Raw genomic sequence first — 72,089 nt, forward strand, 5'->3', positions numbered from 1 at the left:
GAATTCCGAAGAACAATGGAAGAGTTCCGTAGCATTTTTAAACTTCATCAGAATTCCGAAGAACAATGGAAAAGTTCCGTAGCATTTTTAAACTTCAGCAGAATTCCGAAGAACAATGGAAGAGTTCCGTAGCATTTTTAAACTTCAGCAGAATTCCCAAGAACAATGGAAGAGTACCGTAGAATTTATAAACTTCAGCAGAATTCTGAGAACAATGGAAGAGTTCCGTAGCATTTTTAAACTTCACCAGAATTCCAAGAACAATGGAAGAGTTCCGTAGCATTTTTAAACTTCTGCAGAATTCCGAAGAACAATGGAAGAGTTCCGTAGCATTTTTAAACTTCAGCAGAATTCTGAAGAACAATGGAAGAGTTCCGTAGCATTTTTAAACTTCATCAGAATTCCGAAGAACAATGGAAAAATTCTGTAGCATTTTTAAACTTCAGCAGAATTCCGAAGAACAATGGAAGAGTTCCGTAGCATTTTTAAACTTCACCAGAATTCCGAGAACAATGGAAGAGTTCCGCAGCATTTTTAAACTTCAACAGAATTCCGAGAACAATGGAAGAGTTCCGTAGCATTTTTAAACTTCAACAGAATTCTGAGAACAATGGAAGAGTTCCGTAGCATTTTTAAACTTCAGCAGAATTCCGAAGAACAATGGAAGAGTTCCGTAGCATTTTTAAACTTCATCAGAATTCCGAAGAACAATGGAAAAGTTCCGTAGCATTTTTAAACTTCAGCAGAATTCCGAAGAACAATGGAAGAGTTCCGTAGCATTTTTAAACTTCAGCAGAATTAAGAATAACAATGGAACAGTTCCGTAGCATTTTTAAACTTCACCAGAATTCCGTGAACAATGGAAGAGTTCCGTAGCATTTTTAAACTTCAGCAGAATTCCGAAGAACAAAGGAAGTGTTCCGTAGCATTTTTAAACTTCAGCAGTATTCTGAAGAACAATGGAAGAGTTCTGTAGGATTTTCAAACTTCAGAAGAATTCCGAGAACAATGGAAGAGTTCCACAGCATTTTTAAACTTCAGCAGAATTCCGAAAAACAATGGAAGAGTTCCGTAGCATTTTTAAACTTCAGCAGAATTCCAAAGAACAATGGAAGAGTTCCGTAGCATTTTTAAACTTCAGCAGAATTCCGAAGAACAATGGAAGAGTTCCGTAGCATTTTTAAATTACAGCAGAATTCCGAAGAACAATGGAAGAGTTCCGTAGCATTTTTAAACTTCAGCAGAATTTCGAGAACAATGGATGAGTTCCACAGCATTTTTAAACTTCACCAGAATTCCGAGGAACAATGGAAGAGTTCTGTAGCATTTTTAAACTTCAGCAGAATTCCGAAGAACAATGGAAGAGTTCCGTAGCATTTTTAAACTTCAGCAGAATTCCGAGAACAATGGATGAGTTCCGTAGCATTTTTAAACGTCACCAGAATTCCGAGAACAATGGAAGAATTCCGTAGCATTTTTAAACTTCACCAGAATTCTGAGAACAATGGAAGAGTTCCGTAGCATTTTTAAACTTCAGCAGAATTCCGAAGAACAATGGAAGAGTTCCGTAGCATTTTTAAACTTCAGCAGAATTCCAAACAACAATGGAAGAGTTCCGTTGCAGTTTTAAGCTTCATCAGAGTTCCGAAGAACAATGGAAGAGTTCCGTAGCATTTTTAAACTTCAGCAGAATTCAGAAGAACAATGTAAGAGTTCCATAGCATTTTTAAACTTCAGCAGAATTCCGAAGAACAATGGAAGAGTTCCGTAGCATTTTTAAACTTCAGCAGAATTCTGAAGAACAATGGAAGAGTTCCGTTGCAGTTTTAAACTTCATCAGAATTCCGAAGAACAATGGAAGAGTTCCGCAGCATTTTTAAACTTCAGCAGAACTCAGAAGAACAATGGAAGAGTTCCGTAGCATTTTTAAACTTCAGCAGAATTCCGAAGAACAATCGAAGAGTTCCATAGCATTTTTAAACTTCAGCAGAATTCCGAAGAACAATGGAAGAGTTCCGTAGCATTTTTAAACTTCAGCAGAATTCCGAAGAACAATGGAAATGATCCGTAACATTTTTAAACTTCAGCAGAATTCCGAAGAACAAAGGAATTGTTCCGTAGCATTTTTAAACTTCAGCAGAATTCTGAAGAACAAGAGAAGAGTTCTGTAGTATTTTTAAACTTCAGAAGAATTCCGAGAAAAATGGAAGAGTTCCGTAGCATTTTTAAACTTCAGCAGAATTGCGCAAAACAATGGAAGAGTTCCGTAGCATTTTTAAACTTAAGCAGAATTCCGAAGAACAATGGAATTGATCCGTAACATTTTTAAACTTCAGCAGAATTCCCAAGAACAATGGAAGAGCACAGTAGAATTTATAAGCTTCAGCAGAATTCTGAGAACAATGGAAGAGTTCCGTAGCATTTTTAAACTTCACAGGAATTCCAAGAACAATGGAAGAGTTCCGTAGCATTTTTAAACTTCGGCAGAATTCCGAAGAACAATGCAATAGTTCCGTAGCATTTTTAAACTTCAGCACAATTCCGAGAACAATGGAAGAGTTCCGTAGCATTTTTAAACTTCACCAGAATTCCGAGAACAATGGAAGAGTTCTGTAGCATTTTTAAACTTCAGCAGAATTCCGAAAACAATGGAAGAGTTCCGTAGCATTTTTAAACTTCAGCAGAATTCCGAAGAACAATGGAAGAGTTCCGTTGCAGTTTTAAGCTTCATCAGATTTCCGAAGAACAATGGAAGAGTTCCGTAGCATTTTTAAACTTCAGCAGAATTCAGAAGAACAATGTAAGAGTTCCGTAGCATTTTTAAACTTCAGCAGAATTCCGAAGAACAATGGAAGAGTTCCGTAGCATTTTTAAACTTCAGCAGAATTCCGAAGAACAATGGAAGAGTTCCGTAGCATTTTTAAACTTCAGCAGAATTCCCAAGAACAATGGAAGAGTACCGTAGAATTTACAAACTTCAGCAGAATTCTGAGAACAATGGAAGAGTTCCGTAGCATTTTTAAACTTCAGCAGAATTCCAAGAACAATGGAAGAGTTCCGTAGCATTTTTAAACTTCTGCAGAATTCCAAAGAACAATGGAAGAGTTCCGTAGCATTTTTAAACTTCAGCAGAATTCTGAAGAACAATGGAAGAGTTCCGTAGCATTTTTAAACTTCATCAGAATTCCGAAGAACAATGGAAAAATTCTGCAGCATTTTTAAACTTCAGCAGAATTCCGAAGAACAATGGAAGAGTTCCGTAGCATTTTTAAACTTCAGCAGAATTCCGAGAACAATGGAAGAGTTCCGCAGCATTTTTAAACTTCAACAGAATTCCGAGAACAATGGAAGAGTTCCGTAGCATTTTTAAACTTCAACAGAATTCTGAGAACAATGGAAGAGTTCCGTAGCATTTTTAAACTTCAGCAGAATTCCGAAGAACAATGGAAGAGTTCCGTAGCATTTTTAAACTTCATCAGAATTCCGAAGAACAATGGAAAAGTTCCGTAGCATTTTTAAACTTCAGCAGAATTCCGAAGAACAATGGAAGAGTTCCGTAGCATTTTTAAACTTCAGCAGAATTAAGAATAACAATGGAACAGTTCCGTAGCATTTTTAAACTTCACCAGAATTCCGTGAACAATGGAAGAGTTCCGTAGCATTTTTAAACTTCAGCAGAATTCCGAAGAACAAAGGAAGTGTTCCGTAGCATTTTTAAACTTCAGCAGTATTCTGAAGAACAATGGAAGAGTTCTGTAGGATTTTCAAACTTCAGAAGAATTCCGAGAACAATGGAAGAGTTCCACAGCATTTTTAAACTTCAGCAGAATTCTGAAAAACAATGGAAGAGTTCCGTAGCATTTTTAAACTTCAGCAGAATTCCAAAGAACAATGGAAGAGTTCCGTAGCATTTTTAAACTTCAGCAGAATTCCGAAGAACAATGGAAGAGTTCCGTAGCATTTTTAAACTTCTGCAGAATTCCGAAGAACAATGGAAGAGTTCCGTAGCATTTTTAAACTTCAGCAGAATTCTGAAGAACAATGGAAGAGTTCCGTAGCATTTTTAAACTTCATCAGAATTCCGAAGAACAATGGAAAAATTCTGCAGCATTTTTAAACTTCAGCAGAATTCCGAAGAACAATGGAAGAGTTCCGTAGCATTTTTAAACTTCAGCAGAATTCCGAGAACAATGGAAGAGTTCCGCAGCATTTTTAAACTTCAACAGAATTCCGAGAACAATGGAAGAGTTCCGTAGCATTTTTAAACTTCAACAGAATTCTGAGAACAATGGAAGAGTTCCGTAGCATTTTTAAACTTCAGCAGAATTCCGAAGAACAATGGAAGAGTTCCGTAGCATTTTTAAACTTCATCAGAATTCCGAAGAACAATGGAAAAGTTCCGTAGCATTTTTAAACTTCAGCAGAATTCCGAAGAACAATGGAAGAGTTCCGTAGCATTTTTAAACTTCAGCAGAATTAAGAATAACAATGGAACAGTTCCGTAGCATTTTTAAACTTCACCAGAATTCCGTGAACAATGGAAGAGTTCCGTAGCATTTTTAAACTTCAGCAGAATTCCGAAGAACAAAGGAAGTGTTCCGTAGCATTTTTAAACTTCAGCAGTATTCTGAAGAACAATGGAAGAGTTCTGTAGGATTTTCAAACTTCAGAAGAATTCCGAGAACAATGGAAGAGTTCCACAGCATTTTTAAACTTCAGCAGAATTCTGAAAAACAATGGAAGAGTTCCGTAGCATTTTTAAACTTCAGCAGAATTCCAAAGAACAATGAAAGAGTTCCGTAGCATTTTTAAACTTCAGCAGAATTCCGAAGAACAATGGAAGAGTTCCGTAGCATTTTTAAATTACAGCAGAATTCCGAAGAACAATGGAAGAGTTCCGTAGCATTTTTAAACTTCAGCAGAATTCCGAGAACAATGGATGAGTTCCGCAGCATTTTTAAACTTCACCAGAATTCCGAGGAACAATGGAAGAGTTCTGTAGCATTTTTAAACTTCAGCAGAATTCCGAAGAACAATGGAAGAGTTCCGTAGCATTTTTAAACTTCAGCAGAATTCCGAAGAACAATGGAAGAGTTCCGTTGCAGTTTTAAACTTCATCAGAATTCCGAAGAACAATGGAAGAGTTCCGTAGCATTTTTAAACTTCAGCAGAATTCCGAAGAACAATGGAAGAGTTCCGTAGCATTTTTAAATTACAGCAGAATTCCGAAGAACAATGGAAGAGTTCCGTAGCATTTTTAAACTTCAGCAGAATTCCGAGAACAATGGATGAGTTCCGCAGCATTTTTAAACTTCACCAGAATTCCGAGGAACAATGGAAGAGTTCTGTAGCATTTTTAAACTTCAGCAGAATTCCGAAGAACAATGGAAGAGTTCCGTAGCATTTTTAAACTTCAGCAGAATTCCGAAGAACAATGGAAGAGTTCCGTTGCAGTTTTAAACTTCATCAGAATTCCGAAGAACAATGGAAGAGTTCCGTAGCATTTTTAAACTTCAGCAGAACTCAGAAGAACAATGAAGAGTCCCGTAGCATTTTTAAACTTCAGCAGAATTCCAAAGAACAATGGAAGAGTTCCGTAGCATTTTTAAACTTCAGTAGAATTAAAAATAACAATGGAAGAGTTCCGTAGCATTTTTAAACTTCACCAGAATACCGTGAACAATGGGAGAGTTCTGTAGCATTTTTAAACTTCAGCAGAATTCCGAAGAACAAAGGAAGTGTTCCGTAGCATTTTTAAACTTCAGCAGAATTCTGAAGAACAAGAGAAGAATTCTGTAGCATTTTTAAACTTCAGAAGAATTCCGAGAAAAATGGAAGAGTTCCGTAGCATTTTTAAACTTCAGCAGAATTCCGCAAAACAATGGAAGAGTTCCGTAGCATTTTTAAACTTCAGCAGAAGTCCGAAGAACAATGAAAGAGTTCCGTAGCATTTTTAAACTTCAGCAGAATTCCGAAGAACAATGGAAGACTTCCGTAGCATTTTTAAACTTCAGCAGAATTCCGAAGAACAATGAAAGAGTTCCGTAGCATTTTTAAACTTCAGCAGAATTCCCAAGAACAATGGAAGAGCACCGTAGAATTTATAAGCTTCAGCAGAATTCTGAGAACAATGGAAGAGTTCCGTAGCATTTTTAAACTTCACCAGAATTCCAAGAACAATGGAAGAGTTCCGTAGCATTTTTAAACTTCTGCAGAATTCCGAAGAACAATGGAAGAGTTCCGTAGCATTTTTAAACTTCAGCAGAATTCCGAAGAACAATGGAAGAGTTCCGTAGCCTTTTTAAACTTCATCAGAATTCCGAAGAACAATGGAAAAGTTCCATACTATTTTTAAACTTCAGCAGAATTCCGAAGAACAATGGAAGAATTCCGTCGCATTTTTAAACTTCAGCAGAATTCCGAGAACAATGGATGAGTTCCGTAGCATTTTTAAACTTCACCAGAATTCCGAGAACAATGGAAGAGTTCCATAGCATTTTTAAACTTCAGCAGAATTCCGAAGAACAATGGAACAGTTCCATAGCATTTTTAAGCTTCAGCAGAATTCCGAAGAACAATGGAAGAGTTCCGTAGCATTTTTAAACTTCAGCACAATTCCGAGAACAATGGAAGAGTTCCGCAGCATTTTTAAACTTCACCAGAATTCCGAGGAACAATGGAAGAGTTCTGTAGCATTTTTAAACTTCAGCAGAATTCCGAAGAACAATGGAAGAGTTCCGTAGCATTTTTAAACTTCAGCAGAATTCCGAAGAACAATGGAAGAGTTCCGTAGCATTTTTAAATTACAGCAGAATTCCGAAGAACAATGGAAGAGTTCCGTAGCATTTTTAAACTTCAGCAGAATTCCGAGAACAATGGATGAGTTCCGCAGCATTTTTAAACTTCACCAGAATTCCGAGGAACAATGGAAGAGTTCTGTAGCATTTTTAAACTTCAGCAGAATTCCGAAGAACAATGGAAGAGTTCCGTAGCATTTTTAAACTTCAGCAGAATTCCGAAGAACAATGGAAGAGTTCCGTTGCAGTTTTAAACTTCAGCAGAATTCTGAAGAACAATGGAAGAGTTCCGTAGCATTTTTAAACTTCATCAGAATTCCGAAGAACAATGGAAAAATTCTGTAGAATTTTTAAACTTCAGCAGAATTCCGAAGAACAATGGAAGAGTTCCGTAGCATTTTTAAACTTCAGCAGAATTCCGAGAACAATGGAAGAGTTCCGCAGCATTTTTAAACTTCAACAGAATTCCGAGAACAATGGAAGAGTTCCGTAGCATTTTTAAACTTCAACAGAATTCTGAGAACAATGGAAGAGTTCTGTAGCATTTTTAAACTTCAGCAGAATTCCGAAGAACAATGGAAGAGTTCCGTAGCATTTTTAAACTTCATCAGAATTCCGAAGAACAATGGAAAAGTTCCGTAGCATTTTTAAACTTCAGCAGAATTCCGAAGAACAATGGAAGAGTTCCGTAGCATTTTTAAACTTCAGCAGAATTAAGAATAACAATGGAAGAGTTCCGTAGCATTTTTAAACTTCACCAGAATTCCGTGAACAATGGAAGAGTTCCGTAGCATTTTTAAACTTCAGCAGAATTCCGAAGAACAAAGGAAGTGTTCCGTAGCATTTTTAAACTTCAGCAGTATTCTGAAGAACAATGGAAGAGTTCTGTAGCATTTTCAAACTTCAGAAGAATTCCGAGAACAATGGAAGAGTTCCACAGCATTTTTAAACTTCAGCAGAATTCCGAAAAACAATGGAAGAGTTCCGTAGCATTTTTAAACTTCAGCAGAATTCCAAAGAACAATGGAAGAGTTCCGTAGCATTTTTAAACTTCAGCAGAATTCCGAGAACAATGGAAGAGTTCCGTAGCATTTTTAAACTTCAGCAGAATTCCGAAGAACAATGGAAGAGTTCCGTAGCATTTTTAAACTTCAGCAGAATTCCGAAGAACAATGGAAGAGTTCCGTTGCAGTTTTAAGCTTCATCAGAATTCCGAAGAACAATGGAAGAGTTCCGTAGCATTTTTAAACTTCAGCAGAGTTCAGAAGAACAATGTAAGAGTTCCGTAGCATTTTTAAACTTCAGCAGAATTCCGAAGAACAATGGAAGAGTTCCGTAGCATTTTTAAACTTCAGCAGAATTCCGAAGAACAATGGAAGAGTTCCGTTGCAGTTTTTAACTTCATCAGAATTCCGAAGAACAAGGGAAGTGTTCCGCAGCATTTTTAAACTTCAGTAGAACTCAGAAGAACAAGGGAAGAGTTCCGTAGCATATTTAAACTTCAGCAGAATTCCGAAGAACAATGGAAGAGTTCCGTAGCATTTTTAAACTTCATCAGAATTCCGAAGAACAATGGAAAAATTCTGTAGAATTTTTAAACTTCAGCAGAATTCCGAAGAACAATGGAAGAGTTCCGTAGCATTTTTAAACTTCAGCAGAATTCCGAGAACAATGGAAGAGTTCCGCAGCATTTTTAAACTTCAACAGAATTCCGAGAACAATGGAAGAGTTCCGTAGCATTTTTAAACTTCAACAGAATTCTGAGAACAATGAAAGAGTTCTGTAGCATTTTTAAACTTCAGCAGAATTCCGAAGAACAATGGAAGAGTTCCGTAGCATTTTTAAACTTCATCAGAATTCCGAAGAACAATGGAAAAGTTCCGTAGCATTTTTAAACTTCAGCAGAATTCCGAAGAACAATGGAAGAGTTCCGTAGCATTTTTAAACTTCAGCAGAATTAAGAATAACAATGGAAGAGTTCCGTAGCATTTTTAAACTTCACCAGAATTCCGTGAACAATGGAAGAGTTCCGTAGCATTTTTAAACTTCAGCAGAATTCCGAAGAACAAAGGAAGTGTTCCGTAGCATTTTTAAACTTCAGCAGTATTCTGAAGAACAATGGAAGAGTTCTGTAGCATTTTCAAACTTCAGAAGAATTCCGAGAACAATGGAAGAGTTCCACAGCATTTTTAAACTTCAGCAGAATTCCGAAAAACAATGGAAGAGTTCCGTAGCATTTTTAAACTTCAGCAGAATTCCAAAGAACAATGGAAGAGTTCCGTAGCATTTTTAAACTTCAGCAGAATTCCGAGAACAATGGAAGAGTTCCGTAGCATTTTTAAACTTCAGCAGAATTCCGAAGAACAATGGAAGAGTTCCATAGCATTTTTAAACTTCAGCAGAATTCCGAAGAACAATGGAAGAGTTCCGTTGCAGTTTTAAGCTTCATCAGAATTCCGAAGAACAATGGAAGAGTTCCGTAGCATTTTTAAACTTCAGCAGAGTTCAGAAGAACAATGTAAGAGTTCCGTAGCATTTTTAAACTTCAGCAGAATTCCGAAGAACAATGGAAGAGTTCCGTAGCATTTTTAAACTTCAGCAGAATTCCGAAGAACAATGGAAGAGTTCCGTTGCAGTTTTTAACTTCATCAGAATTCCGAAGAACAAGGGAAGTGTTCCGCAGCATTTTTAAACTTCAGTAGAACTCAGAAGAACAAGGGAAGAGTTCCGTAGCATATTTAAACTTCAGCAGAATTCCGAAGAACAATGGAAATGATCCGTAATATTTTTAAACTTCAGCAGAATTCCCAAGAACAATGGAAGAGTACCGTAGAATTTATAAACTTCAGCAGAATTCTGAGAACAATGGAAGAGTTCCGTAGCATTTTTAAACTTCAGCAGAGTTCAGAAGAACAATGTAAGAGTTCCGTAGCATTTTTAAACTTCAGCAGAATTCCGAAGAACAATGGAAGAGTTCCGTAGCATTTTTAAACTTCAGCAGAATTCCGAAGAACAATGGAAGAGTTCCGTTGCAGTTTTTAACTTCATCAGAATTCCGAAGAACAAGGGAAGTGTTCCGCAGCATTTTTAAACTTCAGTAGAACTCAGAAGAACAAGGGAAGAGTTCCGTAGCATATTTAAACTTCAGCAGAATTCCGAAGAACAATGGAAATGATCCGTAATATTTTTAAACTTCAGCAGAATTCCCAAGAACAATGGAAGAGTACCGTAGAATTTATAAACTTCAGCAGAATTCTGAGAACAATGGAAGAGTTCCGTAGCATTTTTAAACTTCACCAGAATTCCAAGAACAATGGAAGAGTTCCGTAGCATTTTTAAACTTCTGCAGAATTCCGAAGAACAATGGAAGAGTTCCGTAGCATTTTTAAACTTCAGCAGAATTCTGAAGAACAATGGAAGAGTTCCATAGCATTTTTAAACTTCATCAGAATTCCGAAGAACAATGGAAAAATTCTGTAGAATTTTTAAACTTCAGCAGAATTCCGAAGAACAATGGAAGAGTTCCGTAGCATTTTTAAACTTCAGCAGAATTCCGAGAACAATGGAAGAGTTCCGCAGCATTTTTAAACTTCAACAGAATTCCGAGAACAATGGAAGAGTTCCGTAGCATTTTTAAACTTCAACAGAATTCTGAGAACAATGGAAGAGTTCTGTAGCATTTTTAAACTTCAGCAGAATTCCGAAGAACAATGGAAGAGTTCCGTAGCATTTTTAAACTTCATCAGAATTCCGAAGAACAATGGAAAAGTTCCGTAGCATTTTTAAACTTCAGCAGAATTCCGAAGAACAATGGAAGAGTTCCGTAGCATTTTTAAACTTCAGCAGAATTAAGAATAACAATGGAACAGTTCCGTAGCATTTTTAAACTTCACCAGAATTCCGTGAACAATGGAAGAGTTCCGTAGCATTTTTAAACTTCAGCAGAATTCCGAAGAACAAAGGAAGTGTTCCGTAGCATTTTTAAACTTCAGCAGTATTCTGAAGAACAATGGAAGAGTTCTGTAGCATTTTCAAACTTCAGAAGAATTCCGAGAACAATGGAAGAGTTCCACAGCATTTTTAAACTTCAGCAGAATTCCGAAAAACAATGGAAGAGTTCTGTAGCATTTTTAAACTTCAGCAGAATTCCGAAGAACACTGGAAGAGTTCCGTAGCATTTTTAAACTTCAGCAGAATTCCGAAGAACAATGGAAGAGTTCCGTTGCAGATTTAAACTTCATCAGAATTCCGAAGAACAATGGAAGAGTTCCGTAGCATTTATAAACTTCAGCAGAACTCAGAAGAACAATGAAGAGTCCCGTAGCATTTTTAAACTTCAGCAGAATTCCAAAGAACAATGGAAGAGTTCCGTAGCATTTTTAAACTTCAGTAGAATTAAAAATAACAATGGAAGAGTTCCGTAGCATTTTTAAACTTCATCAGAATACCGTGAACAATGGAAGAGTTCTGTAGCATTTTTAAACTTCAGCAGAATTCCGAAGAACAAAGGAAGTGTTCCGTAGCATTTTTAAACTTCAGCAGAATTCTGGAGAACAAGAGAAGAATTCTGTAGCATTTTTAAACTTCAGAAGAATTCCGAGAAAAATGGAAGAGTTCCGTAGCATTTTTAAACTTCAGCAGAATTCCGCAAAACAATGGAAGAGTTCCGTAGCATTTTTAAACTTCAGCAGAATTCCGAAGAACAATGAAAGAGTTCCGTAGCATTTTTAAACTTCAGCAGAATTCCGAAGAACAATGGAAGACTTCCGTAGCATTTTTAAACTTAAGCAGAATTCCGAAGAACAATGGAATTGATCCGTAACATTTTTAAACTTCAGCAGAATTCCCAAGAACAATGGAAGAGCACCGTAGAATTTATAAGCTTCAGCAGAAATCTGAGAACAATGGAAGAGTTCCGTAGCATTTTTAAACTTCACCAGAATTCCAAGAACAATGGAAGAGTTCCGTAGCATTTTTAAACTTCTGCAGAATTCTGAAGAACAATGGAAGAGTTCCGTAGCATTTTTAAACTTCAGCAGAATTCCGAAGAACAATGGAAGAGTTCCGTAGCCTTTTTAAACTTCATCAGAATTCCGAAGAACAATGGAAAAGTTCCATACTATTTTTAAACCTCAGCAGAATTCCGAAGAACAATGGAAGAGTTCCGTAGCATTTTTAAACTTCAGCAGAATTCCGAGAACAATGAATGAGTTCCGTAGCATTTTTAAACTTCACCAGAATTCCGAAAACAATGGAAGAGTTCCGTAGCATTTTTAAACTTCACCAGAATTCCGAGAACAATGGAAGAGTTCCATAGCATTTTTAAACTTCAGCAGAATTCCGAAGAACAATGGAAGAGTTCCGTAGCATTTTTAAACTTCGGCAGAATTCCGAAGAACAATGGAATTGATCCGTAACATTTTTAAACTTCAGCAGAATTCCCAAGAACAATGGAAGAGCACCGTAGAATTTATAAGCTTCAGCAGAATTCTGAGAACAATGGAAGAGTTCCGTAGCATTTTTAAACTTCACCAGAATTCCAAGAACAATGGAAGAGTTCCGTAGCATTTTTAAACTTCTGCAGAATTCCGAAGAACAATGGAAGAGTTCCGTAGCATTTTTAAACTTCAGCAGAATTCCGAAGAACAATGGAAGAGTTCCGTAGCCTTTTTAAACTTCATCAGAATTCCGAAGAACAATGGAAAAGTTCCGTACCATTTTTAAACTTCAGCAGAATTCCGAAGAACAATGGAAGAGTTCCGTAGCATTTTTAAACTTCAGCAGAATTCCGAGAACAATGGATGAGTTCCGTAGCATTTTTAAACGTCACCAGAATTCCGAGAACAATGGAAGAGTTCCGTAGCATTTTTAAACTTCACCAGAATTCCAAGAACAATGGAAGAGTTCCATAGCATTTTTAAACTTCAGCAGAATTCCGAAGAACAATGGAACAGTTCCATAGCATTTTTAAGCTTCAGCAGAATTCTGAAGAACAATGGAAGAGTTCCGTAGCATTTTTAAACTTCAGCAGAATTCTGAGAACAATGGAAGAGTTCTGTAGCATTTTTAAACTTCACCAGAATTCCGAGAACAATGGAAGAGTTCCGTAGCATTTTTAAACTTCAGCAGAATTCCGAGAACAATGGAATAGTTCCGTAGCATTTTTAAACTTCAGCAGAATTCCGAAGAACAATGGAAGAGTTCCGTAGCATTTTTAAACTTCAGCAGAATTCCAAACAACAATGGAAGAGTTCCGTTGCAGTTTTAAGCTTCATCAGAGTTCCGAAGAACAATGGAAGAGTTCCGTAGCATTTTTAAACTTCAGCAGAATTCAGAAGAACAATGTAAGAGTTCCATAGCATTTTTAAACTTCAGCAGAATTCCGAAGAACAATGGAAGAGTTCCGTAGCATTTTTAAACTTCAGCAGAATTCTGAAGAACAATGGAAGAGTTCCGTTGCAGTTTTAAACTTCATCAGAATTCCGAAGAACAATGGAAGAGTTCCGCAGCATTTTTAAACTTCAGCAGAACTCAGAAGAACAATGGAAGAGTTCCGTAGCATTTTTAAACTTCAGCAGAATTCCGAAGAACAATCGAAGAGTTCCATAGCATTTTTACACTTCAGCAGAATTCCGAAGAACAATGGAAGAGTTCCGTAGCATTTTTAAACTTCAGCAGAATTCCGAAGAACAATGGAAATGATCCGTAACATTTTTAAACTTCAGCAGAATTCCGAAGAACAAAGGAATTGTTCCGTAGCATTTTTAAACTTCAGCAGAATTCTGAAGAACAAGAGAAGAGTTCTGTAGTATTTTTAAACTTCAGAAGAATTCCGAGAAAAATGGAAGAGTTCCGTAGCATTTTTAAACTTCAGCAGAATTCCGCAAAACAATGGAAGAGTTCCGTAGCATTTTTAAGCTTCAGCAGAATTCCGAAGAACAATGGAAGAGTTCCGCAGCATTTTTAAACTTCAGCAGAATTCCGAAGAACAATGGAAGAGTTCGGTAGCATTTTTAAACTTAAGCAGAATTCCAAAGAACAATGGAATTGATCCGTAACATTTTTAAACTTCAGCAGAATTCCCAAGAACAATGGAAGAGCACAGTAGAATTTATAAGCTTCAGCAGAATTCTGAGAACAATGGAAGAGTTCCGTAGCATTTTTAAACTTCACAGGAATTCCAAGAACAATGGAAGAGTTCCGTAGCATTTTTAAACTTCGGCAGAATTCCGAAGAACAATGGAATAGTTCCGTAGCATTTTTAAACTTCAGCAGAATTCCGAGAACAATGGAAGAGTTCCGTAGCATTTTTAAACTTCACCAGAATTCCGAGAACAATGGAAGAGTTCCGTAGCATTTTTAAACTTCAGCAGAATTCCGAAAACAATGGAAGAGTTCCGTAGCATTTTTAAACTTCAGCAGAATTCCGAAGAACAATAGAAGAGTTCCGTAGCATTTTTAAACTTCAGCAGAATTCCGAAGAACAATGGAAGAGTTCCGTTGCAGTTTTAAGCTTCATCAGAATTCCGAAGAACAATGGAAGAGTTCCGTAGCATTTTTAAACTTCAGCAGAATTCAGAAAAACAATGTAAGAGTTCCGTAGCATTTTTAAACTTCAGCAGAATTCCGAAGAACAATGGAAGAGTTCCGTAGCATTTTTAAACTTCAGCAGAATTCCGAAGAACAATGGAAGAGTTCCGTAGCATTTTTAAACTTCAGCAGAATTCCCAAGAACAATGGAAGAGTACCGTAGAATTTATAAACTTCAGCAGAATTCTGAGAACAATGGAAGAGTTCCGTAGCATTTTTAAACTTCACCAGAATTCCAAGAACAATGGAAGAGTTCCGTAGCATTTTTAAACTTCTGCAGAATTCCGAAGAACAATGGAAGAGTTCCGTAGCATTTTTAAACTTCAGCAGAATTCTGAAGAACAATGGAAGAGTTCCGTAGCATTTTTAAACTTCATCAGAATTCCGAAGAACAATGGAAAAATTCTGTAGCATTTTTAAACTTCAGCAGAATTCCGAAGAACAATGGAAGAGTTCCGTAGCATTTTTAAACTTCACCAGAATTCCGAGAACAATGGAAGAGTTCCGCAGCATTTTTAAACTTCAACAGAATTCCGAGAACAATGGAAGAGTTCCGTAGCATTTTTAAACTTCAACAGAATTCTGAGAACAATGGAAGAGTTCCGTAGCATTTTTAAACTTCAGCAGAATTCCGAAGAACAATGGAAGAGTTCCGTAGCATTTTTAAACTTCATCAGAATTCCGAAGAACAATGGAAAAGTTCCGTAGCATTTTTAAACTTCAGCAGAATTCCGAAGAACAATGGAAGAGTTCCGTAGCATTTTTAAACTTCAGCAGAATTAAGAATAACAATGGAACAGTTCCGTAGCATTTTTAAACTTCACCAGAATTCCGTGAACAATGGAAGAGTTCCGTAGCATTTTTAAACTTCAGCAGAATTCCGAAGAACAAAGGAAGTGTTCCGTAGCATTTTTAAACTTCAGCAGTATTCTGAAGAACAATGGAAGAGTTCTGTAGGATTTTCAAACTTCAGAAGAATTCCGAGAACAATGGAAGAGTTCCACAGCATTTTTAAACTTCAGCAGAATTCCGAAAAACAATGGAAGAGTTCCGTAGCATTTTTAAACTTCAGCAGAATTCCAAAGAACAATGGAAGAGTTCCGTAGCATTTTTAAACTTCAGCAGAATTCCGAAGAACAATGGAAGAGTTCCGTAGCATTTTTAAATTACAGCAGAATTCCGAAGAACAATGGAAGAGTTCCGTAGCATTTTTAAACTTCAGCAGAATTTCGAGAACAATGGATGAGTTCCACAGCATTTTTAAACTTCACCAGAATTCCGAGGAACAATGGAAGAGTTCTGTAGCATTTTTAAACTTCAGCAGAATTCCGAAGAACAATGGAAGAGTTCCGTAGCATTTTTAAACTTCAGCAGAATTCCGAGAACAATGGATGAGTTCCGTAGCATTTTTAAACGTCACCAGAATTCCGAGAACAATGGAAGAATTCCGTAGCATTTTTAAACTTCACCAGAATTCCGAGAACAATGGAAGAGTTCCGTAGCATTTTTAAACTTCAGCAGAATTCCGAAGAACAATGGAAGAGTTCCGTAGCATTTTTAAACTTCAGCAGAATTCCAAACAACAATGGAAGAGTTCCGTTGCAGTTTTAAGCTTCATCAGAGTTCCGAAGAACAATGGAAGAGTTCCGTAGCATTTTTAAACTTCAGCAGAATTCAGAAGAACAATGTAAGAGTTCCATAGCATTTTTAAACTTCAGCAGAATTCCGAAGAACAATGGAAGAGTTCCGTAGCATTTTTAAACTTCAGCAGAATTCTGAAGAACAATGGAAGAGTTCCGTTGCAGTTTTAAACTTCATCAGAATTCCGAAGAACAATGGAAGAGTTCCGCAGCATTTTTAAACTTCAGCAGAACTCAGAAGAACAATGGAAGAGTTCCGTAGCATTTTTAAACTTCAGCAGAATTCCGAAGAACAATCGAAGAGTTCCATAGCATTTTTAAACTTCAGCAGAATTCCGAAGAACAATGGAAGAGTTCCGTAGCATTTTTAAACTTCAGCAGAATTCCGAAGAACAATGGAAATGATCCGTAACATTTTTAAACTTCAGCAGAATTCCGAAGAACAAAGGAATTGTTCCGTAGCATTTTTAAACTTCAGCAGAATTCTGAAGAACAAGAGAAGAGTTCTGTAGTATTTTTAAACTTCAGAAGAATTCCGAGAAAAATGGAAGAGTTCCGTAGCATTTTTAAACTTCAGCAGAATTGCGCAAAACAATGGAAGAGTTCCGTAGCATTTTTAAACTTAAGCAGAATTCCGAAGAACAATGGAATTGATCCGTAACATTTTTAAACTTCAGCAGAATTCCCAAGAACAATGGAAGAGCACAGTAGAATTTATAAGCTTCAGCAGAATTCTGAGAACAATGGAAGAGTTCCGTAGCATTTTTAAACTTCACAGGAATTCCAAGAACAATGGAAGAGTTCCGTAGCATTTTTAAACTTCGGCAGAATTCCGAAGAACAATGCAATAGTTCCGTAGCATTTTTAAACTTCAGCACAATTCCGAGAACAATGGAAGAGTTCCGTAGCATTTTTAAACTTCACCAGAATTCCGAGAACAATGGAAGAGTTCTGTAGCATTTTTAAACTTCAGCAGAATTCCGAAAACAATGGAAGAGTTCCGTAGCATTTTTAAACTTCAGCAGAATTCCGAAGAACAATGGAAGAGTTCCGTTGCAGTTTTAAGCTTCATCAGATTTCCGAAGAACAATGGAAGAGTTCCGTAGCATTTTTAAACTTCAGCAGAATTCAGAAGAACAATGTAAGAGTTCCGTAGCATTTTTAAACTTCAGCAGAATTCCGAAGAACAATGGAAGAGTTCCGTAGCATTTTTAAACTTCAGCAGAATTCCGAAGAACAATGGAAGAGTTCCGTAGCATTTTTAAACTTCAGCAGAATTCCCAAGAACAATGGAAGAGTACCGTAGAATTTACAAACTTCAGCAGAATTCTGAGAACAATGGAAGAGTTCCGTAGCATTTTTAAACTTCAGCAGAATTCCAAGAACAATGGAAGAGTTCCGTAGCATTTTTAAACTTCTGCAGAATTCCAAAGAACAATGGAAGAGTTCCGTAGCATTTTTAAACTTCAGCAGAATTCTGAAGAACAATGGAAGAGTTCCGTAGCATTTTTAAACTTCATCAGAATTCCGAAGAACAATGGAAAAATTCTGCAGCATTTTTAAACTTCAGCAGAATTCCGAAGAACAATGGAAGAGTTCCGTAGCATTTTTAAACTTCAGCAGAATTCCGAGAACAATGGAAGAGTTCCGCAGCATTTTTAAACTTCAACAGAATTCCGAGAACAATGGAAGAGTTCCGTAGCATTTTTAAACTTCAACAGAATTCTGAGAACAATGGAAGAGTTCCGTAGCATTTTTAAACTTCAGCAGAATTCCGAAGAACAATGGAAGAGTTCCGTAGCATTTTTAAACTTCATCAGAATTCCGAAGAACAATGGAAAAGTTCCGTAGCATTTTTAAACTTCAGCAGAATTCCGAAGAACAATGGAAGAGTTCCGTAGCATTTTTAAACTTCAGCAGAATTAAGAATAACAATGGAACAGTTCCGTAGCATTTTTAAACTTCACCAGAATTCCGTGAACAATGGAAGAGTTCCGTAGCATTTTTAAACTTCAGCAGAATTCCGAAGAACAAAGGAAGTGTTCCGTAGCATTTTTAAACTTCAGCAGTATTCTGAAGAACAATGGAAGAGTTCTGTAGGATTTTCAAACTTCAGAAGAATTCCGAGAACAATGGAAGAGTTCCACAGCATTTTTAAACTTCAGCAGAATTCTGAAAAACAATGGAAGAGTTCCGTAGCATTTTTAAACTTCAGCAGAATTCCAAAGAACAATGGAAGAGTTCCGTAGCATTTTTAAACTTCAGCAGAATTCCGAAGAACAATGGAAGAGTTCCGTAGCATTTTTAAACTTCTGCAGAATTCCGAAGAACAATGGAAGAGTTCCGTAGCATTTTTAAACTTCAGCAGAATTCTGAAGAACAATGGAAGAGTTCCGTAGCATTTTTAAACTTCATCAGAATTCCGAAGAACAATGGAAAAATTCTGCAGCATTTTTAAACTTCAGCAGAATTCCGAAGAACAATGGAAGAGTTCCGTAGCATTTTTAAACTTCAGCAGAATTCCGAGAACAATGGAAGAGTTCCGCAGCATTTTTAAACTTCAACAGAATTCCGAGAACAATGGAAGAGTTCCGTAGCATTTTTAAACTTCAACAGAATTCTGAGAACAATGGAAGAGTTCCGTAGCATTTTTAAACTTCAGCAGAATTCCGAAGAACAATGGAAGAGTTCCGTAGCATTTTTAAACTTCATCAGAATTCCGAAGAACAATGGAAAAGTTCCGTAGCATTTTTAAACTTCAGCAGAATTCCGAAGAACAATGGAAGAGTTCCGTAGCATTTTTAAACTTCAGCAGAATTAAGAATAACAATGGAACAGTTCCGTAGCATTTTTAAACTTCACCAGAATTCCGTGAACAATGGAAGAGTTCCGTAGCATTTTTAAACTTCAGCAGAATTCCGAAGAACAAAGGAAGTGTTCCGTAGCATTTTTAAACTTCAGCAGTATTCTGAAGAACAATGGAAGAGTTCTGTAGGATTTTCAAACTTCAGAAGAATTCCGAGAACAATGGAAGAGTTCCACAGCATTTTTAAACTTCAGCAGAATTCTGAAAAACAATGGAAGAGTTCCGTAGCATTTTTAAACTTCAGCAGAATTCCAAAGAACAATGAAAGAGTTCCGTAGCATTTTTAAACTTCAGCAGAATTCCGAAGAACAATGGAAGAGTTCCGTAGCATTTTTAAACTTCAGCAGAATTCTGAAGAACAATGGAAGAGTTCCGTAGCATTTTTAAACTTCAGCAGAATTCCGAAGAACAATGGAAGAGTTCCGTAGCCTTTTTAAACTTCATCAGAATTCCGAAGAACAATGGAAAAGTTCCATACTATTTTTAAACTTCAGCAGAATTCCGAAGAACAATGGAAGAATTCCGTCGCATTTTTAAACTTCAGCAGAATTCCGAGAACAATGGATGAGTTCCGTAGCATTTTTAAACTTCACCAGAATTCCGAGAACAATGGAAGAGTTCCATAGCATTTTTAAACTTCAGCAGAATTCCGAAGAACAATGGAACAGTTCCATAGCATTTTTAACCTTCAGCAGAATTCCGAAGAACAATGGAAGAGTTCCGTAGCATTTTTAAACTTCAGCACAATTCCGAGAACAATGGAAGAGTTCCGCAGCATTTTTAAACTTCACCAGAATTCCGAGGAACAATGGAAGAGTTCTGTAGCATTTTTAAACTTCAGCAGAATTCCGAAGAACAATGGAAGAGTTCCGTAGCATTTTTAAACTTCAGCAGAATTCCGAAGAACAATGGAAGAGTTCCGTAGCATTTTTAAATTACAGCAGAATTCCGAAGAACAATGGAAGAGTTCCGTAGCATTTTTAAACTTCAGCAGAATTCCGAGAACAATGGATGAGTTCCGCAGCATTTTTAAACTTCACCAGAATTCCGAGGAACAATGGAAGAGTTCTGTAGCATTTTTAAACTTCAGCAGAATTCCGAAGAACAATGGAAGAGTTCCGTAGCATTTTTAAACTTCAGCAGAATTCCGAAGAACAATGGAAGAGTTCCGTTGCAGTTTTAAACTTCATCAGAATTCCGAAGAACAATGGAAGAGTTCCGTAGCATTTTTAAACTTCAGCAGAATTCCGAGAACAATGGATGAGTTCCGCAGCATTTTTAAACTTCACCAGAATTCCGAGGAACAATGGAAGAGTTCTGTAGCATTTTTAAACTTCAGCAGAATTCCGAAGAACAATGGAAGAGTTCCGTAGCATTTTTAAACTTCAGCAGAATTCCGAAGAACAATGGAAGAGTTCCGTTGCAGTTTTAAACTTCATCAGAATTCCGAAGAACAATGGAAGAGTTCCGTAGCATTTTTAAACTTCAGCAGAATTCCGAAGAACAATGGAAGAGTTCCGTAGCATTTTTAAATTACAGCAGAATTCCGAAGAACAATGGAAGAGTTCCGTAGCATTTTTAAACTTCAGCAGAATTCCGAGAACAATGGATGAGTTCCGCAGCATTTTTAAACTTCACCAGAATTCCGAGGAACAATGGAAGAGTTCTGTAGCATTTTTAAACTTCAGCAGAATTCCGAAGAACAATGGAAGAGTTCCGTAGCATTTTTAAACTTCAGCAGAATTCCGAAGAACAATGGAAGAGTTCCGTTGCAGTTTTAAACTTCATCAGAATTCCGAAGAACAATGGAAGAGTTCCGTAGCATTTTTAAACTTCAGCAGAACTCAGAAGAACAATGAAGAGTCCCGTAGCATTTTTAAACTTCAGCAGAATTCCAAAGAACAATGGAAGAGTTCCGTAGCATTTTTAAACTTCAGTAGAATTAAAAATAACAATGGAAGAGTTCCGTAGCATTTTTAAACTTCACCAGAATACCGTGAACAATGGGAGAGTTCTGTAGCATTTTTAAACTTCAGCAGAATTCCGAAGAACAAAGGAAGTGTTCCGTAGCATTTTTAAAGTTCAGCAGAATTCTGAAGAACAAGAGAAGAATTCTGTAGCATTTTTAAACTTCAGAAGAATTCCGAGAAAAATGGAAGAGTTCCGTAGCATTTTTAAACTTCAGCAGAATTCCGCAAAACAATGGAAGAGTTCCGTAGCATTTTTAAACTTCAGCAGAATTCCGAAGAACAATGAAAGAGTTCCGTAGCATTTTTAAACTTCAGCAGAATTCCGAAGAACAATGGAAGACTTCCGTAGCATTTTTAAACTTCAGCAGAATTCCGAAGAACAATGAAAGAGTTCCGTAGCATTTTTAAACTTCAGCAGAATTCCCAAGAACAATGGAAGAGCACCGTAGAATTTATAAGCTTCAGCAGAATTCTGAGAACAATGGAAGAGTTCCGTAGCATTTTTAAACTTCACCAGAATTCCAAGAACAATGGAAGAGTTCCGTAGCATTTTTAAACTTCTGCAGAATTCCGAAGAACAATGGAAGAGTTCCGTAGCATTTTTAAACTTCAGCAGAATTCCGAAGAACAATGGAAGAGTTCCGTAGCCTTTTTAAACTTCATCAGAATTCCGAAGAACAATGGAAAAGTTCCATACTATTTTTAAACTTCAGCAGAATTCCGAAGAACAATGGAAGAATTCCGTAGCATTTTTAAACTTCAGCAGAATTCCGAGAACAATGGATGAGTTCCGTAGCATTTTTAAACTTCACCAGAATTCCGAGAACAATGGAAGAGTTCCATAGCATTTTTAAACTTCAGCAGCATTCCGAAGAACAATGGAACAGTTCCATAGCATTTTTAAGCTTCAGCAGAATTCCGAAGAACAATGGAAGAGTTCCGTAGCATTTTTAAACTTCAGCACAATTCCGAGAACAATGGAAGAGTTCCGCAGCATTTTTAAACTTCACCAGAATTCCGAGGAACAATGGAAGAGTTCTGTAGCATTTTTAAACTTCAGCAGAATTCCGAAGAACAATGGAAGAGTTCCGTAGCATTTTTAAACTTCAGCAGAATTCCGAAGAACAATGGAAGAGTTCCGTTGCAGTTTTAAACTTCATCAGAATTCCGAAGAACAATGGAAGAGTTCCGTAGCATTTTTAAACTTCAGCAGAATTCCGAAGAACAATGGAAGAGTTCCGTAGCATTTTTAAATTACAGCAGAATTCCGAAGAACAATGGAAGAGTTCCGTAGCATTTTTAAACTTCAGCAGAATTCCGAGAACAATGGATGAGTTCCGCAGCATTTTTAAACTTCACCAGAATTCCGAGGAACAATGGAAGAGTTCTGTAGCATTTTTAAACTTCAGCAGAATTCCGAAGAACAATGGAAGAGTTCCGTAGCATTTTTAAACTTCAGCAGAATTCCGAAGAACAATGGAAGAGTTCTGTTGCAGTTTTAAACTTCATCAGAATTCCGAAGAACAATGGAAGAGTTCCGTAGCATTTTTAAACTTCAGCAGAACTCAGAAGAACAATGAAGAGTCCCGTAGCATTTTTAAACTTCAGCAGAATTCCAAAGAACAATGGAAGAGTTCCGTAGCATTTTTAAACTTCAGTAGAATTAAAAATAACAATGGAAGAGTTCCGTAGCATTTTTAAACTTCACCAGAATACCGTGAACAATGGAAGAGTTCTGTAGCAATTTTAAACTTCAGCAGAATTCCGAAGAACAAAGGAAGTGTTCCGTAGCATTTTTAAACTTCAGCAGAATTCTGAAGAACAAGAGAAGAATTCTGTAGCATTTTTAAACTTCAGAAGAATTCCGAGAAAAATGGAAGAGTTCCGTAGCATTTTTAAACTTCAGCAGAATTCCGCAAAACAATGGAAGAGTTCCGTAGCATTTTTAAACTTCAGCAGAATTCCGAAGAACAATGAAAGAGTTCCGTAGCATTTTTAAACTTCAGCAGAATTCCGAAGAACAATGGAAGACTTCCGTAGCATTTTTAAACTTAAGCAGAATTCCGAAGAACAATGGAATCGATCCGTAACATTTTTAAACTTCAGCAGAATTCCCAAGAACAATGGAAGAGCACCGTAGAATTTATAAGCTTCAGCAGAATTCTGAGAACAATGGAAGAGTTCCGTAGCATTTTTAAACTTCAGCAGAATTCCGAAGAACAATGGAAGAGTTCCGTTGCAGTTTTAAACTTCATCAGAATTCCGAAGAACAATGGAAAAGTTCCGTAGCATTTTTAAACTTCAGCAGAATTCCGAAGAACAATGGAAGAGTTCCGTAGCATTTTTAAACTTCATCAGAATTCCGAAGAACAATGGAAGAGTTCCGTAGCATTTTTAAACTTCATCAGAATTCCGAAGAACAATGGAAAAGTTCCGTAGCATTTTTAAACTTCAGCAGAATTCCGAAGAACAATGGAAGAGTTCCGTAGCACTTTTAAACTTCAGCAGAATTAAGAATAACAATGGAACAGTTCCGTAGCATTTTTAAACTTCACCAGAATTCCGTGAACAATGGAAGAGTTCCGTAGCATTTTTAAACTTCAGCAGAATTCCGAAGAACAAAGGAAGTGTTCCGTAGCATTTTTAAACTTCAGCAGTATTCTGAAGAACAATGGAAGAGTTCTGTAGGATTTTCAAACTTCAGAAGAATTCCGAGAACAATGGAAGAGTTCCACAGCATTTTTAAACTTCAGCAGAATTCTGAAAAACAATGGAAGAGTTCCGTAGCATTTTTAAACTTCAGCAGAATTCCAAAGAACAATGGAAGAGTTCCGTAGCATTTTTAAACTTCAGCAGAATTCCGAAGAACAATGGAAGAGTTCCGTAGCATTTTTAAATTACAGCAGAATTCCGAAGAACAATGGAAGAGTTCCGTAGCATTTTTAAACTTCAGCAGAATTCCGAGAACAATGGATGAGTTCCGCAGCATTTTTAAACTTCACCAGAATTCCGAGGAACAATGGAAGAGTTCTGTAGCATTTTTAAACTTCAGCAGAATTCCGAAGAACAATGGAAGAGTTCCGTAGCATTTTTAAACTTCAGCAGAATTCCGAAGAACAATGGAAGAGTTCCGTTGCAGTTTTAAACTTCATCAGAATTCCGAAGAACAATGGAAGAGTTCCGTAGCATTTTTAAACTTCAGCAGAATTCCGAAGAACAATGGAAGAGTTCCGTAGCATTTTTAAATTACAGCAGAATTCCGAAGAACAATGGAAGAGTTCCGTAGCATTTTTAAACTTCAGCAGAATTCCGAGAACAATGGATGAGTTCCGCAGCATTTTTAAACTTCACCAGAATTCCGAGGAACAATGGAAGAGTTCTGTAGCATTTTTAAACTTCAGCAGAATTCCGAAGAACAATGGAAGAGTTCCGTAGCATTTTTAAACTTCAGCAGAATTCCGAAGAACAATGGAAGAGTTCCGTTGCAGTTTTAAACTTCATCAGAATTCCGAAGAACAATGGAAGAGTTCCGTAGCATTTTTAAACTTCAGCAGAACTCAGAAGAACAATGAAGAGTCCCGTAGCATTTTTAAACTTCAGCAGAATTCCAAAGAACAATGGAAGAGTTCCGTAGCATTTTTAAACTTCAGTAGAATTAAAAATAACAATGGAAGAGTTCCGTAGCATTTTTAAACTTCACCAGAATACCGTGAACAATGGGAGAGTTCTGTAGCATTTTTAAACTTCAGCAGAATTCCGAAGAACAAAGGAAGTGTTCCGTAGCATTTTTAAACTTCAGCAGAATTCTGAAGAACAAGAGAAGAATTCTGTAGCATTTTTAAACTTCAGAAGAATTCCGAGAAAAATGGAAGAGTTCCGTAGCATTTTTAAACTTCAGCAGAATTCCGCAAAACAATGGAAGAGTTCCGTAGCATTTTTAAACTTCAGCAGAATTCCGAAGAACAATGAAAGAGTTCCGTAGCATTTTTAAACTTCAGCAGAATTCCGAAGAACAATGGAAGACTTCCGTAGCATTTTTAAACTTCAGCAGAATTCCGAAGAACAATGAAAGAGTTCCGTAGCATTTTTAAACTTCAGCAGAATTCCCAAGAACAATGGAAGAGCACCGTAGAATTTATAAGCTTCAGCAGAATTCTGAGAACAATGGAAGAGTTCCGTAGCATTTTTAAACTTCACCAGAATTCCAAGAACAATGGAAGAGTTCCGTAGCATTTTTAAACTTCTGCAGAATTCCGAAGAACAATGGAAGAGTTCCGTAGCATTTTTAAACTTCAACAGAATTCCGAAGAACAATGGAAGAGTTCCGTAGCCTTTTTAAACTTCATCAGAATTCCGAAGAACAATGGAAAAGTTCCATACTATTTTTAAACTTCAGCAGAATTCCGAAGAACAATGGAAGAGTTCCGTAGCATTTTTAAACTTCAGCAGAATTCCGAGAACAATGGATGAGTTCCGTAGCATTTTTAAACTTCACCAGAATTCCGAGAACAATGGAAGAGTTCCATAGCATTTTTAAACTTCAGCAGAATTCCGAAGAACAATGGAACAGTTCCATAGCATTTTTAAGCTTCAGCAGAATTCCGAAGAACAATGGAAGAGTTCCGTAGCATTTTTAAACTTCAGCACAATTCCGAGAACAATGGAAGAGTTCCGCAGCATTTTTAAACTTCACCAGAATTCCGAGGAACAATGGAAGAGTTCTGTAGCATTTTTAAACTTCAGCAGAATTCCGAAGAACAATGGAAGAGTTCCGTAGCATTTTTAAACTTCAGCAGAATTCCGAAGAACAATGGAAGAGTTCCGTTGCAGTTTTAAACTTCATCAGAATTCCGAAGAACAATGGAAGAGTTCCGTAGCATTTTTAAACTTCAGCAGAATTCCGAAGAACAATGGAAGAGTTCCGTAGCATTTTTAAATTACAGCAGAATTCCGAAGAACAATGGAAGAGTTCCGTAGCATTTTTAAACTTCAGCAGAATTCCGAGAACAATGGATGAGTTCCGCAGCATTTTTAAACTTCACCAGAATTCCGAGGAACAATGGAAGAGTTCTGTAGCATTTTTAAACTTCAGCAGAATTCCGAAGAACAATGGAAGAGTTCCGTAGCATTTTTAAACTTCACCAGAATTCCGAGGAACAATGGAAGAGTTCTGTAGCATTTTTAAACTTCAGCAGAATTCCGAAGAACAATGGAAGAGTTCCGTAGCATTTTTAAACTTCAGCAGAATTCCGAAGAACAATGGAAGAGTTCCGTTGCAGTTTTAAACTTCATCAGAATTCCGAAGAACAATGGAAGAGTTCCGTAGCATTTTTAAACTTCAGCAGAACTCAGAAGAACAATGAAGAGTCCCGTAGCATTTTTAAACTTCAGCAGAATTCCAAAGAACAATGGAAGAGTTCCGTAGCATTTTTAAACTTCAGTAGAGTTAAAAATAACAATGGAAGAGTTCCGTAGCATTTTTAAACTTCACCAGAATACCGTGAACAATGGAAGAGTTCTGTAGCAATTTTAAACTTCAGCAGAATTCCGAAGAACAAAGGAAGTGTTCCGTAGCATTTTTAAACTTCAGCAGAATTCTGAAGAACAAGAGAAGAATTCTGTAGCATTTTTAAACTTCAGAAGAATTCCGAGAAAAATGGAAGAGTTCCGTAGCATTTTTAAACTTCAGCAGAATTCCGCAAAACAATGGAAGAGTTCCGTAGCATTTTTAAACTTCAGCAGAATTCCGAAGAACAATGAAAGAGTTCCGTAGCATTTTTAAACTTCAGCAGAATTCCGAAGAACAATGGAAGACTTCCGTAGCATTTTTAAACTTAAGCAGAATTCCGAAGAACAATGGAATTGATCCGTAACATTTTTAAACTTCAGCAGAATTCCCAAGAACAATGGAAGAGCACCGTAGAATTTATAAGCTTCAGCAGAATTCTGAGAACAATGGAAGAGTTCCGTAGCATTTTTAAACTTCAGCAGAATTCCGAAGAACAATGCAATAGTTCCGTAGCATTTTTAAACTTCAGCACAATTCCGAGAACAATGGAAGAGTTCCGTAGCATTTTTAAACTTCACCAGAATTCCGAGAACAATGGAAGAGTTCCGTAGCATTTTTAAACTTCAGCAGAATTCCGAAGAACAATGGAAGAGTTCCGTAGCATTTTTAAACTTCAGCAGAATTCCAAACAACAATGGAAGAGTTCCGTTGCAGTTTTAAGCTTCATCAGAGTTCCGAAGAACAATGGAAGAGTTCCGTAGCATTTTTAAACTTCAGCAGAATTCCGCAAAACAATGGAAGAGTTCCGTAGCATTTTTAAACTTCAGCAGAATTCCGAAGAACAATGAAAGAGTTCCGTAGCATTTTTAAACTTCAGCAGAATTCCGAAGAACAATGGAAGACTTCCGTAGCATTTTTAAACTTCAGCAGAATTCCGAAGAACAATGAAAGAGTTCCGTAGCATTTTTAAACTTCAGCAGAATTCCCAAGAACAATGGAAGAGCACCGTAGAATTTATAAGCTTCAGCAGAATTCTGAGAACAATGGAAGAGTTCCGTAGCATTTTTAAACTTCACCAGAATTCCAAGAACAATGGAAGAGTTCCGTAGCATTTTTAAACTTCTGCAGAATTCCGAAGAACAATGGAAGAGTTCCGTAGCATTTTTAAACTTCAACAGAATTCCGAAGAACAATGGAAGAGTTCCGTAGCCTTTTTAAACTTCATCAGAATTCCGAAGAACAATGGAAAAGTTCCATACTATTTTTAAACTTCAGCAGAATTCCGAAGAACAATGGAAGAGTTCCGTAGCATTTTTAAACTTCAGCAGAATTCCGAGAACAATGGATGAGTTCCGTAGCATTTTTAAACTTCACCAGAATTCCGAGAACAATGGAAGAGTTCTGTAGCATTTTTAAACTTCAGCAGAATTCCGAAGAACAATGGAAGAGTTCCGTAGCATTTTTAAACTTCAGCAGAATTCCGAAGAACAATGGAAGAGTTCCGTTGCAGTTTTAAACTTCATCAGAATTCCGAAGAACAATGGAAGAGTTCCGTAGCATTTTTAAACTTCAGCAGAATTCCGAAGAACAATGGAAGAGTTCCGTAGCATTTTTAAATTACAGCAGAATTCCGAAGAACAATGGAAGAGTTCCGTAGCATTTTTAAACTTCAGCAGAATTCCGAGAACAATGGATGAGTTCCGCAGCATTTTTAAACTTCACCAGAATTCCGAGGAACAATGGAAGAGTTCTGTAGCATTTTTAAACTTCAGCAGAATTCCGAAGAACAATGGAAGAGTTCCGTAGCATTTTTAAACTTCAGCAGAATTCCGAAGAACAATGGAAGAGTTCCGTTGCAGTTTTAAACTTCATCAGAATTCCGAAGAACAATGGAAGAGTTCCGTAGCATTTTTAAACTTCAGCAGAACTCAGAAGAACAATGAAGAGTCCCGTAGCATTTTTAAACTTCAGCAGAATTCCAAAGAACAATGGAAGAGTTCCGTAGCATTTTTAAACTTCAGTAGAATTAAAAATAACAATGGAAGAGTTCCGTAGCATTTTTAAACTTCACCAGAATACCGTGAACAATGGGAGAGTTCTGTAGCATTTTTAAACTTCAGCAGAATTCCGAAGAACAAAGGAAGTGTTCCGTAGCATTTTTAAACTTCAGCAGAATTCTGAAGAACAAGAGAAGAATTCTGTAGCATTTTTAAACTTCAGAAGAATTCCGAGAAAAATGGAAGAGTTCCGTAGCATTTTTAAACTTCAGCAGAATTCCGCAAAACAATGGAAGAGTTCCGTAGCATTTTTAAACTTCAGCAGAATTCCGAAGAACAATGAAAGAGTTCCGTAGCATTTTTAAACTTCAGCAGAATTCCGAAGAACAATGGAAGACTTCCGTAGCATTTTTAAACTTCAGCAGAATTCCGAAGAACAATGAAAGAGTTCCGTAGCATTTTTAAACTTCAGCAGAATTCCCAAGAACAATGGAAGAGCACCGTAGAATTTATAAGCTTCAGCAGAATTCTGAGAACAATGGAAGAGTTCCGTAGCATTTTTAAACTTCACCAGAATTCCAAGAACAATGGAAGAGTTCCGTAGCATTTTTAAACTTCTGCAGAATTCCGAAGAACAATGGAAGAGTTCCGTAGCATTTTTAAACTTCAGCAGAATTCCGAAGAACAATGGAAGAGTTCCGTAGCCTTTTTAAACTTCATCAGAATTCCGAAGAACAATGGAAAAGTTCCATACTATTTTTAAACTTCAGCAGAATTCCGAAGAACAATGGAAGAATTCCGTAGCATTTTTAAACTTCAGCAGAATTCCGAGAACAATGGATGAGTTCCGTAGCATTTTTAAACTTCACCAGAATTCCGAGAACAATGGAAGAGTTCCATAGCATTTTTAAACTTCAGCAGAATTCCGAAGAACAATGGAACAGTTCCATAGCATTTTTAAGCTTCAGCAGAATTCCGAAGAACAATGGAAGAGTTCCGTAGCATTTTTAAACTTCAGCACAATTCCGAGAACAATGGAAGAGTTCCGCAGCATTTTTAAACTTCACCAGAATTCCGAGGAACAATGGAAGAGTTCTGTAGCATTTTTAAACTTCAGCAGAATTCCGAAGAACAATGGAAGAGTTCCGTAGCATTTTTAAACTTCAGCAAAATTCCGAAGAACAATGGAAGAGTTCCGTTGCAGTTTTAAACTTCATCAGAATTCCGAAGAACAATGGAAGAGTTCCGTAGCATTTTTAAACTTCAGCAGAATTCCGAAGAACAATGGAAGAGTTCCGTAGCATTTTTAAATTACAGCAGAATTCCGAAGAACAATGGAAGAGTTCCGTAGCATTTTTAAACTTCAGCAGAATTCCGAGAACAATGGATGAGTTCCGCAGCATTTTTAAACTTCACCAGAATTCCGAGGAACAATGGAAGAGTTCTGTAGCATTTTTAAACTTCAGCAGAATTCCGAAGAACAATGGAAGAGTTCCGTAGCATTTTTAAACTTCAGCAGAATTCCGAAGAACAATGGAAGAGTTCCGTTGCAGTTTTAAACTTCATCAGAATTCCGAAGAACAATGGAAGAGTTCCGTAGCATTTTTAAACTTCAGCAGAACTCAGAAGAACAATGAAGAGTCCCGTAGCATTTTTAAACTTCAGCAGAATTCCAAAGAACAATGGAAGAGTTCCGTAGCATTTTTAAACTTCAGTAGAATTAAAAATAACAATGGAAGAGTTCCGTAGCATTTTTAAACTTCACCAGAATACCGTGAACAATGGAAGAGTTCTGTAGCAATTTTAAACTTCAGCAGAATTCCGAAGAACAAAGGAAGTGTTCCGTAGCATTTTTAAACTTCAGCAGAATTCTGAAGAACAAGAGAAGAATTCTGTAGCATTTTTAAACTTCAGAAGAATTCCGAGAAAAATGGAAGAGTTCCGTAGCATTTTTAAACTTCAGCAGAATTCCGCAAAACAATGGAAGAGTTCCGTAGCATTTTTAAACTTCAGCAGAATTCCGAAGAACAATGAAAGAGTTCCGTAGCATTTTTAAACTTCAGCAGAATTCCGAAGAACAATGGAAGACTTCCGTAGCATTTTTAAACTTAAGCAGAATTCCGAAGAACAATGGAATCGATCCGTAACATTTTTAAACTTCAGCAGAATTCCCAAGAACAATGGAAGAGCACCGTAGAATTTATAAGCTTCAGCAGAATTCTGAGAACAATGGAAGAGTTCCGTAGCATTTTTAAACTTCAGCAGAATTCCGAAGAACAATGGAAGAGTTCCGTTGCAGTTTTAAACTTCATCAGAATTCCGAAGAACAATGGAAAAGTTCCGTAGCATTTTTAAACTTCAGCAGAATTCCGAAGAACAATGGAAGAGTTCCGTAGCATTTTTAAACTTCATCAGAATTCCGAAGAACAATGGAAGAGTTCCGTAGCATTTTTAAACTTCATCAGAATTCCGAAGAACAATGGAAAAGTTCCGTAGCATTTTTAAACTTCAGCAGAATTCCGAAGAACAATGGAAGAGTTCCGTAGCACTTTTAAACTTCAGCAGAATTAAGAATAACAATGGAACAGTTCCGTAGCATTTTTAAACTTCACCAGAATTCCGTGAACAATGGAAGAGTTCCGTAGCATTTTTAAACTTCAGCAGAATTCCGAAGAACAAAGGAAGTGTTCCGTAGCATTTTTAAACTTCAGCAGTATTCTGAAGAACAATGGAAGAGTTCTGTAGGATTTTCAAACTTCAGAAGAATTCCGAGAACAATGGAAGAGTTCCACAGCATTTTTAAACTTCAGCAGAATTCTGAAAAACAATGGAAGAGTTCCGTAGCATTTTTAAACTTCAGCAGAATTCCAAAGAACAATGGAAGAGTTCCGTAGCATTTTTAAACTTCAGCAGAATTCCGAAGAACAATGGAAGAGTTCCGTAGCATTTTTAAATTACAGCAGAATTCCGAAGAACAATGGAAGAGTTCCGTAGCATTTTTAAACTTCAGCAGAATTCCGAGAACAATGGATGAGTTCCGCAGCATTTTTAAACTTCACCAGAATTCCGAGGAACAATGGAAGAGTTCTGTAGCATTTTTAAACTTCAGCAGAATTCCGAAGAACAATGGAAGAGTTCCGTAGCATTTTTAAACTTCAGCAGAATTCCGAAGAACAATGGAAGAGTTCCGTTGCAGTTTTAAACTTCATCAGAATTCCGAAGAACAATGGAAGAGTTCCATAGCATTTTTAAACTTCAGCAGAATTCCGAAGAACAATGGAAGAGTTCCGTAGCATTTTTAAATTACAGCAGAATTCCGAAGAACAATGGAAGAGTTCCGTAGCATTTTTAAACTTCAGCAGAATTCCGAGAACAATGGATGAGTTCCGCAGCATTTTTAAACTTCACCAGAATTCCGAGGAACAATGGAAGAGTTCTGTAGCATTTTTAAACTTCAGCAGAATTCCGAAGAACAATGGAAGAGTTCCGTAGCATTTTTAAACTTCAGCAGAATTCCGAAGAACAATGGAAGAGTTCCGTTGCAGTTTTAAACTTCATCAGAATTCCGAAGAACAATGGAAGAGTTCCGTAGCATTTTTAAACTTCAGCAGAACTCAGAAGAACAATGAAGAGTCCCGTAGCATTTTTAAACTTCAGCAGAATTCCAAAGAACAATGGAAGAGTTCCGTAGCATTTTTAAACTTCAGTAGAATTAAAAATAACAATGGAAGAGTTCCGTAGCATTTTTAAACTTCACCAGAATACCGTGAACAATGGGAGAGTTCTGTAGCATTTTTAAACTTCAGCAGAATTCCGAAGAACAAAGGAAGTGTTCCGTAGCATTTTTAAACTTCAGCAGAATTCTGAAGAACAAGAAAAGAATTCTGTAGCATTTTTAAACTTCAGAAGAATTCCGAGAAAAATGGAAGAGTTCCGTAGCATTTTTAAACTTCAGCAGAATTCCGCAAAACAATGGAAGAGTTCCGTAGCATTTTTAAACTTCAGCAGAATTCCGAAGAACAATGAAAGAGTTCCGTAGCATTTTTAAACTTCAGCAGAATTCCCAAGAACAATGGAAGAGCACCGTAGAATTTATAAGCTTCAGCAGAATTCTGAGAACAATGGAAGAGTTCCGTAGCATTTTTAAACTTCACCAGAATTCCAAGAACAATGGAAGAGTTCCGTAGCATTTTTAAACTTCTGCAGAATTCCGAAGAACAATGGAAGAGTTCCGTAGCATTTTTAAACTTCAACAGAATTCCGAAGAACAATGGAAGAGTTCCGTAGCCTTTTTAAACTTCATCAGAATTCCGAAGAACAATGGAAAAGTTCCATACTATTTTTAAACTTCAGCAGAATTCCGAAGAACAATGGAAGAGTTCCGTAGCATTTTTAAACTTCAGCAGAATTCCGAGAACAATGGATGAGTTCCGTAGCATTTTTAAACTTCCCCAGAATTCCGAGAACAATGGAAGAGTTCCATAGCATTTTTAAACTTCAGCAGAATTCCGAAGAACAATGGAACAGTTCCATAGCATTTTTAAGCTTCAGCAGAATTCCGAAGAACAATGGAAGAGTTCCGTAGCATTTTTAAACTTCAGCACAATTCCGAGAACAATGGAAGAGTTCCGCAGCATTTTTAAACTTCACCAGAATTCCGAGGAACAATGGAAGAGTTCTGTAGCATTTTTAAACTTCAGCAGAATTCCGAAGAACAATGGAAGAGTTCCGTAGCATTTTTAAACTTCAGCAGAATTCCGAAGAACAATGGAAGAGTTCCGTTGCAGTTTTAAACTTCATCAGAATTCTGAAGAACAATGGAAGAGTTCCGTAGCATTTTTAAACTTCAGCAGAATTCCGAAGAACAATGGAAGAGTTCCGTAGCATTTTTAAATTACAGCAGAATTCCAAAGAACAATGGAAGAGTTCCGTAGCATTTTTAAACTTCAGCAGAATTCCGAGAACAATGGATGAGTTCCGCAGCATTTTTAAACTTCACCAGAATTCCGAGGAACAATGGAAGAGTTCTGTAGCATTTTTAAACTTCAGCAGAATTCCGAAGAACAATGGAAGAGTTCCGTAGCATTTTTAAACTTCACCAGAATTCCGAGGAACAATGGAAGAGTTCTGTAGCATTTTTAAACTTCAGCAGAATTCCGAAGAACAATGGAAGAGTTCCGTAGCATTTTTAAACTTCAGCAGAATTCCGAAGAACAATGGAAGAGTTCCGTTGCAGTTTTAAACTTCATCAGAATTCCGAAGAACAATGGAAGAGTTCCGTAGCATTTTTAAACTTCAGCAGAACTCAGAAGAACAATGAAGAGTCCCGTAGCATTTTTAAACTTCAGCAGAATTCCAAAGAACAATGGAAGAGTTCCGTAGCATTTTTAAACTTCAGTAGAATTAAAAATAACAATGGAAGAGTTCCGTAGCATTTTTAAACTTCACCAGAATACCGTGAACAATGGAAGAGTTCTGTAGCAGTTTTAAACTTCAGCAGAATTCCGAAGAACAAAGGAAGTGTTCCGTAGCATTTTTAAACTTCAGCAGAATTCTGAAGAACAAGAGAAGAATTCTGTAGCATTTTTAAACTTCAGAAGAATTCCGAGAAAAATGGAAGAGTTCCGTAGCATTTTTAAACTTCAGCAGAATTCCGCAAAACAATGGAAGAGTTCCGTAGCATTTTTAAACTTCAGCAGAATTCCGAAGAACAATGAAAGAGTTCCGTAGCATTTTTAAACTTCAGCAGAATTCCGAAGAACAATGGAAGACTTCCGTAGCATTTTTAAACTTAAGCAGAATTCCGAAGAACAATGGAATTGATCCGTAACATTTTTAAACTTCAGCAGAATTCCCAAGAACAATGGAAGAGCACCGTAGAATTTATAAGCTTCAGCAGAATTCTGAGAACAATGGAAGAGTTCCGTAGCATTTTTAAACTTCAGCAGAATTCCGAAGAACAATGCAATAGTTCCGTAGCATTTTTAAACTTCAGCACAATTCCGAGAACAATGGAAGAGTTCCGTAGCATTTTTAAACTTCACCAGAATTCCGAGAACAATGGAAGAGTTCCGTAGCATTTTTAAACTTCAGCAGAATTCCGAAGAACAATGGAAGAGTTCCGTAGCATTTTTAAACTTCAGCAGAATTCCAAACAACAATGGAAGAGTTCCGTTGCAGTTTTAAGCTTCATCAGAGTTCCGAAGAACAATGGAAGAGTTCCGTAGCATTTTTAAACTTCAGCAGAATTCCGCAAAACAATGGAAGAGTTCCGTAGCATTTTTAAACTTCAGCAGAATTCCGAAGAACAATGAAAGAGTTCCGTAGCATTTTTAAACTTCAGCAGAATTCCGAAGAACAATGGAAGACTTCCGTAGCATTTTTAAACTTCAGCAGAATTCCGAAGAACAATGAAAGAGTTCCGTAGCATTTTTAAACTTCAGCAGAATTCCCAAGAACAATGGAAGAGCACCGTAGAATTTATAAGCTTCAGCAGAATTCTGAGAACAATGGAAGAGTTCCGTAGCATTTTTAAACTTCACCAGAATTCCAAGAACAATGGAAGAGTTCCGTAGCATTTTTAAACTTCTGCAGAATTCCGAAGAACAATGGAAGAGTTCCGTAGCATTTTTAAACTTCAACAGAATTCCGAAGAACAATGGAAGAGTTCCGTAGCCTTTTTAAACTTCATCAGAATTCCGAAGAACAATGGAAAAGTTCCATACTATTTTTAAACTTCAGCAGAATTCCGAAGAACAATGGAAGAGTTCCGTAGCATTTTTAAACTTCAGCAGAATTCCGAGAACAATGGATGAGTTCCGTAGCATTTTTAAACTTCACCAGAATTCCGAGAACAATGGAAGAGTTCCATAGCATTTTTAAACTTCAGCAGAATTCCGAAGAACAATGGAACAGTTCCATAGCATTTTTAAGCTTCAGCAGAATTCCGAAGAACAATGGAAGAGTTCCGTAGCATTTTTAAACTTCAGCACAATTCCGAGAACAATGGAAGAGTTCCGCAGCATTTTTAAACTTCACCAGAATTCCGAGGAACAATGGAAGAGTTCTGTAGCATTTTTAAACTTCAGCAGAATTCCGAAGAACAATGGAAGAGTTCCGTAGCATTTTTAAACTTCAGCAGAATTCCGAAGAACAATGGAAGAGTTCCGTTGCAGTTTTAAACTTCATCAGAATTCCGAAGAACAATGGAAGAGTTCCGTAGCATTTTTAAACTTCAGCAGAATTCCGAAGAACAATGGAAGAGTTCCGTAGCATTTTTAAATTACAGCAGAATTCCGAAGAACAATGGAAGAGTTCCGTAGCATTTTTAAACTTCAGCAGAATTCCGAGAACAATGGATGAGTTCCGCAGCATTTTTAAACTTCACCAGAATTCCGAGGAACAATGGAAGAGTTCTGTAGCATTTTTAAACTTCAGCAGAATTCCGAAGAACAATGGAAGAGTTCCGTAGCATTTTTAAACTTCACCAGAATTCCGAGGAACAATGGAAGAGTTCTGTAGCATTTTTAAACTTCAGCAGAATTCCGAAGAACAATGGAAGAGTTCCGTAGCATTTTTAAACTTCAGCAGAATTCCGAAGAACAATGGAAGAGTTCCGTTGCAGTTTTAAACTTCATCAGAATTCCGAAGAACAATGGAAGAGTTCCGTAGCATTTTTAAACTTCAGCAGAACTCAGAAGAACAATGAAGAGTCCCGTAGCATTTTTAAACTTCAGCAGAATTCCAAAGAACAATGGAAGAGTTCCGTAGCATTTTTAAACTTCAGTAGAATTAAAAATAACAATGGAAGAGTTCCGTAGCATTTTTAAACTTCACCAGAATACCGTGAACAATGGAAGAGTTCTGTAGCAATTTTAAACTTCAGCAGAATTCCGAAGAACAAAGGAAGTGTTCCGTAGCATTTTTAAACTTCAGCAGAATTCTGAAGAACAAGAGAAGAATTCTGTAGCATTTTTAAACTTCAGAAGAATTCCGAGAAAAATGGAAGAGTTCCGTAGCATTTTTAAACTTCAGCAGAATTCCGCAAAACAATGGAAGAGTTCCGTAGCATTTTTAAACTTCAGCAGAATTCCGAAGAACAATGAAAGAGTTCCGTAGCATTTTTAAACTTCAGCAGAATTCCGAAGAACAATGGAAGACTTCCGTAGCATTTTTAAACTTAAGCAGAATTCCGAAGAACAATGGAATTGATCCGTAACATTTTTAAACTTCAGCAGAATTCCCAAGAACAATGGAAGAGCACCGTAGAATTTATAAGCTTCAGCAGAATTCTGAGAACAATGGAAGAGTTCCGTAGCATTTTTAAACTTCAGCAGAATTCCGAAGAACAATGCAATAGTTCCGTAGCATTTTTAAACTTCAGCACAATTCCGAGAACAATGGAAGAGTTCCGTAGCATTTTTAAACTTCACCAGAATTCCAAGAACAATGGAAGAGTTCCGTAGCATTTTTAAACTTCTGCAGAATTCCGAAGAACAATGGAAGAGTTCCGTAGCATTTTTAAACTTCAACAGAATTCCGAAGAACAATGGAAGAGTTCCGTAGCCTTTTTAAACTTCATCAGAATTCCGAAGAACAATGGAAAAGTTCCATACTATTTTTAAACTTCAGCAGAATTCCGAAGAACAATGGAAGAGTTCCGTAGCATTTTTAAACTTCAGCAGAATTCCGAGAACAATGGATGAGTTCCGTAGCATTTTTAAACTTCACCAGAATTCCGAGAACAATGGAAGAGTTCCATAGCATTTTTAAACTTCAGCAGAATTCCGAAGAACAATGGAACAGTTCCATAGCATTTTTAAGCTTCAGCAGAATTCCGAAGAACAATGGAAGAGTTCCGTAGCATTTTTAAACTTCAGCACAATTCCGAGAACAATGGAAGAGTTCCGCAGCATTTTTAAACTTCACCAGAATTCCGAGGAACAATGGAAGAGTTCTGTAGCATTTTTAAACTTCAGCAGAATTCCGAAGAACAATGGAAGAGTTCCGTAGCATTTTTAAACTTCAGCAGAATTCCGAAGAACAATGGAAGAGTTCCGTTGCAGTTTTAAACTTCATCAGAATTCCGAAGAACAATGGAAGAGTTCCGTAGCATTTTTAAACTTCAGCAGAATTCCGAAGAACAATGGAAGAGTTCCGTAGCATTTTTAAATTACAGCAGAATTCCGAAGAACAATGGAAGAGTTCCGTAGCATTTTTAAACTTCAGCAGAATTCCGAGAACAATGGATGAGTTCCGCAGCATTTTTAAACTTCACCAGAATTCCGAGGAACAATGGAAGAGTTCTGTAGCATTTTTAAACTTCAGCAGAATTCCGAAGAACAATGGAAGAGTTCCGTAGCATTTTTAAACTTCACCAGAATTCCGAGGAACAATGGAAGAGTTCTGTAGCATTTTTAAACTTCAGCAGAATTCCGAAGAACAATGGAAGAGTTCCGTAGCATTTTTAAACTTCAGCAGAATTCCGAAGAACAATGGAAGAGTTCCGTTGCAGTTTTAAACTTCATCAGAATTCCGAAGAACAATGGAAGAGTTCCGTAGCATTTTTAAACTTCAGCAGAACTCAGAAGAACAATGAAGAGTCCCGTAGCATTTTTAAACTTCAGCAGAATTCCAAAGAACAATGGAAGAGTTCCGTAGCATTTTTAAACTTCAGTAGAATTAAAAATAACAATGGAAGAGTTCCGTAGCATTTTTAAACTTCACCAGAATACCGTGAACAATGGAAGAGTTCTGTAGCAATTTTAAACTTCAGCAGAATTCCGAAGAACAAAGGAAGTGTTCCGTAGCATTTTTAAACTTCAGCAGAATTCTGAAGAACAAGAGAAGAATTCTGTAGCATTTTTAAACTTCAGAAGAATTCCGAGAAAAATGGAAGAGTTCCGTAGCATTTTTAAACTTCAGCAGAATTCCGCAAAACAATGGAAGAGTTCCGTAGCATTTTTAAACTTCAGCAGAATTCCGAAGAACAATGAAAGAGTTCCGTAGCATTTTTAAACTTCAGCAGAATTCCGAAGAACAATGGAAGACTTCCGTAGCATTTTTAAACTTAAGCATAATTCCGAAGAACAATGGAATTGATCCGTAACATTTTTAAACTTCAGCAGAATTCCCAAGAACAATGGAAGAGCACCGTAGAATTTATAAGCTTCAGCAGAATTCTGAGAACAATGGAAGAGTTCCGTAGCATTTTTAAACTTCAGCAGAATTCCGAAGAACAATGCAATAGTTCCGTAGCATTTTTAAACTTCAGCACAATTCCGAGAACAATGGAAGAGTTCCGTAGCATTTTTAAACTTCACCAGAATTCCGAGAACAATGGAAGAGTTCCGTAGCATTTTTAAACTTCAGCAGAATTCCGAAGAACAATGGAAGAGTTCCGTAGCATTTTTAAACTTCAGCAGAATTCCAAACAACAATGGAAGAGTTCCGTTGCAGTTTTAAGCTTCATCAGAGTTCCGAAGAACAATGGAAGAGTTCCGTAGCATTTTTAAACTTCAGCAGAATTCAGAAGAACAATGTAAGAGTTCCATAGCATTTTTAAACTTCAGCAGAATTCCGAAGAACAATGGAAGAGTTCCGTAGCATTTTTAAACTTCAGCAGAATTCTGAAGAACAATGGAAGAGTTCCGTTGCAGTTTTAAACTTCATCAGAATTCCGAAGAACAATGGAAGAGTTCCGCAGCATTTTTAAACTTCAGCAGAACTCAGAAGAACAATGGAAGAGTTCCGTAGCATTTTTAAACTTCAGCAGAATTCCGAAGAACAATCGAAGAGTTCCATAGCATTTTTAAACTTCAGCAGAATTCCGAAGAACAATGGAAGAGTTCCGTAGCATTTTTAAACTTCAGCAGAATTCCGAAGAACAATGGAAATGATCCGTAACATTTTTAAACTTCAGCAGAATTCCGAAGAACAAAGGAATTGTTCCGTAGCATTTTTAAACTTCAGCAGAATTCTGAAGAACAAGAGAAGAGTTCTGTAGTATTTTTAAACTTCAGAAGAATTCCGAGAAAAATGGAAGAGTTCCGTAGCATTTTTAAACTTCAGCAGAATTGCGCAAAACAATGGAAGAGTTCCGTAGCATTTTTAAACTTAAGCAGAATTCCGAAGAACAATGGAATTGATCCGTAACATTTTTAAACTTCAGCAGAATTCCCAAGAACAATGGAAGAGCACAGTAGAATTTATAAGCTTCAGCAGAATTCTGAGAACAATGGAAGAGTTCCGTAGCATTTTTAAACTTCACAGGAATTCCAAGAACAATGGAAGAGTTCCGTAGCATTTTTAAACTTCGGCAGAATTCCGAAGAACAATGCAATAGTTCCGTAGCATTTTTAAACTTCAGCACAATTCCGAGAACAATGGAAGAGTTCCGTAGCATTTTTAAACTTCACCAGAATTCCGAGAACAATGGAAGAGTTCTGTAGCATTTTTAAACTTCAGCAGAATTCCGAAAACAATGGAAGAGTTCCGTAGCATTTTTAAACTTCAGCAGAATTCCGAAGAACAATGGAAGAGTTCCGTTGCAGTTTTAAGCTTCATCAGATTTCCGAAGAACAATGGAAGAGTTCCGTAGCATTTTTAAACTTCAGCAGAATTCAGAAGAACAATGTAAGAGTTCCGTAGCATTTTTAAACTTCAGCAGAATTCCGAAGAACAATGGAAGAGTTCCGTAGCATTTTTAAACTTCAGCAGAATTCCGAACAACAATGGAAGAGTTCCGTAGCATTTTTAAACTTCAGCAGAATTCCCAAGAACAATGGAAGAGTACCGTAGAATTTACAAACTTCAGCAGAATTCTGAGAACAATGGAAGAGTTCCGTAGCATTTTTAAACTTCAGCAGAATTCCAAGAACAATGGAAGAGTTCCGTAGCATTTTTAAACTTCTGCAGAATTCCGAAGAACAATGGAAGAGTTCCGTAGCATTTTTAAACTTCAGCAGAATTCCGAGAACAATGGATGAGTTCCGCAGCATTTTTAAACTTCACCAGAATTCCGAGGAACAATGGAAGAGTTCTGTAGCATTTTTAAACTTCAGCAGAATTCCGAAGAACAATGGAAGAGTTCCGTAGCATTTTTAAACTTCAGAAGAATTCCGAAGAACAATGGAAGAGTTCCGTTGCAGTTTTAAACTTCATCAGAATTCCGAAGAACAATGGAAGAGTTCCGTAGCATTTTTAAACTTCAGCAGAATTCCGAAGAACAATGGAAGAGTTCCGTAGCATTTTTAAATTACAGCAGAATTCCGAAGAACAATGGAAGAGTTCCGTAGCATTTTTAAACTTTAGCAGAATTCCGAGAACAATGGATGAGTTCCGCAGCATTTTTAAACTTCACCAGAATTCCGAGGAACAATGGAAGAGTTCTGTAGCATTTTTAAACTTCAGCAGAATTCCGAAGAACAATGAAAGAGTTCCGTAGCATTTTTAAACTTCAGCAGAATTCCGAAGAACAATGGAAGAGTTCCGTTGCAGTTTTAAACTTCATCAGAATTCCGAAGAACAATGGAAGAGTTCCGTAGCATTTTTAAACTTGAGCAGAACTCAGAAGAACAATGAAGAGTCCCGTAGCATTTTTAAACTTCAGCAGAATTCCAAAGAACAATGGAAGAGTTCCGTAGCATTTTTAAACTTCAGTAGAATTAAAAATAACAATGGAAGCGTTCCGTAGCATTTTTAAACTTCACCAGAATACCGTGAACAATGGGAGAGTTCTGTAGCATTTTTAAACTTCAGCAGAATTCCGAAGAACAAAGGAAGTGTTCCGTAGCATTTTTAAACTTCAGCAGAATTCTGAAGAACAAGAGAAGAATTCTGTAGCATTTTTAAACTTCAGAAGAATTCCGAGAAAAATGGAAGAGTTCCGTAGCATTTTTAAACTTCAGCAGAATTCCGCAAAACAATGGAAGAGTTCCATAGCATTTTTAAACTTCAGCAGAATTCCGAAGAACAATGAAAGAGTTCCGTAGCATTTTTAAACTTCAGCAGAATTCCGAAGAACAATGGAAGACTTCCGTAGCATTTTTAAACTTCAGCAGAATTCCGAAGAACAATGAAAGAGTTCCGTAGCATTTTTAAACTTCAGCAGAATTCCCAAGAACAATGGAAGAGCACCGTAGAATTTATAAGCTTCAGCAGAATTCTGAGAACAATGGAAGAGTTCCGTAGCATTTTTAAACTTCACCAGAATTCCAAGAACAATGGAAGAGTTCCGTAGCATTTTTAAACTTCTGCAGAATTCCGAAGAACAATGGAAGAGTTCCGTAGCATTTTTAAACTTCAGCAGAATTCCGAAGAACAATGGAAGAGTTCCGTAGCCTTTTTAAACTTCATCAGAATTCCGAAGAACAATGGAAAAGTTCCATACTATTTTTAAACTTCGGCAGAATTCCGAAGAACAATGGAAGAGTTCCGTAGCATTTTTAAACTTCAGCAGAATTCCGAGAACAATGGATGAGTTCCGTAGCATTTTTAAACTTCACCAGAATTCCGAGAACAATGGAAGAGTTCCATAGCATTTTTAAACTTCAGCAGAATTCCGAAGAACAATGGAACAGTTCCATAGCATTTTTAAGCTTCAGCAGAATTCCGAAGAACAATGGAAGAGTTCCGTAGCATTTTTAAACTTCAGCAGAATTCCGAGAACAATGGAAGAGTTCCGCAGCATTTTTAAACTTCACCAGAATTCCGAGGAACAATGGAAGAGTTCTGTAGCATTTTTAAACTTCAGCAGAATTCCGAAGAACAATGGAAGAGTTCCGTAGCATTTTTAAACTTCAGCAGAATTCCGAAGAACAATGGAAGAGTTCCGTTGCAGTTTTAAACTTCATCAGAATTCCGAAGAACAATGGAAGAGTTCCGTAGCATTTTTAAACTTCAGCAGAATTCCGCAGAACAATGGAAGAGTTCCGTAGCATTTTTAAATTACAGCAGAATTCCGAAGAACAATGGAAGAGTTCCGTAGCATTTTTAAACTTCAGCAGAATTCCGAGAACAATGGATGAGTTCCGCAGCATTTTTAAACTTCACCAGAATTCCGAGGAACAATGGAAGAGTTCTGTAGCATTTTTAAACTTCAGCAGAATTCCGAAGAACAATGGAAGAGTTCCGTAGCATTTTTAAACTTCAGCAGAATTCCGAAGAACAATGGAAGAGTTCCGTTGCAGTTTTAAACTTCATCAGAATTCCGAAGAACAATGGAAGAGTTCCGTAGCATTTTTAAACTTCAGCAGAACTCAGAAGAACAATGAAGAGTCCCGTAGCATTTTTAAACTTCAGCAGAATTCCAAAGAACAATGGAAGAGTTCCGTAGCATTTTTAAACTTCAGTAGAATTAAAAATAACAATGGAAGAGTTCCGTAGCATTTTTAAACTTCACCAGAATACCGTGAACAATGGAAGAGTTCTGTAGCAATTTTAAACTTCAGCAGAATTCCGAAGAACAAAGGAAGTGTTCCGTAGCATTTTTAAACTTCAGCAGAATTCTGAAGAACAAGAGAAGAATTCTGTAGCATTTTTAAACTTCAGAAGAATTCCGAGAAAAATGGAAGAGTTCCGTAGCATTTTTAAACTTCAGCAGAATTCCGCAAAACAATGGAAGAGTTCCGTAGCATTTTTAAACTTCAGCAGAATTCCGAAGAACAATGAAAGAGTTCCGTAGCATTTTTAAACTTCAGCAGAATTCCGAAGAACAATGGAAGACTTCCGTAGCATTTTTAAACTTAAGCAGAATTCCGAAGAACAATGGAATTGATCCGTAACATTTTTAAACTTCAGCAGAATTCCCAAGAACAATGGAAGAGCACCGTAGAATTTATAAGCTTCAGCAGAATTCTGAGAACAATGGAAGAGTTCCGTAGCATTTTTAAACTTCAGCAGAATTCCGAAGAACAATGGAAGAGTTCCGTTGCAGTTTTAAACTTCATCAGAATTCCGAAGAACAATGGAAGAGTTCCGTAGCATTTTTAAACTTCAGCAGAACTCAGAAGAACAATGAAGAGTCCCGTAGCATTTTTAAACTTCAGCAGAATTCCAAAGAACAATGGAAGAGTTCCGTAGCATTTTTAAACTTCAGTAGAATTAAAAATAACAATGGAAGAGTTCCGTAGCATTTTTAAACTTCACCAGAATACCGTGAACAATGGGAGAGTTCTGTAGCATTTTTAAACTTCAGCAGAATTCCGAAGAACAAAGGAAGTGTTCCGTAGCATTTTTAAACTTCAGCAGAATTCTGAAGAACAAGAGAAGAATTCTGTAGCATTTTTAAACTTCAGAAGAATTCCGAGAAAAATGGAAGAGTTCCGTAGCATTTTTAAACTTCAGCAGAATTCCGCAAAACAATGGAAGAGTTCCGTAGCATTTTTAAACTTCAGCAGAATTCCGAAGAACAATGAAAGAGTTCCGTAGCATTTTTAAACTTCAGCAGAATTCCGAAGAACAATGGGAGACTTCCGTAGCATTTTTAAACTTAAGCAGAATTCCGAAGAACAATGGAATTGATCCGTAACATTTTTAAACTTCAGCAGAATTCCCAAGAACAATGGAAGAGCACCGTAGAATTTATAAGCTTCAGCAGAATTCTGAGAACAATGGAAGAGTTCTGTAGCATTTTTAAACTTCACCAGAATTCCAAGAACAATGGAAGAGTTCCGTAGCATTTTTAAACTTCTGCAGAATTCCGAAGAACAATGGAAGAGTTCCGTAGCATTTTTAAACTTCAGCAGAATTCCGAAGAACAATGGAAGAGTTCCGTAGCCTTTTTAAACTTCATCAGAATTCCGAAGAACAATGGAAAAGTTCCATACTATTTTTAAACTTCAGCAGAATTCCGAAGAACAATGGAAGAGTTCCGTAGCATTTTTAAACTTCAGCAGAATTCTGAGAACAATGGATGAGTTCCGTAGCATTTTTAAACTTCACCAGAATTCCGAGAACAATGGAAGAGTTCCATAGCATTTTTAAACTTCAGCAGAATTCCGAAGAACAATGGAACAGTTCCATAGCATTTTTAAGCTTCAGCAGAATTCCGAAGAACAATGGAAGAGTTCCGTAGCATTTTTAAACTTCAGCAGAATTCCGAGAACAATGGAAGAGTTCCGCAGCATTTTTAAACTTCACCAGAATTCCGAGGAACAATGGAAGAGTTCTGTAGCATTTTTAAACTTCAGCAGAATTCCGAAGAACAATGGAAGAGTTCCGTAGCATTTTTAAACTTCAGCAGAATTCCGAAGAACAATGGAAGAGTTCCGTTGCAGTTTTAAACTTCATCAGAATTCCGAAGAACAATGGAAGAGTTCCGTAGCATTTTTAAACTTCAGCAGAATTCCGAAGAACAATGGAAGAGTTCCGTAGCATTTTTAAATTACAGCAGAATTCCGAAGAACAATGGAAGAGTTCCGTAGCATTTTTAAACTTCAGCAGAATTCCGAGAACAATGGATGAGTTCCGCAGCATTTTTAAACTTCACCAGAATTCCGAGGAACAATGGAAGAGTTCTGTAGCATTTTTAAACTTCAGCAGAATTCCAAAGAACAATGGAAGAGTTCCGTAGCATTTTTAAACTTCAGCAGAATTCCGAAGAACAATGGAAGAGTTCTGTTGCAGTTTTAAACTTCATCAGAATTCCGAAGAACAATGGAAGAGTTCCGTAGCATTTTTAAACTTCAGCAGAACTCAGAAGAACAATGAAGAGTCCCGTAGCATTTTTAAACTTCAGCAGAATTCCAAAGAACAATGGAAGAGTTCCGTAGCATTTTTAAACTTCAGTAGAATTAAAAATAACAATGGAAGAGTTCCGTAGCATTTTTAAACTTCACCAGAATACCGTGAAAAATGGAAGAGTTCTGTAGCATTTTTAAACTTCAGCAGAATTCCGAAGAACAAAGGAAGTGTTCCGTAGCATTTTTAAACTTCAGCAGAATTCTGAAGAACAAGAGAAGAATTCTGTAGCATTTTTAAACTTCAGAAGAATTCCGAGAAAAATGGAAGAGTTCCGTAGCATTTTTAAACTTCAGCAGAATTCCGCAAAACAATGGAAGAGTTCCGTAGCATTTTTAAACTTAAGCAGAATTCCGAAGAACAATGGAAGAGTTCCGTAGCATTTTTAAACTTCAGCAGAATTCCGAAGAACAATGGAAGAGTTCCGTAGCCTTTTTAAACTTCAGCAGAATTCCGAAGAACAATGGAAAAGTTCCATACTATTTTTAAACTTCAGCAGAATTCCGAAGAACAATGGAAGAGTTCCGTAGCATTTTTAAACTTCAGCAGAATTCCGAGAACAATGGATGAGTTCCGTAGCATTTTTAAACTTCACCAGAATTCCGAGAACAATGGAAGAGTTCCATAGCATTTTTAAACTTCAGCAGAATTCCGAAGAACAATGGAACAGTTCCATAGCATTTTTAAGCTTCAGCAGAATTCCGAAGAACAATGGAAGAGTTCCGTAGCATTTTTAAACTTCAGCAGAATTCCGAAGAACAATGGAATTGATCCGTAACATTTTTAAACTTCAGCAGAATTCCCAAGAACAATGGAAGAGCACCGTAGAATTTATAAGCTTCAGCAGAATTCTGAGAACAATGGAAGAGTTCCGTAGCATTTTTAAACTTCACCAGAATTCCAAGAATAATGGAAGAGTTCCGTAGCATTTTTAAACTTCTGCAGAATTCCGAAGAACAATGGAAGAGTTCCGTAGCATTTTTAAACTTCAGCAGAATTCCGAAGAACAATGGAAGAGTTCCGTAGCCTTTTTAAACTTCATCAGAATTCCGAAGAACAATGGAAAAGTTCCGTACCATTTTTAAACTTCAGCAGAATTCCGAAGAACAATGGAAGAGTTCCGTAGCATTTTTAAACTTCAGCAGAATTCCGAGAACAATGGATGAGTTCCGTAGCATTTTTAAACGTCACCAGAATTCCGAGAACAATGGAAGAGTTCCGTAGCATTTTTAAACTTCACCAGAATTCCGAGAACAATGGAAGAGTTCCATAGCATTTTTAAACTTCAGCAGAATTCCGAAGAACAATGGAACAGTTCCATAGCATTTTTAAGCTTCAGCAGAATTCTGAAGAACAATGGAAGAGTTCTGTAGCATTTTTAAACTTCAGCAGAATTCCGAGAACAATGGGAGAGTTCTGTAGCATTTTTAAACTTCACCAGAATTCCGAGAACAATGGAAGAGTTCCGTAGCATTTTTAAACTTCAGCAGAATTCCGAGAAAAATGGAAGAGTTCCGTAGCATTTTTAAACTTCAGCAGAATTCCGAAGAACAATGGAAGAGTTCCGTAGCATTTTTAAACTTCAGCAGAATTCCGAACAACAACGGAAGAGTTCCGTTGCAGTTTTAAGCTTCATCAGAGTTCCGAAGAACAATGGAAGAGTTCCGTAGCATTTTTAAACTTCAGCAGAATTCAGAAGAACAATATAAGAGTTCCATAGCATTTTTAAACTTCAGCAGAATTCCGAAGAACAATGGAAGAGTTCCGTAGCATTTTTAAACTTCAGCAGAATTCTGAAGAACAATGGAAGAGTTCCGTTGCAGTTTTAAACTTCATCAGAATTCCGAAGAACAATGGAAGAGTTCCGCAGCATTTTTAAACTTCAGCAGAACTCAGAAGAACAATGGAAGAGTTCCGTAGAATTTTTAAACTTCAGCAGAATTCCGAAGAACAATCGAAGAGTTCCATAGCATTTTTAAACTTCAGCAGAATTCCGAAGAACAATGGAAGAGTTCCGTAGCATTTTTAAACTTCAGCAGAATTCCGAAGAACAATGGAAATGATCCGTAACATTTTTAAACTTCAGCAGAATTCCGAAGAACAAAGGAATTGTTCCGTAGCATTTTTAAACTTCAGCAGAATTCTGAAGAACAAGAGAAGAGTTCTGTAGTATTTTTAAACTTCGGAAGAATTCCGAGAAAAATGGAAGAGTTCCGTAGCATTTTTAAACTTCAGCAGAATTCCGCAAAACAATGGAAGAGTTCCGTAGCATTTTTAAACTTCAGCAGAATTCCGAAGAACAATGGAAGAGTTCCGCAGCATTTTTAAACTTCAGCAGAATTCCGAAGAACAATGGACGAGTTCCGTAGCATTTTTAAACTTAAGCAGAATTCCGAAGAACAATGGAATTGATCCGTAACATTTTTAAACTTCAGCAGAATTCCCAAGAACAAAGGAAGAGCACCGTAGAATTTATAAGCTTCAGCAGAATTCTGAGAACAATGGAAGAGTTCCGTAGCATTTTTAAACTTCACAGGAATTCCAAGAACAATGGAAGAGTTCTGTAGCATTTTTAAACTTCGGCAGAATTCCGAAGAACAATGGAATAGTTCCGTAGCATTTTTAAACTTCAGCAGAATTCCGAGAACAATGGAAGAGTTCCGTAGCATTTTTAAACTTCACCAGAATTCCGAGAACAATGGAAGAGTTCCGTAGCATTTTTAAACTTCAGCAGAATTCCGAAAACAATGGAAGAGTTCCGTAGCATTTTTAAACTTCAGCAGAATTCCGAAGAACAATGGAAGAGTTCCGTAGCGTTTTTAAACTTCAGCAGAATTCCGAAGAACAATGGAAGAGTTCCGTTGCAGTTTTAAGCTTCATCAGAATTCCGAAGAACAATGGAAGAGTTCCGTAGCATTTTTAAACTTCAGCAGAATTCAGAAGAACAATGTAAGAGTTCCGTAGCATTTTTAAACTTCAGCAGAATTCCGAAGAACAATGGAAGAGTTCCGTAGCATTTTTAAACTTCAGCAGAATTCCGAAGAACAATGGAAGAGTTCCGTAGCATTTTTAAACTTCAGCAGAATTCCCAAGAACAATGGAAGAGTACCGTAGAATTTATAAACTTCAGCAGAATTCTGAGAACAATGGATGAGTTCCGTAGCATTTTTAAACTTCACCAGAATACCTAGAACAATGGAAGAGTTACGTAGCATTTTTAAACTTCTGCAGAATTCCGAAGAACAATGGAAGAGTTCCGTAGCATTTTTAAACTTCAGCAGAATTCTGAAGAACAATGGAAGAGTTCCGTAGCATTTTTAAACTTCATCAGAATTCCGAAGAACAATGGAAAAATTCTGTAGCATTTTTAAACTTCAGCAGAATTCCGAAGAACAATGGAAGAGTTCCGTAGCATTTTTAAACTTCAGCAGAATTCCGAGAACAATGGAAGAGTTCCGCAGCATTTTTAAACTTCAACAGAATTCCGAGAACAATGGAAGAGTTCCGTAGCATTTTTAAACTTCAACAGAATTCTGAGAACAATGGAAGAGTTCCGTAGCATTTTTAAACTTCAGCAGAATTCCGAAGAACAATGGAAGAGTTCCGTAGCATTTTTAAACTTCATCAGAATTCCGAAGAACAATGGAAAAGTTCCGTAGCATTTTTAAACTTCAGCAGAATTCCGAAGAACAATGGAAGAGTTCCGTAGCATTTTTAAACTTCAGCAGAATTAAGAATAACAATGGAACAGTTCCGTAGCATTTTTAAACTTCACCAGAATTCCGTGAACAATGGAAGAGTTCCGTAGCATTTTTAAACTTCAGCAGAATTCCGAAGAACAAAGGAAGTGTTCCGTAGCATTTTTAAACTTCAGCAGTGTTCTGAAGAACAATGGAAGAGTTCTGTAGCATTTTCAAACTTCAGAAGAATTCCGAGAACAATGGAAGAGTTCCACAGCATTTTTAAACTTCAGCAGAATTCCGAAAAACAATGGAAGAGTTCCGTAGCATTTTTAAACTTCTGCAGAATTCCGAAGAACAATGGAAGAGTTCCGTAGCATTTTTAAACTTCAGCAGAATTCCGAAGAACAATGGAAGAGTTCCGTAGCCTTTTTAAACTTCATCAGAATTCCGAAGAACAATGGAAGAGTTCCGTAGCATTTTTAAATTACAGCAGAATCCCGAAGAACAATGGAAGAGTTCCGTAGCATTTTTAATCTTCAGCAGAATTCCGAGAACAATGGATGAGTTCCGCAGCATTTTTAAACTTCACCAGAATTCCGAGGAACAATGGAAGAGTTCTGTAGCATTTTTAAACTTCAGCAGAATTCCGAAGAACAATGGAAGAGTTCCGTAGCATTTTTAAACTTCAGCAGAATTCCGAAGAACAATGGAAGAGTTCCGTTGCAGTTTTAAACTTCATCAGAATTCCGAAGAACAATGGAAGAGTTCCGTAGCATTTTTAAACTTCAGCAGAACTCAGAAGAACAATGAAGAGTCCCATAGCATTTTTAAACTTCAGCAGAATTCCAAAGAACAATGGAAGAGTTCCGTAGCATTTTTAAACTTCAGTAGAATTAAAAATAACAATGGAAGAGTTCCGTAGCATTTTTAAACTTCACCAGAATACGGTGAACAATGGAAGAGTTCTGTAGCATTTTTAAACTTCAGCAGAATTCCAAAGAACAAAGGAAGTGTTCCGTAGCATTTTTAAACTTCAGCAGAATTCTGAAGAACAAGAGAAGAATTCTGTAGCATTTTTAAACTTCAGAAGAATTCCGAGAAAAATGGAAGAGTTCCGTAGCATTTTTAAACTTCAGCAGAATTCCGCAAAACAATGGAAGAGTTCCGTAGCATTTTTAAACTTCAGCAGAATTCCGAAGAACAATGAAAGAGTTTCGTAGCATTTTTAAACTTCAGCAGAATTCCGAAGAACAATGGAAGACTTCCGTAGCATTTTTAAACTTAAGCAGAATTCCGAAGAACAATGGAATTGATCCGTAACATTTTTAAACTTCAGCAGAATTCCCAAGAACAATGGAAGAGCACCGTAGAATTTATAAGCTTCAGCAGAATTCTGAGAACAATGGAAGAGTTCCGTAGCATTTTTAAACTTCACCAGAATACCAAGAACAATGGAAGAGTTCCGTAGCATTTTTAAACTTCTGCAGAATTCCGAAGAACAATGGAAGAGTTCCGTAGCATTTTTAAACTTCAGCAGAATTCCGAAGAACAATGGAAGAGTTCCGTAGCCTTTTTAAACTTCATCAGAATTCCGAAGAACAATGGAAAAGTTCCATACTATTTTTAAACTTCAGCAGAATTCCAAAGAACAATGGAAGAGTTCCGTAGCATTTTTAAACTTCAGCAGAATTCCGAGAACAATGGATGAGTTCCGTAGCATTTTTAAACTTCACCAGAATTCCGAGAACAATGGAAGAGTTCCGTAGCATTTTTAAACTTCACCAGAATTCCGAGAACAATGGAAGAGTTCCATAGCATTTTTAAACTTCAGCAGAATTCCGAAGAACAATGGAACAGTTCCATAGCATTTTTAAGCTTCAGCAGAATTCCGAAGAACAATGGAAGAGTTCCGTAGCATTTTTAAACTTCAGCAGAATTCCGAAGAACAATGGAATTGATCCGTAACATTTTTAAACTTCAGCAGAATTCCCAAGAACAATGGAAGAGCACGGTAGAATTTATAAGCTTCAGCAGAATTCTGAGAACAATGGAAGAGTTCCATAGCATTTTTAAACTTCACCAGAATTCCAAGAACAATGGAAGAGTTCCGTAGCATTTTTAAACTTCTGCAGAATTCCGAAGAACAATGGAAGAGTTCCGTAGCATTTTTAAACTTCAGCAGAATTCCGATGAACAATGGAAGAGTTCCGTAGCCTTTTTAAACTTCATCAGAATTCCGAAGAACAATGGAAAAGTTCCGTACCATTTTTAAACTTCAGCTGAATTCCGAAGAACAATGGAAGAGTTCCGTAGCATTTTTAAACTTCAGCAGAATTCCGAGAACAATGGATGAGTTCCGTAGCATTTTTAAACGTCACCAGAATTCCGAGAACAATGGAAGAGTTCCGTAGCATTTTTAAACTTCACCAGAATTCCGAGAACATTGGAAGAGTTCCATAGCATTTTTAAACTTCAGCAGAATTCCGAAGAACAATGGAAGAGTTCCGTAGCATCTTTAAACTTCTGCAGAATTCCGAACAACAATGGAAGAGTTCCGTTGCAGTTTTAAGCTTCATCAGAGTTCCGAAGAACAATGGAAGAGTTCCGTAGCATTTTTAAACTTCAGCAGAACTCAAAAGAACAATGTAAGAGTTCCATAGCATTTTTAAACTTCAGCAGAATTCCGAAGAACAATGGAAGAGTTCCGTAGCATTTTTAAACTTCAGCAGAATTCTGAAGAACAATGGAAGAGTTCCGTTGCAGTTTTAAACTTCATCAGAATTCCGAAGAACAATGGAAGAGTTCCGCAGCATTTATAAACTTCAGCAGAACTCAGAAGAACAATGGAAGAGTTCCGTAGCATTTTTAAACTTCAGCAGAATTCCGAAGAACAATCGAAGAGTTCCATAGCATTTTTAAACTTCAGCAGAATTCCGAAGAACAATGGAAGAGTTCCGTAGCATTTTTAAATTACAGAATTCCGAAGAACAATGGAAGAGTTCCGTAGCATTTTTAAACTTCAGCAGAATTCCGAGAACAATGGATGAGTTCCGCAGCATTTTTCAACTTCACCAGAATTCCGAGGAACAATGGAAGAGTTCTGTAGCATTTTTAAACTTCAGCAGAATTCCGAAGAACAATGGAAGAGTTCCGTAGCATTTTTAAACTTCAGCAGAATTCCGAGAACAATGGATGAGTTCCGTAGCATTTTTAAACGTCACCAGAATTCCGAGAACAATGGAAGAGTTCCGTAGCATTTTTAAACTTCACCAGAATTCCGAGAACAATGGAAGAGTTCCGTAGCATTTTTAAACTTCAGCAGAATTCCGAAGAACAATGGAAGAGTTCCGTAGCATTTTTAAACTTCAGCAGAATTCCAAACAACAATGGAAGAGTTCCGTTGCAGTTTTAAGCTTCATCAGAGTTCCGAAGAACAATGGAAGAGTTCCGTAGCATTTTTAAACTTCAGCAGAATTCAGAAGAACAATGTAAGAGTTCCATAGCATTTTTAAACTTCAGCAGAATTCCGAAGAACAATGGAAGAGTTCCGTAGCATTTTTAAACTTCAGCAGAATTCTGAAGAACAATGGAAGAGTTCCGTTGCAGTTTTAAACTTCATCAGAATTCCGAAGAACAATGGAAGAGTTCCGCAGCATTTTTAAACTTCAGCAGAACTCAGAAGAACAATGGAAGAGTTCCGTAGCATTTTTAAACTTCAGCAGAATTCCGAAGAACAATCGAAGAGTTCCATAGCATTTTTAAACTTCAGCAGAATTCCGAAGAACAATGGAAGAGTTCCGTAGCATTTTTAAATTACAGCAGAATTCCGAAGAACAATGGAAGAGTTCCGTAGCATTTTTAAACTTCAGCAGAATTCCGAGAACAATGGATGAGTTCCGCAGCATTTTTAAACTTCACCAGAATTCCGAGGAACAATGGAAGAGTTCTGTAGCATTTTTAAACTTCAGCAGAATTCCGAAGAACAATGGAAGAGTTCCGTAGCATTTTTAAACTTCAGCAGAATTCCGAGAACAATGGATGAGTTCCGTAGCATTTTTAAACGTCACCAGAATTCCGAGAACAATGGAAGAGTTCCGTAGCATTTTTAAACTTCACCAGAATTCCGAGAACAATGGAAGAGTTCCGTAGCATTTTTAAACTTCAGCAGAATTCCGAAGAACAATGGAAGAGTTCCGTAGCATTTTTAAACTTCAGCAGAATTCCAAACAACAATGGAAGAGTTCCGTTGCAGTTTTAAGCTTCATCAGAGTTCCGAAGAACAATGGAAGAGTTCCGTAGCATTTTTAAACTTCAGCAGAATTCAGAAGAACAATGTAAGAGTTCCATAGCATTTTTAAACTTCAGCAGAATTCCGAAGAACAATGGAAGAGTTCCGTAGCATTTTTAAACTTCAGCAGAATTCCGAAGAACAATGTAAGAGTTCCATAGCATTTTTAAACTTCAGCAGAATTCCGAGGAACAATGGAAGAGTTCCGTAGCATTTTTAAACTTCAGCAGAATTCTGAAGAACAAGAGAAGAGTTCTGTAGTATTTTTAAACTTCAGAAGAATTCCGAGAAAAATGGAAGAGTTCCGTAGCATTTTTAAACTTCAGCAGAATTCCGCAAAACAATGGAAGAGTTCCGTAGCATTTTTAAACTTCAGCAGAATTCCGAAGAACAATGAAAGAGTTCCGTAGCATTTTTAAACTTCAGCAGAATTCCGAAGAACAATGGAAGACTTCCGTAGCATTTTTAAACTTAAGCAGAATTCCGAAGAACAATGGAATTGATCCGTAACATTTTTAAACTTCAGCAGAATTCCCAAGAACAATGGAAGAGCACCGTAGAATTTATAAGCTTCAGCAGAATTCTGAGAACAATGGAAGAGTTCCGTAGCATTTTTAAACTTCACCAGAATTCCAAGAACAATGGAAGAGTTCCGTAGCATTTTTAAACTTCTGCAGAATTCCGAAGAACAATGGAAGAATTCCGTAGCATTTTTAAACTTCAGCAGAATTCCGAAGAACAATGAAAGAGTTCCGTAGCCTTTTTAAACTTCATCAGAATTCCGAAGAACAATGGAAAAGTTCCATACTATTTTTAAACTTCAGCAGAATTCCGAAGAACAATGGAAGAGTTCCGTAGCATTTTTAAACTTCAGCAGAATTCCGAGAACAATGGATGAGTTCCGTAGCATTTTTAAACTTCACCAGAATTCCGAGAACAATGGAAGAGTTCCATAGCATTTTTAAACTTCAGCAGAATTCTGAAGAACAATGGAACAGTTCCATAGCATTTTTAAGCTTCAGCAGAATTCCGAAGAACAATGGAAGAGTTCCGTAGCATTTTTAAACTTCAGCAGAATTCCGAGAACAATGGAAGAGTTCCGCAGCATTTTTAAACTTCACCAGAATTCCGAGGAACAATGGAAGAGTTCTGTAGCATTTTTAAACTTCAGCAGAATTCCGAAGAACAATGGAAGAGTTCCGTAGCATTTCTAAACTTCAGCAGAATTCCGAAGAACAATGGAAGAGTTCCGTTGCAGTTTTAAACTTCATCAGAATTCCGAAGAACAATGGAAGAGTTCCGTAGCATTTTTAAACTTCAGCAGAATTCCGAAGAACAATGGAAGAGTTCCGTAGCATTTTTAAATTACAGCAGAATTCCGAAGAACAATGGAAGAGTTCCGTAGCATTTTTAAACTTCAGCAGAATTCCGAGAACAATGGATGAGTTCCGCAGCATTTTTAAACTTCACCAGAATTCCGAGGAACAATGGAAGAGTTCTGTAGCATTTTTAAACTTCAGCAGAATTCCGAAGAACAATGGAAGAGTTCCGTAGCATTTTTAAACTTCAGCAGAATTCCGAAGAACAATGGAAGAGTTCCGTTGCAGTTTTAAACTTCATCAGAATTCCGAAGAACAATGGAAGAGTTCCGTAGCATTTTTAAACTTCAGCAGAACTCAGAAGAACAATGAAGAGTCCCGTAGCATTTTTAAACTTCAGCAGAATTCCAAAGAACAATGGAAGAGTTCCGTAGCATTTTTAAACTTCAGTAGAATTAAAAATAACAATGGAAGAGTTCCGTAGCATTTTTAAACTTCACCAGAATACCGTGAACAATGGAAGAGTTCTGTAGCATTTTTAAACTTCAGCAGAATTCCGAAGAACAAAGGAAGTGTTCCGTAGCATTTTTAAACTTCAGCAGAATTCTGAAGAACAAGAGAAGAATTCTGTAGCATTTTTAAACTTCAGAAGAATTCCAAGAAAAATGGAAGAGTTCCGTAGCATTTTTAAACTTCAGCAGAATTCCGCAAAACAATGGAAAAGTTCCGTAGCATTTTTAAACTTCAGCAGAATTCCGAAGAACAATGAAAGAGTTCCGTAGCATTTTTAAACTTCAGCAGAATTCCGAAGAACAATGGAAGACTTCCGTAGCATTTTTAAACTTAAGCAGAATTCCGAAGAACAATGGAATTGATCCGTAACATTTTTAAACTTCAGCAGAATTCCCAAGAACAATGGAAGAGCACCGTAGAATTTATAAGCTTCAGCAGAATTCTGAGAACAATGGAAGAGTTCCGTAGCATTTTTATACTTCACCAGAATTCCAAGAACAATGGAAGAGTTCCGTAGCATTTTTAAACTTCAGCAGAATTCCGAAGAACAATGGAAGATTTCCGCAGCATTTTTAAACTTCAGCAGAATTCCGAAGAACAATGGACGAGTTCCGTAGCATTTTTAAACTTAAGCAGAATTCCGAAGAACAATGGAATTGATCCGTAACATTTTTAAACTTCAGCAGAATTCCCAAGAACAATGGAAGAGCACCGTAGAATTTATAAGCTTCAGCAGAATTCTGAGAACAATGGAAGAGTTCCGTAGCATTTTTAAACTTCACAGAAATTCCAAGAACAATGGAAGAGTTCCGTAGCATTTTTAAACTTCGGCAGAATTCCGAAGAACAATGGAATAGTTCCGTAGCATTTTTAAACTTCAGCAGAATTCCGAGAACAATGGAAGAGTTCCGTAGCATTTTTAAACTTCACCAGAATTCCGAGAACAATGGAAGAGTTCCGTAGCATTTTTAAACTTCAGCAGAATTCCGAAAACAATGGAAGAGTTCCGTAGCATTTTTAAACTTCAGCAGAATTCCGAAGAACAATGGAAGAGTTCCGTAGCGTTTTTAAACTTCAGCAGAATTCCGAAGAACAATGGAAGAGTTCCGTTGCAGTTTTAAGCTTCATCAGAATTCCGAAGAACAATGGAAGAGTTCCGTAGCATTTTTAAACTTCAGCAGAATTCAGAAGAACAATGTAAGAGTTCCGTAGCATTTTTAAACTTCAGCAGAATTCCGAAGAACAATGGAAGAGTTCCGTAGCATTTTTAAACTTCAGCAGAATTCCGAAGAACAATGGAAGAGTTCCGTAGCATTTTTAAACTTCAGCAGAATTCCCAAGAACAATGGAAGAGTACCGTAGAATTTATAAACTTCAGCAGAATTCTGAGAACAATGGAAGAGTTCCGTAGCATTTTTAAACTTCACCAGAATTCCAAGAACAATGGAAGAGTTACGTAGCATTTTTAAACTTCTGCAGAATTCCGAAGAACAATGGAAGAGTTCCGTAGCATTTTTAAACTTCAGCAGAATTCTGAAGAACAATGGAAGAGTTCCGTAGCATTTTTAAACTTCATCAGAATTCCGAAGAACAATGGAAAAATTCTGTAGCATTTTTAAACTTCAGCAGAATTCCGAAGAACAATGGAAGAGTTCCGTAGCATTTTTAAACTTCAGCAGAATTCCGAGAACAATGGAAGAGTTCCGCAGCATTTTTAAACTTCAACAGAATTCCGAGAACAATGGAAGAGTTCCGTAGCATTTTTAAACTTCAACAGAATTCTGAGAACAATGGAAGAGTTCCGTAGCATTTTAAACTTCAGCAGAATTCCGAAGAACAATGGAAGAGTTCCGTAGCATTTTTAAACTTCATCAGAATTCCGAAGAACAATGGAAAAGTTCCGTAGCATTTTTAAACTTCAGCAGAATTCCGAAGAACAATGGAAGAGTTCCGTAGCATTTTTAAACTTCAGCAGAATTAAGAATAACAATGGAACAGTTCCGTAGCATTTTTAAACTTCACCAGAATTCCGTGAACAATGGAAGAGTTCCGTAGCATTTTTAAACTTCAGCAGAATTCCGAAGAACAAAGGAAGAGTTCCGTAGCATTTTTAAACTTCAGCAGAATTCCGAAGAACAATGGAAGAGTTCCGCAGCATTTTTAAACTTCAGCAGAATTCCGAAGAACAATGGACGAGTTCCGTAGCATTTTTAAACTTAAGCAGAATTCCGAAGAACAATGGAATTGATCCGTAACATTTTTAAACTTCAGCAGAATTCCCAAGAACAATGGAAGAGCACCGTAGAATTTATAAGCTTCAGCAGAATTCTGAGTACAATGGAAGAGTTCCGTAGCATTTTTAAACTTCACCAGAATTCCAAGAACAATGGAAGAGTTCCGTAGCATTTTTAAACTTCTGCAGAATTCCGAAGAACAATGGAAGAGTTCCGTAGCATTTTTAAACTTCAGCAGAATTCCGAAGAACAATGGAAGAGTTCCGTAGCCTTTTTAAACTTCATCAGAATTCCGAAGAACAATGGAAAAGTTCCATACTATTTTTAAACTTCAGCAGAATTCCGAAGAACAATGGAAGAGTTCCGTAGCATTTTTAAACTTCAGCAGAATTCCGAGAACAATGGATGAGTTCCGTAGCATTTTTAAACTTCACCAGAATTCCGAGAACAATGGAAGAGTTCCGTAGCATTTTTAAACTTCACCAGAATTCCGAGAACAATGGAAGAGTTCCATAGCATTTTTAAACTTCAGCAGAATTCCGAAGAACAATGGAACAGTTCCATAGCATTTTTAAGCTTCAGCAGAATTCGGAAGAACAATGGAAGAGTTCCGTAGCATTTTTAAACTTCAGCAGAATTCCGAAGAACAATGGAATTGATCCGTAACATTTTTAAACTTCAGCAGAATTCCCAAGAACAATGGTAGAGCACCGTAGAATTTATAAGCTTCAGCAGAATTCTGAGAACAATGGAAGAGTTCCGTAGCATTTTTAAACTTCACCAGAATTCCAAGAACAATGGAAGAGTTCCGTAGCATTTTTAAACTTCTGCAGAATTCCGAAGAACAATGGAAGAGTTCCGTAGCATTTTTAAACTTCAGCAGAATTCCGAAGAACAATGGAAGAGTTCCGTAGCCTTTTTAAACTTCATCAGAATTCCGAAGAACAATGGAAAAGTTCCGTACCATTTTTAAACTTCAGCAGAATTCCGAAGAACAATGGAAGAGTTCCGTAGCATTTTTAAACTTCAGCAGAATTCCGAGAACAATGGATGAGTTCCGTAGCATTTTTAAACGTCACCAGAATTCCGAGAACAATGGAAGAGTTCCGTAGCATTTTTAAACTTCACCAGAATTCCGAGAACAATGCAAGAGTTCCATAGCATTTTTAAACTTCAGCAGAATTCCGAAGAACAATGGAACAGTTCCATAGCATTTTTAAGCTTCAGCAGAATTCTGAAGAACAATGGAAGAGTTCCGTAGCATTTTTAAACTTCAGCAGAATTCCGAGAACAATGGAAGAGTTCTGTAGCATTTTTAAACTTCACCAGAATTCCGAGAACAATGGAAGAGTTCCGTAGCATTTTTAAACTTCAGCAGAATTCCGAGAACAATGGAAGAGTTCCGTAGCATTTTTAAACTTCAGCAGAATTCCGAAGAACAATGGAAGAGTTCCGTAGCATTTTTAAACTTCAGCAGAATTCCGTGAACAATGGAAGAGTTCCGTTGCAGTTTTAAGCTTCATCAGAGTTCCGAAGAACAATGGAAGAGTTCCGTAGCATTTTTAAACTTCAGCAGAATTCAGAAGAACAATATAAGAGTTCCATAGCATTTTTAAACTTCAGCAGAATTCCGAAGAACAATGGAAGAGTTCCGTAGCATTTTTAAACTTCAGCAGAATTCTGAAGAACAATGGAAGAGTTCCGTTGCAGTTTTAAACTTCATCAGAATTCCGAAGAACAATGGAAGAGTTCCGCAGCATTTTTAAACTTCAGCAGAACTCAGAAGAACAATGGAAGAGTTCCGTAGAATTTTTAAACTTCAGCAGAATTCCGAAGAACAATCGAAGAGTTCCATAGCATTTTTAAACTTCAGCAGAATTCCGAAGAACAATGGAAGAGTTCCGTAGCATTTTTAAACTTCAGCAGAATTCCGAAGAACAATGGAAATGATCCGTAACATTTTTAAACTTCAGCAGAATACCGAAGAACAAAGGAATTGTTCCGTAGCATTTTTAAACTTCAGCAGAATTCTGAAGAACAAGAGAAGAGTTCTGTAGTATTTTTAAACTTCAGAAGAATTCCGAGAAAAATGGAAGAGTTCCGTAGCATTTTTAAACTTCAGCAGAATTCCGCAAAACAATGGAAGAGTTCCGTAGCATTTTTAAACTTCAGCAGAATTCCGAAGAACAATGGAAGAGTTCCGCAGCATTTTTAAACTTCAGCAGAATTCCGAAGAACAATGGACGAGTTCCGTAGCATTTTTAAACTTAAGCAGAATTCCGAAGAACAATGGAATTGATCCGTAACATTTTTAAACTTCAGCAGAATTCCCAAGAACAATGGAAGAGCACCGTAGAATTTATAAGCTTCAGCAGAATTCTGAGAACAATGGAAGAGTTCCGTAGCATTTTTAAACTTCACAGAAATTCCAAGAACAATGGAAGAGTTCCGTAGCATTTTTAAACTTCGGCAGAATTCCGAAGAACAATGGAATAGTTCCGTAGCATTTTTAAACTTCAGCAGAATTCCGAGAACAATGGAAGAGTTCCGTAGCATTTTTAAACTTCACCAGAATTCCGAGAACAATGGAAGAGTTCCGTAGCATTTTTAAACTTCAGCAGAATTCCGAAAACAATGGAAGAGTTCCGTAGCATTTTTAAACTTCAGCAGAATTCCGAAGAACAATGGAAGAGTTCCGTAGCGTTTTTAAACTTCAGCAGAATTCCGAAGAACAATGGAAGAGTTCCGTTGCAGTTTTAAGCTTCATCAGAATTCCGAAGAACAATGGAAGAGTTCCGTAGCATTTTTAAACTTCAGCAGAATTCAGAAGAACAATGTAAGAGTTCCGTAGCATTTTTAAACTTCAGCAGAATTCCGAAGAACAATGGAAGAGTTCCGTAGCATTTTTAAACTTCAGCAGAATTCCGAAGAACAATGGAAGAGTTCCGTAGCATTTTTAAACTTCAGCAGAATTCCCAAGAACAATGGAAGAGTACCGTAGAATTTATAAACTTCAGCAGAATTCTGAGAACAATGGAAGAGTTCCGTAGCATTTTTAAACTTCAACAGAATTCTGAGAACAATGGAAGAGTTCCGTAGCATTTTTAAACTTCAGCAGAATTCCGAAGAACAATGGAAGAGTTCCGTAGCATTTTTAAACTTCATCAGAATTCCGAAGAACAATGGAAAAGTTCCGTAGCATTTTTAAACTTCAGCAGAATTCCGAAGAACAATGGAAGAGTTCCGTAGCATTTTTAAACTTCAGCAGAATTAAGAATAACAATGGAACAGTTCCGTAGCATTTTTAAACTTCACCAGAATTCCGTGAACAATGGAAGAGTTCCGTAGCATTTTTAAACTTCAGCAGAACTCAGAAGAACAATGAAGAGTCACGTAGCATTTTTAAACTTCAGCAGAATTCCAAAGAACAATAGAAGAGTTCCGTAGCATTTTTAAACTTCAGTAGAATTAAAAATAACAATGGAAGAGTTCCGTAGCATTTTTAAACTTCACCAGAATACGGTGAACAATGGAAGAGTTCTGTAGCATTTTTAAACTTCAGCAGAATTCCGAAGAACAAAGGAAGTGTTCCGTAGCATTTTTAAACTTCAGCAGAATTCTGAAGAACAAGAGAAGAATTCTGTAGCATTTTTAAACTTCAGAAGAATTCCGAGAAAAATGGAAGAGTTCCGTAGCATTTTTAAACTTCAGCAGAATTCCGCAAAACAATGGAAGAGTTCCGTAGCATTTTTAAACTTCAGCAGAATTCCGAAGAACAATGAAAGAGTTCCGTAGCATTTTTAAACTTCAGCAGAATTCCGAAGAACAATGGAAGACTTCCGTAGCATTTTTAAACTTAAGCAGAATTCCGAAGAACAATGGAATTGATCCGTAACATTTTTAAACTTCAGCAGAATTCCCAAGAACAATGGAAGAGCACCGTAGAATTTATAAGCTTCAGCAGAATTCTGAGAACAATGGAAGAGTTCCGTAGCATTTTTAAACTTCACCAGAATTCCAAGAACAATGGAAGAGTTCCGTAGCATTTTTAAACTTCTGCAGAATTCCGAAGAACAATGGAAGAGTTCCGTAGCATTTTTAAACTTCAGCAGAATTCCGAAGAACAATGGAAGAGTTCCGTAGCCTTTTTAAACTTCATCAGAATTCCGAAGAACAATGGAAAAGTTCCATACTATTTTTAAACTTCAGCAGAATTCCGAAGAACAATGGAAGAGTTCCGTAGCATTTTTAAACTTCAGCAGAATTCCGAGAACAATGGATGAGTTCCGTAGCATTTTTAAACTTCACCAGAATTCCGAGAACAATGGAAGAGTTCCGTAGCATTTTTAAACTTCACCAGAATTCCGAGAACAATGGAAGAGTTCCATAGCATTTTTAAACTTCAGCAGAATTCCGAAGAACAATGGAACAGTTCCATAGCATTTTTAAGCTTCAGCAGAATTCCGAAGAACAATGGAAGAGTTCCGTAGCGTTTTTAAACTTCAGCAGAATTCCGAAGAACAATGGAATTGATCCGTAACATTTTTAAACTTCAGCAGAATTCCCAAGAACAATGGAAGAGCACCGTAGAATTTATAAGCTTCAGCAGAATTCTGAGAACAATGGAAGAGTTCCGTAGCATTTTTAAACTTCACCAGAATTCCAAGAACAATGGAAGAGTTCCGTAGCATTTTTAAACTTCTGCAGAATTCCGAAGAACAATGGAAGAGTTCCGTAGCATTTTTAAACTTCAGCAGAATTCCGAAGAACAATGGAAGAGTTCCGTAGCCTTTTTAAACTTCATCAGAATTCCGAAGAACAATGGAAAAGTTCCGTACCATTTTTAAACTTCAGCAGAATTCCGAAGAACAATGGAAGAGTTCCGTAGCATTTTTAAACTTCAGCAGAATTCCGAGAACAATGGATGAGTTCCGTAGCATTTTTAAACGTCACCAGAATTCCGAGAACAATGGAAGAGTTCCGTAGCATTTTTAAACTTCACCAGAATTCCGAGAACAATGGAAGAGTTCCATAGCATTTTTAAACTTCAGCAGAATTCCGAAGAACAATGGAACAGTTCCATAGCATTTTTAAGCTTCAGCAGAATTCTGAAGAACAATGGAAGAGTTCCGTAGCATTTTTAAACTTCACCAGAATTCCGAGAACATTGGAAGAGTTCCGTAGCATTTTTAAACTTCAGCAGAATTCCGAGAACAATGGAAAAGTTCCGTAGCATTTTTAAACTTCAGCAGAATTCCGAAGAACAATGGAAGAGTTCCGTAGCATTTTTAAACTTCAGCAGAATTCCGAACAACAATGGAAGAGTTCCGTTGCAGTTTTAAGCTTCATCAGAGTTCCGAAGAACAATGGAAGAGTTCCGTAGCATTTTTAAACTTCAGCAGAATTCAGAAGAACAATGTAAGAGTTCCATAGCATTTTTAAACTTCAGCAGAATTCCGAAGAACAATGGAAGAGTTCCGTAGCATTTTTAAACTTCAGCAGAATTCTGAAGAAAAATGGAAGAGTTCCGTTGCAGTTTTAATCTTCATCAGAATTCCGAAGAACAATGGAAGAGTTCTGCAGCATTTTTAAACTTCAGCAGAACTCAGAAGAACAATGGAAGAGTTCCGTAGCATTTTTAAACTTCAGCAGAATTCCGAAGAACAATGGAAGAGTTCCATAGCATTTTTAATCTTCAGCAGAATTCCGAGAACAATGGATGAGTTCCGTAGCATTTTTAAATTTCACCAGAATTCCGAGAACAATGGAAGAGTTCCGTAGCATTTTTAAACTTCACCAGAATTCCGAGAACAATGGAAGAGTTCCATAGCATTTTTAAACTTCAGCAGAATTCCGAAGAACAATGGAACAGTTCCATAGCATTTTTAAGCTTCAGCAGAATTCCGAAGAACAATGGAAGAGTTCCGTTGCAGTTTTAAGCTTCATCAGAATTCCGAAGAACAATGGAAGAGTTCCGTAGCATTTTTAAACTTCATCAGAATTCCGAAGAACAAGGGAAGTGTTCCGCAGCATTTTTAAACTTCAGTAGAACTCAGAAGAACAAGGGAAGAGTTCCGTAGCATATTTAAACTTCAGCAGAATTCCGAAGAACAATGGAAATGATCCGTAATATTTTTAAACTTCAGCAGAATTCCCAAGAACAATGGAAGAGTACCGTAGAATTTATAAACTTCAGCAGAATTCTGAGAACAATGGAAGAGTTCCGTAGCATTTTTATACTTCACCAGAATTCCAAGAACAATGGAAGAGTTCCGTAGCATTTTTAAACTTCTGCAGAATTCCGAAGAACAATGGAAGAGTTCCGTAGCATTTTTAAACTTCAGCAGAATTCTGAAGAACAATGGAAGAGTTCCGTAGCATTTTTAAACTTCATCAGAATTCCGAAGAACAATGGAAAAATTCTGTAGCATTTTTAAACTTCAGCAGAATTCCGAAGAACAATGGAAGAGTTCCGTAGCATTTTTAAACTTCAGCAGAATTCCGAGAACAATGGAAGAGTTCCGCAGCATTTTTAAACTTCAACAGAATTCCGAGAACAATGGAAGAGTTCCGTAGCATTTTTAAACTTCAACAGAATTCTGAGAACAATGGAAGAGTTCCGTAGCATTTTTAAACTTCAGCAGAATTCCGAAGAACAATGGAAGAGTTCCGTAGCATTTTTAAACTTCATCAGAATTCCGAAGAACAATGTAAAAGTTCCGTAGCATTTTTAAACTTCAGCAGAATTCCGAAGAACAATGGAAGAGTTCCGTAGCATTTTTAAACTTCAGCAGAATTAAGAATAACAATGGAACAGTTCCGTAGCATTTTTAAACTTCACCAGAATTCCGTGAACAATGGAAGAGTTCCGTAGCATTTTTAAACTTCAGCAGAATTCCGAAGAACAAAGGAAGTGTTCCGTAGCATTTTTAAACTTCAGCAGTATTCTGAAGAACAATGGAAGAGTTCTGTAGCATTTTCAAACTTCAGAAGAATTCCGAGAACAATGGAAGAGTTCCACAGCATTTTTAAACTTCAGCAGAATTCCGAAAAACAATGGAAGAGTTCCGTAGCATTTTTAAACTTCAGCAGAATTCCAAAGAACAATGGAAGAGTTCCGTAGCATTTTTAAACTTCAGCAGAATTCCGAAGAACAATGGAAGAGTTCCGTAGCATTTTTAAACTTCAGCAGAATTCCGAGGAACAATGGAAGAGTTCTGTAGCATTTTTACACTTCAGCAGAATTCCGAAGAACAATGGAAGAGTTCCGTAGCATTTTTAAACTTCAGCAGAATTCCGAAGAACAATGGAAGAGTTCCGTTGCAGTTTTAAACTTCAGCAGAATTCCGAAGAACAATGGAAGAGTTCCGTAGCATTTTTAAACTTCAGCAGAATTCCCAAGAACAATGGAAGAGTACCGTAGAATTTATAAACTTCAGCAGAATTCTGAGAACAATGGAAGAGTTCCGTAGCATTTTTAAACTTCAACAGAATTCTGAGAACAATGGAAGAGTTCCGTAGCATTTTTAAACTTCAGCAGAATTCCGAAGAACAATGGAAGAGTTCCGTAGCATTTTTAAACTTCATCAGAATTCCGAAGAACAATGGAAAAGTTCCGTAGCATTTTTAAACTTCAGCAGAATTCCGAAGAACAATGGAAGAGTTCCGTAGCATTTTTAAACTTCAGCAGAATTAAGAATAACAATGGAACAGTTCCGTAGCATTTTTAAACTTCACCAGAATTCCGTGAACAATGGAAGAGTTCCGTAGCATTTTTAAACTTCAGCAGAACTCAGAAGAACAATGAAGAGTCACGTAGCATTTTTAAACTTCAGCAGAATTCCAAAGAACAATAGAAGAGTTCCGTAGCATTTTTAAACTTCAGTAGAATTAAAAATAACAATGGAAGAGTTCCGTAGCATTTTTAAACTGCACCAGAATACGGTGAACAATGGAAGAGTTCTGTAGCATTTTTAAACTTCAGCAGAATTCCGAAGAACAAAGGAAGTGTTCCGTAGCATTTTTAAACTTCAGCAGAATTCTGAAGAACAAGAGAAGAATTCTGTAGCATTTTTAAACTTCAGAAGAATTCCGAGAAAAATGGAAGAGTTCCGTAGCATTTTTAAACTTCAGCAGAATTCCGCAAAACAATGGAAGAGTTCCGTAGCATTTTTAAACTTCAGCAGAATTCCGAAGAACAATGAAAGAGTTCCGTAGCATTTTTAAACTTCAGCAGAATTCCGAAGAACAATGGAAGACTTCCGTAGCATTTTTAAACTTAAGCAGAATTCCGAAGAACAATGGAATTGATCCGTAACATTTTTAAACTTCAGCAGAATTCCCAAGAACAATGGAAGAGCACCGTAGAATTTATAAGCTTCAGCAGAATTCTGAGAACAATGGAAGAGTTCCGTAGCATTTTTAAACTTCACCAGAATTCCAAGAACAATGGAAGAGTTCCGTAGCATTTTTAAACTTCTGCAGAATTCCGAAGAACAATGGAAGAGTTCCGTAGCATTTTTAAACTTCAGCAGAATTCCGAAGAACAATGGAAGAGTTCCGTAGCCTTTTTAAACTTCATCAGAATTCCGAAGAACAATGGAAAAGTTCCATACTATTTTTAAACTTCAGCAGAATTCCGAAGAAAAATGGAAGAGTTCCGTAGCATTTTTAAACTTCAGCAGAATTCCGAGAACAATGGATGAGTTCCGTAGCATTTTTAAACTTCACCAGAATTCCGAGAACAATGGAAGAGTTCCGTAGCATTTTTAAACTTCACCAGAATTCCGAGAACAATGGAAGAGTTCCATAGCATTTTTAAACTTCAGCAGAATTCCGAAGAACAATGGAACAGTTCCATAGCATTTTTAAGCTTCAGCAGAATTCCGAAGAACAATGGAAGAGTTCCGTAGCATTTTTAAACTTCAGCAGAATTCCGAAGAACAATGGAATTGATCCGTAACATTTTTAAACTTCAGCAGAATTCCCAAGAACAATGGAAGAGCACCGTAGAATTTATAAGCTTCAGCAGAATTCTGAGAACAATGGAAGAGTTCCGTAGCATTTTTAAACTTCACCAGAATTCCAAGAACAATGGAAGAGTTCCGTAGCATTTTTAAACTTCTGCAGAATTCCGAAGAACAATGGAAGAGTTCCGTAGCATTTTTAAACTTCAGCAGAATTCCGAAGAACAATGGAAGAGTTCCGTAGCCTTTTTAAACTTCATCAGAATTCCGAAGAACAATGGAAAAGTTCCGTACCATTTTTAAACTTCAGCAGAATTCCGAAGAACAATGGAAGAGTTCCGTAGCATTTTTAAACTTCAGCAGAATTCCGAGAACAATGGATGAGTTCCGTATCATTTTTAAACGTCACCAGAATTCCGAGAACAATGGAAGAGTTCCGTAGCATTTTTAAACTTCACCAGAATTCCGAGAACAATGGAAGAGTTCCATAGCATTTTTAAACTTCAGCAGAATTCCGAAGAACAATGGAACAGTTCCATAGCATTTTTAAGCTTCAGCAGAATTCTGAAGAACAATGGAAGAGTTCCGTAGCATTTTTAAACTTCACCAGAATTCCGAGAACATTGGAAGAGTTCCGTAGCATTTTTAAACTTCAGCAGAATTCCGAGAACAATGGAAAAGTTCCGTAGCATTTTTAAACTTCAGCAGAATTCCGAAGAACAATGGAAGAGTTCCGTAGCATTTTTAAACTTCAGCAGAGTTCCGAACAACAATGGAAGAGTTCCGTTGCAGTTTTAAGCTTCATCAGAGTTCCGAAGAACAATGGAAGAGTTCCGTAGCATTTTTAAACTTCAGCAGAATTCAGAAGAACAATGTAAGAGTTCCATAGCATTTTTAAACTTCAGCAGAATTCCGAAGAACAATGGAAGAGTTCCGTAGCATTTTTAAACTTCAGCAGAATTCTGAAGAAAAATGGAAGAGTTCCGTTGCAGTTTTAAACTTCATCAGAATTCCGAAGAACAATGGAAGAGTTCTGCAGCATTTTTAAACTTCAGCAGAACTCAGAAGAACAATGGAAGAGTTCCGTAGCATTTTTAAACTTCAGCAGAATTCCGAAGAACAATGGAAGAGTTCCATAGCATTTTTAATCTTCAGCAGAATTCCGAGAACAATGGATGAGTTCCGTAGCATTTTTAAATTTCACCAGAATTCCGAGAACAATGGAAGAGTTCCGTAGCATTTTTAAACTTCACCAGAATTCCGAGAACAATGGAAGAGTTCCATAGCATTTTTAAACTTCAGCAGAATTCCGAAGAACAATGGAACAGTTCCATAGCATTTTTAAGCTTCAGCAGAATTCCGAAGAACAATGGAAGAGTTCCGTTGCAGTTTTAAGCTTCATCAGAATTCCGAAGAACAATGGAAGAGTTCCGTAGCATTTTTAAACTTCATCAGAATTCCGAAGAACAAGGGAAGTGTTCCGCAGCATTTTTAAACTTCAGTAGAACTCAGAAGAACAAGGGAAGAGTTCCGTAGCATATTTAAACTTCAGCAGAATTCCGAAGAACAATGGAAATGATCCGTAATATTTTTAAACTTCAGCAGAATTCCCAAGAACAATGGAAGAGTACCGTAGAATTTATAAACTTCAGCAGAATTCTGAGAACAATGGAAGAGTTCCGTAGCATTTTTAAACTTCACCAGAATTCCAAGAACAATGGAAGAGTTCCGTAGCATTTTTAAACTTCTGCAGAATTCCGAAGAACAATGGAAGAGTTCCGTAGCATTTTTAAACTTCAGCAGAATTCTGAAGAACAATGGAAGAGTTCCGTAGCATTTTTAAACTTCATCAGAATTCCGAAGAACAATGGAAAAATTCTGTAGCATTTTTAAACTTCAGCAGAATTCCGAAGAACAATGGAAGAGTTCCGTAGCATTTTTAAACTTCAGCAGAATTCCGAGAACAATGGAAGAGTTCCGCAGCATTTTTAAACTTCAACAGAATTCCGAGAACAATGGAAGAGTTCCGTAGCATTTTTAAACTTCAACAGAATTCTGAGAACAATGGAAGAGTTCCGTAGCATTTTTAAACTTCAGCAGAATTCCGAAGAACAATGGAAGAGTTCCGTAGCATTTTTAAACTTCATCAGAATTCCGAAGAACAATGTAAAAGTTCCGTAGCATTTTTAAACTTCAGCAGAATTCCGAAGAACAATGGAAGAGTTCCGTAGCATTTTTAAACTTCAGCAGAATTAAGAATAACAATGGAACAGTTCCGTAGCATTTTTAAACTTCACCAGAATTCCGTGAACAATGGAAGAGTTCCGTAGCATTTTTAAACTTCAGCAGAATTCCGAAGAACAAAGGAAGTGTTCTGTAGCATTTTTAAACTTCAGCAGTATTCTGAAGAACAATGGAAGAGTTCTGTAGCATTTTCAAACTTCAGAAGAATTCCGAGAACAATGGAAGAGTTCCACAGCATTTTTAAACTTCAGCAGAATTCCGAAAAACAATGGAAGAGTTCCGTAGCATTTTTAAACTTCAGCAGAATTCCAAAGAACAATGGAAGAGTTCCGTAGCATTTTTAAACTTCAGCAGAATTCCGAAGAACAATGGAAGAGTTCCGTAGCATTTTTAAACTTCAGCAGAATTCCGAGGAACAATGGAAGAGTTCTGTAGCATTTTTAAACTTCAGCAGAATTCCGAAGAACAATGGAAGAGTTCCGTAGCATTTTTAAACTTCAGCAGAATTCCGAAGAACAATGGAAGAGTTCCGTTGCAGTTTTAAACTTCATCAGAATTCCGAAGAACAATGGAAGAGTTCCGTAGCATTTTTAAACTTCAGCAGAACTCAGAAGAACAATGAAGAGTCCCATAGCATTTTTAAACTTCAGCAGAATTCCAAAGAACAATGGAAGAGTTCCGTAGCATTTTTAAACTTCAGTAGAATTAAAAATAACAATGGAAGAGTTCCGTAGCATTTTTAAACTTCACCAGAATACGGTGAACAATGGAAGAGTTCTGTAGCATTTTTAAACTTTAGCAGAATTCCGAAGAACAAAGGAAGTGTTCCGTAGCATTTTTAAACTTCAGCAGAATTCTGAAGAACAAGAGAAGAATTCTGTAGCATTTTTAAACTTCAGAAGAATTCCGAGAAAAATGGAAGAGTTCCGTAGCATTTTTAAACTTCAGCAGAATTCCGCAAAACAATGGAAGAGTTCCGTAGCATTTTTAAACTTCAGCAGAATTCCGAAGAACAATGAAAGAGTTCCGTAGCATTTTTAAACTTCAGCAGAATTCTGAAGAACAATGGAAGACTTCCGTAGCATTTTTAAACTTAAGCAGAATTCCGAAGAACAATGGAATTGATCCGTAACATTTTTAAACTTCAGCAGAATTCCCAAGAACAATGGAAGAGCACCGTAGAATTTATAAGCTTCAGCAGAATTCTGAGAACAATGGAAGAGTTCCGTAGCATTTTTAAACTTCACCAGAATACCAAGAACAATGGAAGAGTTCCGTAGCATTTTTAAACTTCTGCAGAATTCCGAAGAACAATGGAAGAGTTCCGTAGCATTTTTAAACTTCAGCAGAATTCCGAAGAACAATGGAAGAGTTCCGTAGCCTTTTTAAACTTCATCAGAATTCCGAAGAACAATGGAAAAGTTCCATACTATTTTTAAACTTCAGCAGAATTCCGAAGAACAATGGAAGAGTTCCGTAGCATTTTTAAACTTCAGCAGAATTCCGAGAACAATGGATGAGTTCCGTAGCATTTTTAAACTTCACCAGAATTCCGAGAACAATGGAAGAGTTCCGTAGCATTTTTAAACTTCACCAGAATTCCGAGAACAATGGAAGAGTTCCATAGCATTTTTAAACTTCAGCAGAATTCCGAAGAACAATGGAACAGTTCCATAGCATTTTTAAGCTTCAGCAGAATTCCGAAGAACAATGGAAGAGTTCCGTAGCATTTTTAAACTTCAGCAGAATTCCGAAGAACAATGGAATTGATCCGTAACATTTTTAAACTTCAGCAGAATTCCCAAGAACAATGGAAGAGCACCGTAGAATTTATAAGCTTCAGCAGAATTCTGAGAACAATGGAAGAGTTCCATAGCATTTTTAAACTTCACCAGAATTCCAAGAACAATGGAAGAGTTCCGTAGCATTTTTAAACTTCTGAAGAATTCCGAAGAACAATGGAAGAGTTCCGTAGCATTTTTAAACTTCAGCAGAATTCCGAAGAACAATGGAAGAGTTCCGTAGCCTTTTTAAACTTCATCAGAATTCCGAAGAACAATGGAAAAGTTCCGTACCATTTTTAAACTTCAGCAGAATTCCCAAGAACAATGGAAGAGCACCGTAGAATTTATAAGCTTCAGCAGAATTCTCCGAACAATGGAAGAGTTCCGTAGCATTTTTAAACTTCACAGGAATTCCAAGAACAATGGAAGAGTTCCGTAGCATTTTTAAACTTCGGCAGAATTCCGAAGAACAATGGAATAGTTCCGTAGCATTTTTAAACTTCAGCAGAATTCCGAGAACAATGGAAGAGTTCCGTAGCATTTTTAAACTTCACCAGAATTCCGAGAACAATGGAAGAGTTCCGTAGCATTTTTAAACTTCAGCAGAATTCCGAAAACAATGGAAGAGTTCCGTAGCATTTTTAAACTTCAGCAAAATTCCGAAGAACAATGGAAGAGTTCCGTAGCATTTTTAAACTTCAGCAGAATTCCGAAGGACAATGGAAGAGTTCCGTTGCAGTTTTAAGCTTCATCAGAATTCCGAAGAACAATGGAAGAGTTCCGTAGCATTTTTAAACTTCATCAGAATTCCGAAGAACAAGGGAAGTTTTCCGCAGCATTTTTAAACTTCAGTAGAACTCAGAAGAACAAGGGAAGAGTTCCGTAGCATATTTAAACTTCAGCAGAATTCCGAAGAACAATGGAAATGATCCGTAATATTTTTAAACTTCAGCAGAATTCCCAAGAACAATGGAAGAGTACCGTAGAATTTATAAACTTCAGCAGAATTCTGAGAACAATGGAAGAGTTCCGTAGCATTTTTAAACTTCACCAGAATTCCAAGAACAATGGAAGAGTTCCGTAGCATTTTTAAACTTCTGCAGAATTCCGAAGAACAATGGAAGAGTTCCGAAGCATTTTTAAACTTCAGCAGAATTCTGAAGAACAATGGAAGAGTTCCGTAGCATTTTTAAACTTCATCAGAATTCCGAAGAACAATGGAAAAATTCTGTAGCATTTTTAAACTTCAGCAGAATTCCGAAGAACAATGGAAGAGTTCCGTAGCATTTTTAAACTTCAGCAGAATTCCGAGAACAATGGAAGAGTTCCGCAGCATTTTTAAACTTCAACAGAATTCCGAGAACAATGGAAGAGTTCCGTAGCATTTTTAAACTTCAACAGAATTCTGAGAACAATGGAAGAGTTCCGTAGCATTTTTAAACTTCAGCAGAATTCCGAAGAACAATGGAAGAGTTCCGTAGCATTTTTAAACTTCATCAGAATTCCGAAGAACAATGTAAAAGTTCCGTAGCATTTTTAAACTTCAGCAGAATTCCGAAGAACAATGGAAGAGTTCCGTAGCATTTTTAAACTTCAGCAGAATTAAGAATAACAATGGAACAGTTCCGTAGCATTTTTAAACTTCACCAGAATTCCGTGAACAATGGAAGAGTTCCGTAGCATTTTTAAACTTCAGCAGAATTCCGAAGAACAAAGGAAGTGTTCCGTAGCATTTTTAAACTTCAGCAGTATTCTGAAGAACAATGGAAGAGTTCTGTAGCATTTTCAAACTTCAGAAGAATTCCGAGAACAATGGAAGAGTTCCACAGCATTTTTAAACTTCAGCAGAATTCCGAAAAACAATGGAAGAGTTCCGTAGCATTTTTAAACTTCAGCAGAATTCCAAAGAACAATGGAAGAGTTCCGTAGCATTTTTAAACTTCAGCAGA

This window comes from Phyllobates terribilis, unplaced genomic scaffold (genome assembly GCF_046119375.1).
Source record: "Phyllobates terribilis strain yellow unplaced genomic scaffold, ASM4611937v1 Scaffold_309__1_contigs__length_2245554, whole genome shotgun sequence".
NCBI lineage: Eukaryota > Metazoa > Chordata > Amphibia > Anura > Dendrobatidae > Phyllobates > Phyllobates terribilis.